The sequence below is a fragment of the Thermobia domestica genome, unplaced genomic scaffold, assembly GCF_964235325.1.
Source record: "Thermobia domestica unplaced genomic scaffold, izTheDome1.hap1.1 HAP1_SCAFFOLD_99, whole genome shotgun sequence".
Lineage (NCBI taxonomy): Eukaryota > Metazoa > Arthropoda > Insecta > Zygentoma > Lepismatidae > Thermobia > Thermobia domestica.
In genome coordinates, this window is record NW_027655887.1 from 572,236 (window position 1) to 644,324 (window position 72,089).

A 72,089-nucleotide genomic window follows, 5' to 3' on the forward strand; every position below is an offset into this window, starting at 1 on the left:
AAATTTTGAAGATACCTACCCACATTAAAATGTCATTTATTTCCATCCCCGAAGCAAAGTGAAAAGCTAGAACGTTTGGTTAAAATTCAAAAATAATATAGAGGGGACTAATAAGAAAATTGCCTACTCCGGGCATTACATAATATGGATAACCCATAATAGTGGAGGGACCTTTGCTTCAATGTCTTCAAGTACTACTTGAAATGTTTTCGTATTCAACGAAAAGGTTAATACAAAGTAAATGCAACAATAGTTGCTAATAATTATCACATACACAACTTACTTGGTACTCATTTATAATAAGATGTCTCATTATATATTCGTTTCATCTGAACGACGCGTCATGAAGGTGGGTACAAGTGTAAAATACTACTACAATAACTTACCACACCAAAATTCAAGTATCCTCAGCTGATTACTTTTCCCAGAGGCATACTGCTTGATTAAAACAAATAAATTGACATAACACATCGTAAGTATACATTACTATTAATTGACGCATAGTTATTATTTAGAAATTGAGAAATTTCACTAATTAGTTTCAAATATGATCATTCAGATTTATTACCGAATGGTTTCTCACCAAAATATTTAAATTTGTGATTCAAAACATTTTAATTTTGAAAAATTGCAACACTGTGATGGAATACTCACTAGAGATTTTCCACATCTTCACTACGCAAATTTATTTCTTTTCACTATATTTGATAATTTTCATTACGCAAATGCACTCTAGCACTTCGAAAAGAAATACTATATTTTCTATGATTCAAAAAAAAAATAAATTTCGTCGTGAAGGCATTAACAAAAAAATATACTATTACAAGTAATTTCATATTACGTATGCTTGAAATATCAAGATTTTTTTTTTGAAATATTAAAACCATTGCAAGTGTCGGTTTCATACAGTACAAGCAGTCCAGCTTAACGAAGTTTTTGTTTATCCTACACCTACTCGAGGCTTTTTCAACACAAAAACAATTTTCAAAGGTTTCATTTGCCAATAAACAAATAATGTGAATGCATATACTAATACAAGATTTTCATCAATCCTGATTATATTAGAAAGCGGTAGCTCAAAACACAAAATCGGCTTCTCAACATGTATGATTGCTGCATAGCACAAAAAATTGACTAACTTATCACTGCTTGAGTTGCAATTACTTTTCTTTTGTAATAATCTTCGATGTGCACCAATATTACTGCATTCAGAGTGAACCCTAAATTGCATTTTTTGTTTCGCTAGGTTTTTCCAACTACCTGTATGTTTGATCTTTGTTATGACGTCACGATCAGCTGATAACACATCACTGACAGTAATTGGTGACTGATATTTAATTTTACTATTACGTTCACTTTCAAATCGCTTGTGCGTAAAAGATTTATTCACCCGATTACCACATTCTTCCTGAAAAGGTTCGTGATGTTTGTTTGTAGGTGATGAGTGGCCAGCACCTGACCTATTTACTACGCCATGGATCGCTAAGTTACTAGTGTGATTCAATTTTAAACTTCGGTCACTTGTCTGAGCATTGATGCGACTGTTACATTTATTCCTCAAAGAACATTTACGAACATACTTGGAAAGTTTTGAAAAACAATACAGCATACGTTTAACTCTTTTTAGTTTCCGTCTGACTTTACGTACTTTCTTTTTATTTTGCCGGTGCTTTTTGCCACATTGAACCTGTGAACTATATTTCTTGCCCTTTGACAAACAACATTTCGTAATTTACTAAAATATTCCTGACAGGTTTTTAATTTCTTTTCCCACGTTACTGAGTTACGTTCATTACCATTAGGCCTACCTGGCATAAAGCCGTTTGTACTATCTTCTAAGTACACAATTTGAGTGCAAGTGACTATGCAAAAGGTGACATAATTCATTTGTTCTATCTGTATATTTGTAACTTTCAACTCACAGCTTAAAGAACTACTCTTCACTTTACAAATCTTTACAACCCTAACAGACGCAAAAAATAAACAAGTTTTGTGAAACGGAACGCATTCTAATTTACTGGTTAGCAAGGTGCCATAGAGGCAATTTTCCTCTAATAGACATACACTACAAGACTGCGTGAACGGGCCGCTTTCGCCTTCATTCTCAACGCAATTTATTACCACTTTAGTAAACCTTCCTGCAGTGACGCACGCATTGCCATGAATGCCTTTTGTCCCCTTACAAAACAAACAAATGACAGCTGGAACAGCTGACCGCTCGCTCACACACGGAGCTACGCTAGACGTGATCAACTTGATGGTTGGTAGGGGTTGCAACAAGACAGCTGGGTTGTTATTCTTTTTTCTTCCTACAAAACTATTCGACAGAGACAAAACAAACTCTTTGGCTTGGCCTAACTCAATGTTAACGTGACTGACAACAGAAATGCTTTCATTTTTTACCTTTAATTCACTCTCAGATATTTCTTCAACCTGTTCAAATTCATTGTCAAGAAATTCAATATTAGCTTGATTTACTACAATAGGCGGTGACTGAGACCTAACACATGGCAAAACAGTACAACTTTCAACATATTCATTTTTCACTGTTCGTGCGTACGCTTTCTGAGCTACGGGGGCAATGTCCCACAAAATACCTTCAAACTCACGTTTAACAAATTCTAAATTACTTTCAGCAACTTTTGTTTTTAATGGTACTGTTTTTCCTTGACGATTTTCGTAATTTTGAATATTTTCTAGCTCATTAACTTTTACAAAAGGATGCGCAAAAGTTACAGTTTCAAGAGGATCAGCAAACCTAACCCGTTTCGGTGGTACAACTTGACAATTTATTTTCTGATTATCACTGGAATCCTTGTTACGACTAACATTGTGTTGCTTTGAATATCTTTTGTATATCCTTTCAGCTAACCTTTCTTTTGCAGTACGTACAATGTCTGAATTTTCATAGTGAACTTTCAATTTACCTTTAATGTCTGACAAGGAAATCAATTCTGATTCAAGAACACATTCATCTTTGACCTTTCGATAGAAATCAGATTTGCGTATTTCACGCATTTTAGCAACAACTTTATCTTCAATTTCGGCCCTATATTCTATGTTCCTTTTCAAAAGAGACTTTGCAATTTCCTGTTTAGCTCTTTTACGAATTTCACAAACTTCCTGTTCTACTTTTAAGGCATTTTCGACTTCTAACAATGTAAAAGGTTCTTTTCTATATCTGAACTGACTTTCTACTATTAAGTACTCTGTTTCTTTCCATATTTTTCGCATTTCATGCAAAACAGGAATTATTTCTCTGTTTACGGACATGATGATTAATTTACTAATGCCAGAACAACAAAATTAAATAGCACTAATGAGGCACTACAATTTACCTTAATCGAGAAAATACAATTAGCGTTGTTTTTATGCGGTTTTACCGAACGTCCCTGTTCGGGCGCCATTTATTACAGTATTAGGGTTCGAGTCCTGGTACGTTCCCGTGAGAGAAAACCATATACTACAGTCCTGGGTTCGATTCTCGTCTATCCCTGTCTGTTTTCCAAATACAACAGTACTGGGTTCGATCCAGGTACGTCTCACATAGGGATTAACCATATACTATAGTATTGAGTTCAATTCTACTCACTCCCTTTCGGGATAAACCCTTTTATTACTGTATGTGGTTCGTGTCCTACGGTCCCAAAGTGGGCTTACTCTTTTACTACGGTCTGGGGTTCGATTCTCCACCGCTCGAATGTCTTCTTTAGCATTAACTAGTGGGTTTGATTGACCATTGCAACTGACCATATAGCCGTTGGACAACAGGTTCAGAGTTCGGTCAGAACGTTTCGGGAAACCGGCACAAAGTTAACTCCAATTGTATTCTTTAGCGCTGATGCAATTTATTAATGTATGAATTATTAAGTTGCATAGGCGCTAATTACTCGTGCTGTAAAGAAAAATGAATTAAGTTGTTCCTTTAAATTAACATATATGAATTTAGATCATGATTGTTATTTTGAAAGGATACTCAACTTTTGGATTTTTGCTTTTAATTCACAACACTAAAACTTTATGAACATATAATACACCACTTTTATGGCACTTCAAATGAATACTTGGTAATGATAATTATATTTTGATTTAATACAATTTGGGCCCGTTGATTATCGAAGACGCGGTTGGCGCGGTCGCCACGAATTATGGGTTATGTTTCGTTACATTGCTGATTATTACACTTTCACTAGCACTGTTCACATACTTTGACACTGGAAGGGGAACTGTATTGGATATTCAGGGGTGATGTCCTGTAGGTTGCGGGTTGCTCTCCTCTCATCTTCCTTGCGGCGAATTGAATTGTAAGCCGTTCTCCAGCTCCATGTCGCTGTAATGACCTTTACTTTTACTTGTAAACAAATACTTTAAAATTGGTGATCATCTTCATTATCACGGCATTGGTTCTAAAGTTACGTTTCGTACTAACAAGAATTAAATGTTATTTCAACTTGTAATAATATCTCGTCTATTCCATTTCATTCGTCCATTCCATTCTGTGTTTCCATTTCAGTCGCGCGTCCTAAATTCAACGTGGTTGCTTCCACGTATGTGTAAGTCAGACTAAAACACCTTTTCTCCCCGTCTCGTCGTGTTGCTAGGCAAAAGAATCAGTTTGCTACGCAGTTTGGTGATGTCAGAAGCTAAAAATAGCTATGACAATCCATGCATTGGAATTTTTAGAGACGACGTTTGTCCATTATGCTGGATTTTAGCTCCTAATATGGGAAGTAGAGGGGAATTCTGCGATTTCCGTCGCAGTCAAAACCCACATACATATATGCACATTCGTTTGTTGGCTGAGAGAAAAATTCTTGAGAGTGCTTTTATGCGAGGTTCATTCAAAAAGTTAAAAATTTCTTCTTAAAATTGACTGAGCTGAACCGTATGGTTACACGCTTTTCTTTTTCTTGTCTCCCTTTGATATAGCTATCCATTAGTTCTTTTAGCTTTGTTAGTAAATTTTCTTTCCTTAAATCTATCGAATAATGACCCCAAGCTAGAGTATGTATCCCATCTTCTAATATGTATCTTTTATCATCGTAAGAGCTTAAAGCTAGCTTGTTTTCTTCTACTGAATATACATTATGTCTTTTACTCCTAATAGTATTTTGCATTTTATATAATTCATAATCTTTTAAGACACAATCTTCGTAATCTTTGAAAGTTATTTCTGATTTAACAATATTCAATTTTATTCCTTTTGCCTTTTTACAACATTTGTCTTTATCAAATTTACTTTTAAAGTCTTTATCTTCGAGGTCTATTTGAGGTGCTTGTATTGAATACATCTTTGATTTGAGACCTACGACTTTTCCTATGATTTCACCTTTCAGTTCATCTTTGAATTTTCCTAATACTTTCTTGTTAACTTGTTTTATCCCATATTTGTTATTATCTTTGTAATCAGATGTATCTAGATGCTCATACATAGCTTTCATATCCTCATATACATCTTCTGTTTCTATATGTGCTATAACCGAGTCTGTGTCACTCATTAATAGTTTGACTTTATCTCCATATTTATTCTTCAACACATTGTAATAGAAATCATATAGAGAAATTTTAGATATATCCAGAACAGACATCCCAACATAGATAGGCTTGTTAAAAGTAATTTTTGTCTTATACATATGAATAGCAGCTAGATCTTCGGAAAATATAGTTCTATCTTTAAAAGTAGGTTTAGCTATTAGTTTCTCTGCTAATTCTACATTATGTGCTAGTCTTATATCTACTCTCTTTCTTATGTTTTCCATACTTTCCAAATACTGCATTATTCGCTAGTTTATAGAAGTCTTTTTCAAAATCATTCCTTGCATGCGATCTAAGTTCTGTATTTAATTCTATATATTTCTTTAACCAGCCTGATTGTTTAAATTCTAATATTTTATGTATCTTTTTAATTTTGAGACCTTGTGACACATAGAATTTTAAATTTTGATAATGCAATATATAGTTTTCTTTATCGTAAAGTGTTGTTAATAATTTTGGAAGTTTCTTGTTGTTTATATAATTTTCAGGAGCTAATGGCAAATCTGAATGTTTATTATGAAGTTCTTTTGGATACTCTAAATCGACTTCTAGTATATATCCAGTATTAGACTCATCGTCTGTCTTTAATATTTTATTTATCCAGTATTTATCATTTACACCATTAATAACCTTTTTCCATTCGAATTCTCCATAAGGCATATGATGATTCATGGCCCATCCATATTCGTTATTTGCATCCATGTACATTATGTAAGAACTTTTCTCTTTAGGATTATAATTTTCTAGATACTTATTATTAGCTACTGCATATCTATTTGAACATTGGGAAATTCCACCTCTTATACCTTTTTCTATAAAGAGCAGTTTATCATAATCAGTTAACAATTCTAATTTTTGTTGTGTCATCTTTAACATTGCATCCCAGAAGAAGCCTGGAATTGTGAAATACCATGCAGGATCTAATTTATACGTATTAAGAGCTGTATCTCTGAAGTTTTCAATAATGTCTGTTAATTGAAGTACATCTGTTTTGTTGTAGAATTGAGTATATTCTCTTAAGGTTTTTAAATTGAATATCTTACAGATTAATAGATGATGGTTATAATCCTCGTCACTTATATCTTCTCCTGTTAATCTATTCTTAAACTTGTCTCTAGATAGTGGAACAGGTTCATCTAGTTTTTCAGGTGAATCAGCATAATCATATGGATAGATACCTTTTCTTTTTACTAAATCAATTACATTTTTAGGAAAGAATTTTAATGTTTCTCTAAATTGTTCTGGTTTTAAATTTTTTGCTAATTCAGCTAGACTTCTTGATAAAAATCTAAACGAATCTACAAATCTTAATTGGATTGATCGTTCTTTATTTTCTTTATTCTTGTATCTTATCGTTTTTGAGAATGTAATATACTTTTCTTCTGTGTTAGGTATTATAGTTATCTTTTCTTCTAATTCTTCGCCTCCTAAACTTTTTATAAATAGATGTGTATCGTATCCAGATAAGTTATGAATGAACACAGGAATAAATCTTGGGTTTGTATATTTTATGTTACAATAAGAATGAGCAGCTCCTCTAAATTTTCCAGTTAAATGATCATGATCAGCAACTTTGGTTATACATGGTTTTATATTGTTTATAGTCTTTTTCAATTCTTTAGTACAGTCATCAAGTATAACTTCTATATCCTCCTTTTGCTCTTTTATATCCATTAATATGTCATCTATATCATCAATATCATCATCATCTTTTTTCATATACAATTCCTCTTCTAGATGTTTATAACCTTCTTTGATTTTCTTTTTTAAATAACTAGTTAAAATATTTAACCTCTCTATTTTCTTTTCTAATAAGCGTGGAAGTTCTTTAAAAGTTCTTTCACAAATATGACATTTTTCAGATGATTCAAATATATTTCTTTCTTCTTCTGTAAGGCGATTCATAGGTTTATAAGTATCATAAATCTTTGCAATTTTAATAGCTTCTTCTTTTAATTTTTCTACAAATACATTTGATACATTATCTCCTATATATTCTACTGGTTTGCTTTTATAAGAATCTAAAGTGCTTTTGACATAGTATGTAAAACTATTTGGTTTATGTTCTTGATATGCGTTTGAATAAGATCTTTCTGGATCAGGTTGGCATGTAATAATTTCGTTTAATAGTGATTCAAAGTCAGCAATAATTGTAAATGGAATTCTCAAAGATCGTTTATAATTAATAAATTCAAGTACCTTATTCCATTCTTTTGGTAAAACGATTTTTGCAGCTGAATATAATCCACAGTATTTTTCATGCTCTTTTAATAACTCTTCTGATTTAAAATGCTTAGCTAAACATCTTTCACATAGGAACCTTTTATGACCATCTTTAGTTATTTGACTGCCTACAAGCTTCCACAAGTCTTTAATCCAACAAAAATGAGTTTTCGTTTCACTTTTAAGATATAACAGATGAATATGTTTTTCTTTCTTTTCTTGTGCGATTCGAAGCGGAAAAATTGAATAGTTATGATCAAAACTAAATACACTAATGGAAATATCAGTTCTCTTTTCAAACTTGGCTATATCAGTAATTTGTACAGGAAATGGGATATCTTTAAAAACATCTTTAAACTTATCTTCATGTTTTTTATATGTAGAGACCCTGTATCCATGCTGCCCATGTTTAACTGGATATAATGCAGATATGACTGAGTATAGGAAACACTTTTGATCATTATTCTTTATATTAACACATGCTCTTCTCTTCTTAATCATGTATGGAAGTTCTATGTAAGAGGAACCTCTCATTGATACATACTTATTAATTCTTAATTCTAAAAAGTCTATAGAATGTAACATCCATCCAGATCCTTTACTTTGAAACTCTTCCATTTCTCTTATGAGTTTGTATGAAGCTTTTTTACAAAAATCATCTAAATCTGTAAATTCGAGTATTATTTCATTTGAAATTATGTTCTTGTATCGTATTTTCTTTTTTAAATTTACAAATAAATGACATATTAACTTTAAGCGCATTGAAAAGTTTAAAACTGTCCTTGATTTTATTTTTAACAATCCTACTACTTGCATTTAAGAATTTCAAAGGATCTTTATATCCATCAATGTTTTCTATTCTAAATGTCTGTAATCTATATTTCAATGATGTTTCTTTCAATTCAACTTTTAGCTTAGGTCTTTTCGGTTTTGGTCTTTCAATTACTTCTTCTTTAAATGGGAATATATTTCTAATCTGTCTCCTGCTTTGTTCATCGTCATGTTGTTTAAGAAGACCTATCAGTTCTGCTTTTCGTAGTCGGGAATATCTTCTGATTCCTCTCTCTTTACATTGTCGTCTTAACTCTATTACAGTAAACTTGCTATAATTACTCATCTTATTTATACTATAAAAAATCTTTATACTCTTCAATTTTTATCTTCACCGGGTTATTTCAGTTCATTTTCATTTGTCCTAATACAACGCTTAACATTGTACACTCCTACCATTGTCTACATATTACGCGTTGTATTAGAACACGGCTTTTATGGGATTAACCCATCAAAGTCACATATACACATATTAAAATTAAATCATTTTTGTAAACTTACTCATCATCATCATCATAATCATCACTACCATATTTATATTCATCATCACTACTCAAATCAGATGTTTTTTGTTGCATTATTAATAATTCTTTTTCCTTTAACAGTATTTGCTTCTCTAGTAGTGCTGCTAAAAGTTTAAGATCTTCATGAATAAGGCTAAGTCTATCATGTAATAAATCAAATTCTTTCTTCATATTTATTATATACAAAATCAACAAAAATGAAATAAATTTTAAAAATCTAAGAATAAAAGCGAACATGACTAGTGCTAAGGAAATATTATCTTACAAACCTGTATTTGATTGTGTATGTAAATATTTAGATATTGGTGGTTATAATGATGAAGACAAAATAAATTTTAGCGTGTCCATAGGTATGTTAGATCATTTGTTCAAGAAAGCCACTAAAGAAAACAACTCATTTCTTATACAAAACATTCTCTATGCAAACGTTATGGACTTGTCTGATGAGATATTAGATTCACTGACTGATGAACAATGGTTATCTATAGGTTATGATGATTATGAGGAGGAATATAACTATGATCACATTACAGAAGACTTCATACGAAAATATCTGCATAAAGTTAATTTGAGCGAAATATGTTTATGGAAAAATTTGTCGGAAGAGTTTATAAGAGAATTAGCTGATAAAGTTGATTGGGAGATTATTTCAGGAAGCCAAGACTTATCAGAAGACTTTATAAGAGAATTTGCAGATAGAAAAAAATGAAATGAAATTTTGAGTTTTACGTCCCACGGTTATGCCGGTTAGGCTAAAGGAGACGGTGAGAATGAGTAATGAATGAAATGGTGGAATGAAGAAAGTGGGAGGAAACGGGAGAACCCCGAGAAAACCCACGCACACGGTGTTTGTCCACCACAAAGTTCACTTGGCGGGAGCAGGGTTTGAACCCGAGACCCCTAGCACCAGAGGTGAACGCTCTACCACTGAGCCAAATTTGCAGATAGAGTTGATTGGAAAGAAGTATCGTATAATCAAAACCTATCTGAAGAATTTATTAGCGAGTTTATAGATAAAGTTAATTTTGATGCTATATCTTATGGAAACAAACTCTCTGAGACCTTTATACGAGAACATGCAGATAAAGTTTCTTGGAGGTCTTATCTGAAACTCAACAATTATCAGAAAACCTTATAAGAGATTACGCTGACAAAGTAGATTGGGAAGCAATTTCATTGTTTCAAAATTTAACAGAAGGATTTATTGCAGAGTTCAAAGACAGAGTTCATTGGCAAAACGTCTCAATTTATCAACACCTCTCTGTAGATTTTATATATATATTTAGATATTACGTAGATTGGAGAGCTATAATAAGAAAATATCATAATAATCCCAATTTAGGTGATATGTTGAATGTAGCATTCGCTGTTGCAGCAGAGGGTTAATGTATAACTAATTATCTTTTATGGCTATTATACCATAAAAGTTGTAACCTTTACAAATATCTAAACACACAACTTATTGTTAATTGTCTCTTATACTCAAAAACAAGTCAACAACAAACTCGTCGTCTTCTTCTTCAATATCCACATGGCAACCATACGAAACAACACAGCTGTATTTTTCTTTGACTTTGTTTAGGAGGTTGACTGAGTTTGGATCTTTGGTTTCTGATAACACTGACATTCTTGGATACTTTTCTCTAAGACACTGAAGTCTTGCTTTAACGTTACGCTGCTGAACCCTTCCAACCCAATATTTGTATGACTCGTAACGCCTAACCTGATCATGTTTGTCTGTGTCGTACTTGTCTACTATGTCTTGAAGCTGACCAGCCGTGAGGTTCTTTTTAATAATAACTAGTTTGTGTACTTTCCCTGGATCTTCTGTATGTTCTGCAGCTATTGATTTGAGTTTTGATATTTCTTGTGCTTGTTCTTTGTTTTCTATTTTTAATCTTTCCATTACTTGTTCTATCTCTTCTACTCTTGTTTGAAGCTGATCGTTGCTAGTAAGGTATAGCTGTTGAAAGTCTTTAACGAAGTAGTTAATAATGATTTGATTACATTTAAGATAAAACTCTGGAGATAACCACCGTGATATATCTAGAATCAATTCTTTACAAACATATGTTCCTCTTATTTCATTCCATGCTTCACCTTTACCTCCTGCTACTTTTTTGATAATTTCTACCGCTGGAATTCCAGCGCTGGAAATGTATGCTATTAGTTCTTTAGATTCTTTATTTTGAAACCAATTTTTAAACTCTTTACCACCATCTTGACACAACTTGGTAGCATTGAAGTATCCTGTACTCTTATCTATAATCAACTTGAAATCACCAAAAATACCATACCAGTAATCATCTTTAATCTGTTCGTAGCAAATATCGTTTAAACTAAGAGAACTATCCATAGTACTCATATTTATTATATAGAAAATGTTGATTTTTAACTTCATTTTCGTTACCAGCTGGTTTTTACTGTCTAAGATGAGTTTCTGAAGTTTTAGCTTTGGAGGAATTTTGAAGTGGTCTATATCTATCTAGACCGCTTTTCTTTTCTGAAATGAGCTTCTCTTCTGATGTTTTGTTTTGTGTCATGATGGTGTATTTTGCAATCGGAAAATCTTCCGTTCGGGGGGTTTGTTTGTTCTAATACAACGTTCGTACTTTGATGGGCTAACCCATAAAAGCAATGGTATCGTTTCTCGTATTTTTATACTTAAATGTCTCTTAACTGAATAAACGTGTCAACAAGATCTATATCACTTAAATCTGTGTTCATATGCGAACCGTGCCAAGTTATCTTAACATCATCATAGCGTTCTTTAGCTCTGTTGTATAAGTTGATAGAGTTTGGATCGTCGACGTTAAGCACAATACTCATACTTGGATACTTAAGTTTGAGTTGTTTAATCCTATTTTCGTAATTGCATGCTTGTACTCTTCCAACCCAATACTTATATCGTTCTATTCTTTCTTTTTGATCTCGTTCTTCGTCGTCATAGTAAAAGAGTATATTCTCAAGTTGTTCTTTATTAAGGTTTTTCTTGATAATGAATAGCCTATGTATCTTTCCTGGATCTTCTGTATACGGTGCTGCAATTGTTTTAAAATACTCAACCTCATTTTCTAGTTCTTGATTGTGCAATCGTAATTGCTCCATTTGTTGTTCTATCTCTTCTACTCTTGATTGTAACTCTTCATTGTTTACTTGAAGCTGTCTAAAATCTTGTGTAAAGTAGTTTTCGATTATATCATAACACTTATCGTAAAAATCTTTAGACAGCCAATGAGCAATAGCAAGAAATATTTTTCTATATACGTATGTTCCTGAGATAATTGTATTTGTTTCTTTATCTCCTCCTGTTATTTGATATGTAGAGCGCCCGATGGGATTCCAGCTACCGGTTTTTTCATTATAGTATTCTATCAATTCCTTGGATTGTTTATTTTGAAACCAATTTTTAAACTCTTTACCACCACTCTGACACAGCTTAGTAGCATTGAAGTATCCTGTACTCTTATCTATAATCAATTTAAAATCACCGAAGATACCATACCAATAGTTATCTTTGATCTGTTCATAGCAAATATCATTTAAACTAAGAGGACTATCCATAGTACCCATATTTATTATATAGAAAATCTTTATTTTTACCGGAGCATATCTGCTCCACCTAATTTTTATGTAGAGCAACAGAGCAAAAGTGCTCCATTGCTCCTCCTGTTATTTGATATGTAGAGCGCCCGATGGGATTCCAGCTACCGGTTTTTTCATTATAGTATTCTATCAATTCCTTGGATTGTTTATTTTGAAACCATACTCACTTGTGTTTTGGTGGTGCAGATCTGCTCCACCTAATTTCTTGTTATAAAACTGGGAAGCTGGTTTTCTTTGATAATTTCATCGGCCCGAATTCGGTCCCTGGAAATATATGCTGAGTTCTTATGAATTTTCAAAGTAGCCCGAATTAATTCGGTCCACTTAGTTTGTTATTGTAAATCTTTGATCACTGTTTGTACCTTTTTGGCTCTATATATAATACGTTGAGTTTTGCTGGCTTGGATGTAAGCCAGCTAATTTTTATCAAAATATTCAAGTAGTTTCTTACTTCTTACTAATCTTAAAGTCATCCCTACGAATACCAACCCTGGAAATATATGTTATGGGGGTATCGTTTCGTTACCCCTTATCTCATTTAAACCAGCCTTTTATGGAATAACCATAAAAGACAACATTTATATTTACACTACAACATTACTTTTATCTATCCAACTATTATGCGAATCATCAAACCCTAACCATTTAACGTATACTTTGTCACCTTTCTTTCTCAACACCTTTTCTACCAAGTATTCATCTTTATGCCTCGTCTTTAATAGTTCTGGTTCGTAAAATCTACCTTGCACATCCTCTTCTTCTAAATCTTTAATTCTATATGTAGGCGGATTAGATGGAATAACTTCACTAATAACAAATACTTCTGTTGACCAATTAGGTGTATATCCTTTCTCAAATAACCCTTTCGACTTACTTATACGAACATGATCACTTAACTTGTATTTGGGCTTAACATGCTTATATTTTTTTGATACACTTTCTTCAATATTGTTCGCTCATTCTTCTTATTAACTTCTATAGGCTTTAAACCAATTGTTCTATGAATTTGATGATTATACTCTTTAACTAGTGTTGGTAATATCTCTATCCATTTATAATTCCCTTGTGTCGTGAACCTTTTCCACATGTTCTGCTTAAGTGTTCGATTAAATCTCTCAACAACAGAAGCTTTCTTACCACTATAGGTTGAGTAGTGATTAACCTTATTTTCCTCCATTAACTTCTTAAACTCTTTATTGTAAAACTCTTTACCTTGATCAGTTTGTAAGTTACTAGGTTTTCTCGTTCTTAATATGGATTCGAATGCTTCTGTAACATTCTTCCCACTCTTATCTTTAACAGGAACAGCAAACGCATATTTCGAGAACACATCTATAATCGTTAGCAAATACTTATAACCTTTATTGATTTTGGAAACACCTTTTAATACTCCACTATCCATTTCTACAAGATCAGCCTGCCAAAGATCATCGATACCTTTTATAACTACACTTAATCTGTCAAAGTTTTTTCTAGATGGTTTGTGAATTTCTTCTATAATGTCTTCTCTAACACCTTTACCTTCTTCTAGTCAATCAGGCTTTTTAACGAATTGGGTTTTAGTAACACCACATACAGAACAAATACCTTTCTTTAGATATCTTCCATTCTTTGTTTGTTCAATTCTAATGGTATCTTTCTTCGTATCTGTCGATTTCTTACACTTAACACAATACATCCTGTTTATTATATAGAAAATCAATAACTATCGCTGTTTAATATTATGCTATCAACATTCTCACCATCATCATCACTATCTTATGTCTTCTCTTTCTACATGCATAAGAAGCAATAGTAATTTACCATGTTTCAGATCAGAACCTTTAGATGGTCTAACTGCTAATTTATCATTTGTATTAAAGTGCAATGGAAAAGTTTCAACTAGAGAATCATTTAAATATATATCTATGTAATACGTATTGTAAGATGATTCTATATGCATTAACCTACCTTTATAAAGAAATTTGTATGTGATAGATTATGTATTAAAAAGAACGGAGTTTCAACATTTTCTGATATCAATCGACTATGAAGCTCTATAACATAACTCCGTTTGATGAAGTTAAGCTCTTCTTTTAACATAGCAATATCTTTTCTCACAGCTGTATTATCTAACTCTGATGTCATTTTAACATTACCAAAGATATCCATATTTATTATATAGCAAACGTCTTTAGGAAAGCTCTCTCTCTATGTACACTACAACAAACAATACTTGCCCTTCTTCCATAGCTGAATTTTTAGTTGGTTTAATCGTAATTATATCGTTCTTCTTAAAGTCAAAAGGTATATCTTTAATCAAAGTATCACCCAAATATATATCTAGAAAATATTTATCCAAACTTAATTCCATGTGCATTATTTTCCCATTATAGAGAAATTTATAACCATTAGAGAGATTAAATATTCTAAAGATTGGCTCCTTAACGTTTTTAGCTCTTAATCGATATAGTAGAGGCATGGTTTCTTTCTGCATAACCAATTTAGTAGTATCCATCCTAATCTTTTCAATATCTTCTTTCTTGACGTATGTGTCTTGTAACGTTTCTAATGCATCTTCAAATCGTTTTCTATCGTTCTCTAATTGAGCTTCTATTGACCTAAGTTGACTTACGCTAACAACATCATTTAAGTTCTCCAATAATTTTAATTTTTCTTCACTAATATCAACATCACCTTTTCTATCTTTAACATTACCAAATATATCCATACTCATTTATTATACTGAAAATGTCCATCCTAGTTTTTCAAAACATTTCTTTAACATCTCTATTTGTTTAGGTGAGTGTTTAAAATCAATATCAACATGAACATCATGCTTTTTCAACAGGTAGTACAATACACATTTTAGGTTAATAAACAATGCTCTTTCCGGATACAGCTCCCTAAAGACCTCGTGTAAGTTTTCGAACTCATTTATAAGTGTTTCCTCCATATGTTGTAATTTTAATGGTTTTTGATCGGTTAGGTGATAGTGTATTAAATAGACATCATCATAATATTTTGTGTATTTGTTTTTCTTTAGTACTTCTAGAACATCTTTTGTTGATATTAAATCTCTTGGAATATCTCTAAGTTTATCATTTAACACCTTGAACACCTCTTCGGGAATAATTCTATCCTGTAAAGCTTGCAAACGAGATAACTGTAACTTAAATCTTTTTGTAGTATCGTACCATGGTTTTCTTACGCAAGCAGCTTTCGTTTCTTCACAAGTACTGTAAACCCAACCACTCTCTACAGAACAATCATCACAAATGTATCCGCTCATACCTTTTGTTAATGACTTACTACCACAATTACTGCACTCTAATGGTCTAGAGCTATAATTTGACAACAACTCCTTTAAGGTAATTATTGGGCGTAACTTTTCCAACTCTTCTTCCGTGTACAAACATTTTGGTATTAGCATTTTCCATAGATCAATAGCATTATATACGTTGTTTTTATCTTTTAAGTCTATCTCGCTAACATGCTGAAAATACTGATAAAAATTATATCTATTTAGTGCATCTAGTTCATCTTCATGCTTCTCAAAATAATCTAAAAATCTATTGTGTATAGCTTCCATATTTATCTTAAACAAAACTTTTATGGATACAAACCATAAAAACACTTAAACTTAATCATTTTTAATCATATACATAACATCACTAAAAGAATACCCTTGATTTAGAAGATTCAAAATCTTAACACAAAGATGACCACATATAACTGAATTAAAGTCTTGTATTCGTTCATCATTGTAAAAGAAGTTTTCGGTACCAAGATATTGTACCAGTTGTTTAGGAGGAACACCACCATAAGAATCGAACACGTACTTTATGTTGTTATTTTTCCAATAGCATATCCAATGAGTACCAATGTTTTCTGATTTATCGAGGTTAACTACACCACACTCATGTACATGGGGTTTTTGTGGAAGTTCATCACTCATAAATACACCTCTAAATCGTTTTATCTTTAATTCTTTAGCCAACCTCTCTATATCGAAGTTGGTCAATGGTTTTAGTTTTTTGACTTCTTTGGTTTACCTGCCCCTGCTTTTCTTCCATAGCCATATTGTGTCTTTTTTGTTCTTCAAGTTCTTGTTTGTTCTTCTTAGCATCCAGTACAGTTTTAGTAATCGCTGCTGCACCACCTGCTAATGAGCCAACTGCTCCTAAAGCTGCTAAAATGGCTGGAATTGTAAAGATAAAACCACCCATATGCTCTTTTTTAATCTTTTTCATTTGTGCAGTAGTTAAAGTTAAATCCATTCCTTTACCTTCTTTAAATTTCTTGGCTTTACCGTTAAGTTGTTTCTCTGTTAATACATGATCGATATTTAAATCCTTTAGTTCGTTATAAGGAACACTAAACATACAACCTTTAATAGAACACATCTTCCTATTTATTTAAGAGAAAATCTTGGTTTGTAAAAGTACAGTTGTTGTTGCTCCACCAAAATTAATTAAGGAATCATTCTCATCTGTTATCCTTATCTCAAAATTGTCAACCTTGTCTTTGGATATAGGGAAAAATAATGGATAAGTAGGCTCATATATAATACTATGTTTGAACTCGGCATCTGTTTTAAATGATGCTATGATCCCTGTTTCTCTATGTGTGTATTCTGTATCTTTAACAAACATGCCATCTGCTATATTACAGTGAACATTTATAGTATCAAACGGATGAAACTTTGGCAACTTACTTCCAATATGTGTTTTGTTCTTTTCTAAAACTTCAAAAACATTAAACCCGAGAACAGTGCCTATACTCCCAATTGTAACATCATTACTATCAGTTTCAATTTTAACTCTATTTCTTAAATGATCTTCTGATAATGTTATGTTGATGGATTGAGATTTTAAATATTCATTAAGACTGTTTAAGCTGTATTGTCCTTCTGGTATAAAAACTTGTCTATCACCATATGAGAAACTGTTTTTTTGTGTTGTTATGTTTGGTGTCAGATATGTACTGTAAAACCCAACTAGTCCTATACTTAAATAGTTGCTCCTATTGTCTAATTCGTAATGGAGTTTCTTCTTTAAAACAGAAGTATCACTCGTTAGCTTAAATACCTTAGCCATTTATTATATAATAAATGAACGAGTTTGATTTACCTAGAGATATTCCAAGAGAGAAAGTAATCAAGTTAATAGAAGATGTCATTCAGAAGTTAGAATACAGTTTAAAGAAGAAAAAGAGAAAACTACAAATTGTTAAATATGCATACTACACTTTGATCACGTTATCAGTTATTCTTTCTGCAACAACTGGGTTTATTAATATTTTTATACCTGTAACAATTTACTCGATATTAACAACGTCTCTTGCAACTGGAAGTGCTATAATAACAGGTTTGTCTTCGAAGTTAAACATAAGCAAAAGAAAAGACGAATATAAAACCATTGTCACTTGTATTAACTCATTTAAAGAACAGTTAGAGATGATAATAACATTGAATGGTGAGATGGATAGCGATTATATAAAAGATACGTTGCTTAAGATTAGAGAACAACTTAAAGATATAAGATCATAAAATTTGCCCCGCTGTATTCGGAGGTCCAAAAAGTCCAAGACTTCAACGTGTATATTTTTGGTAGCACCGATCGGAGCTCCCTATCTGTTAAGTATTTTCTCACATCTAAAGGTTCAAATCCAGCAGACCTCTTAATCTCAGGCACATACTACAAGAAGGCACTTGCTACGATCCTAACTCTATCAATCTGTTTAACCGCCTCAAAGAACAAGAAGCTATGCAAATACAAGTCAAGCCCTTAAAGATAACGTAACACCTGGAGACTACAAATGGTGTCCGCATTACGGACACCCTTCATCAACGAACCGGGTCTGTACTAGTACTATGAGCAGAAAATTAATCATCGGAATTCCGAGGGTTTTTAAACAAGCATCATATGAGGCCAAATTAGCAGGTAACAAGAAGCAATCAGAGATCACGTAAAAACAAAATATCAACAGGCATATAGAGATTTTAAAGGTGAGTAAAACGCTCGCCTTACAGTTCATCTTCAAACTGTTTGAAAGAGGGCCAGTGCTGGTGGCCCTTAAAGGTGAGCAAAACGCTCACCTTACAGTTCATCCTCAAACTGTTTGAAAGGGGTCCATGCTGGTGGACCCCAACGTGGGCGATAAATTGCCGCCCCTAACTTCTGAAAATTTTTTTTATCTTTTTCGTCTACATGATCTTGGATGGTGTTTCTAGGTTGTGAATACTCTAAGACAAATAAGATCATAAAAGGTGATGATTTTCTCTATAATAAATGAGTAAGAAAACTATTAATTGGGATGTAAAAGAGATGATAAAAGAAACAACAGCTAAGAAAAGAAATGGAGAACTTATACCTGATGATGTTCGATGCCTTATCGTGGGTCCGTCGGCGTGTGGTAAAACGTTTTTGCTATTTAACTTCTTATTACAGCCAGGTTGGTTAAACAATAATTACTTCTACATATATTCTAAAAACATGAATCAGCCAAAGTATGAGCAGTTAAAAGATCGATTTGAAAAGGCAGAACTAAAGTTTAAGAAGCAAATAGCAACGTTCTTAAGCGGTAATGATTCTATTGTACCTATTGATGAATGTGAAAAATACTCTGTTGTTGTGTTTGACGATTACATTTTGGAGAATCAAGATACTGTTAGAAATTACTTTACAAGAGGTAGACATAGACATTTAGACTGTTTCTATCTTGCACAAACATATTCAAAAGTACCTAAACAGCTTATAAGAGATAACGTCAACTTCCTATGCATATTCAGACAAGATGATACTAATCTTAAGCATGTGTATAACGAGTTTGTTGGGGGAGATATGTCTTATGATAAATTTAAAGAGATATGTTCAAAATGTTGGCAAGAAGATTATGGTTTTATAGTAATCGATATGACAAGGAAGGTAAACAATGGTAAGTATAGGAACAAGATAAAACACTTCTTGAACGTTTGATGTTTTTCACGTTTTACGTTTGAACGTTTGACGTTCTTTGACGTTTACTGACGTTTTTTCACGTTTATTGACGTTCTTTGACGTTTATTAACGTTTGTTCGTTTGCTATACAATAAATGGATGAGAAAGAAATTGATAAGAATATTAAGTTGAAGGAGTTCTTGATAAAGGGCTTCAAATCTTGGAAGAAAGAAAGAGCAGGTATATATGATAAATTTAAGACACAAGAACAGCCTGTAATTGATGCTATTCAAAACTTGGGAAGTGAGATCAAAGAAGTAGCAGAACAAAATAAAAATCTAATAACTGAACTTGTTCCAGTGGCACATAAGACGGCTTCAATAGATCCCAGTCTACTAGAAACACCTAAAAAGATAACTTATGATAGTTCTCCAAGTAGTAGTGATACGCCTATAACGGGAGAAATAAAACAAATGAGGAAACAAATTAAAGACAAAGTGGAAGGAGTAGAACCTTTAACAACAGCACAGTCATTTGGTAAGATTGCAACGAAATATTATAGTAAAAGAAATGATACTGTGTTTGGAATAAGAACTGTAGAAGAAGATGGAAAAATAATAAACAAGATAGGAAATTCGGAAGTTAAAGTGAATGGCGATGATTTGATAATTAATGGTAAAACTTATAAAGGAACAGAAGGTCTATGGGAATTGTTAACGACGAATACTAGTAAAACCATTGAAGATTATAATGATGATGATTTTGAACAGTACAAAGAAATAATAATAGACTCAGATGCTGCTTTCCAAAAATATAATCGAGATAAAAAGGTAGCATCTAGTAGAGGTTCAAAGTACATTAATATTATCAAGCCTATTTGGGATAATTATATTAAACGAACTTTACCCCCAACTCCTAAAAAGAACACGACACCTAAAAGGACTGGTGAAGGAATTAAACAATATACAGAGATACCTAAAGAATATGTATGGATGGATGACGTGAGAAAGCTTATAGATAGGCTAATTGTTATAGATGGAGAAGAAAAGGCTGGAAATGATAACTTTTATAATGAGAAAGTAGGTATAGTGAGTATGATTAATAATAAGCTTTCACAGTTTATTCCTAATGATCCAAAAGGTATAGGGTATTTGATTAAGATCTTAAATACGTTACCACCACGATTCTGGAATGATGAGAAGCTTGGAAAAGGATTAGTAAATGATTTGATTAATAAACTCCCATTTGAATTACATATTCCAGGTTTTAGATTTTACTTGCCTGGGACTAAGCTTCAAGAAAGGTTAGAGAGAGGTGATGAAGGTATTAACCCATTAGATGAGGCTTGTAAAGAACACGATATATACTACAGAGACAATAAAGATACAGAGTCGAGACATATTGCAGATAAGGAACTGGAAACTAAAGCATGGAAAAGAGCATTTAGTAGTGACGCATCAATTGGTGAACGATTAGCTGCTTTTGGGGTTGGTACTGCTATGAATGCTAAGGTTAAGTTGGGATGGGGATTATAAGTTTGCTATGTTTAACAAGATTTCCCCATGTGCAAAATCTCACATAGCGACAATTCACCACCCCGCGTTAATCCACAACCTTGTTATTATGTATGATTCTTTTATGGGCATATCCCATAAAAGCGCCAAGGGGGAGTTTTAACCACCACCTCCTTACAGAACGTTCATCCTCAAACAGTTTTTATCAACGATGTTTCAAGATTTTCTTTATAATAAATGGATAGTGTTGAGAGTTACGAGTTACAGAGTTTTAAAGCTAACACAAGAACATTTAATAATTTGAATGAAGCTAACAAAGATATTGAGTTTGATTTCGACGTGGGTGATGGGTTCGTACATCCACACAAAGCAGATTGTCATATGACTTTTGAAGTTGTTGGTGCATCAGTTGGAGGAACATTTGGTGCAAACGATACTATAAAACTTGTAGATAACTTCTTCCCATTCTTCTTTTCTCAAATTGAGGTTAGAAAGCATGGTGTTGTTATAGATAAGATTGAGCTACCTGGAATAACATCTACAGCTGTCGGAACATTAAAGATTTCCAAACCAGAAGTTGAATATCTAAAACAAGCAGGATTTGAAACAGATGATAAACTTGGTCTAAGAAAGGACTTTAGCGTTTTGTATCCATTAAGATTAATTCCAGGCTTTTTAAGTGATTATAAAGAGGTCATGTGGAAAGGCGGATTGAGAATAACATTTACAAAAGCTAACAACAATAACGATGTCTTGTACAAATGGACTGGATCAGGGGCAGCTCCTCATGATGGAAAAATAACAATAAAAAGTATGGAGATAAGAATGCCTATTGTTGAATACGAATATAATTATGAAAACAAGTTAAAGTTGAATATTCTTAAAGAACCAAAAATCATGTTTTCATTGCATACTTATCAATGTGTTCAAAAGACTGTTGTAGGTTCTTTCTTGGAGTTTGATGTTACTACTCAATTTAATTCTAGACAATTTGATATGCCTGATTTCGTAGTTGTAATGTTCCAAACTGATAGAAGTGGTAAACAAACAGCAGATGCAAGTAAGTTTGATCATTGTAAGGTAAAGAATATCTATCTTAAGAATGGGAGGAATGAGGTATTTCCAAAAGAATCAAGAAACTTAGATATTACTAACAAGGATTATTTTAAGATGTACGAAGATTATACTGCGTTTAAGAGAATAACATGTGGCAACACCGAAATGTACTATGACCCTAAAGAGTTTATAGATAACAGACCAATGTATGTGATTAATTGTAGTAAGAGGAAGAATGTATCGGTGAATGAGAGAACAAACATAAAGATTGTTGTAGACTTTGCAGAAGCTGTGGCTGCTGATACCATATGTTATGTGATTTTAATTGGGCGAAAGAACTTTACATATGATCCTAAGAATGAGAAAGTAGTAGAAGAGTTTTAGCCCCTGTGTATTCGGAGGTCCAAAATGTCAAGTATTTTCTCGCATCTATGCAGCGTCATACACAGAAGACCCAGGCAAGATCCACATAAATGTATGTTTGTATTGTTTTATGGAAGTTTTTCCGTCAAACGAAATTGACGAAAATGATTAAATATTTTTGGGTGAAGATAAAAATTGAAGAGTGTTCATTGATTTTCTATATAATAAATACGATGGCAAAACACGTTGATTTTTTAAACAAGCTTGGAAGTCTTGAACAAAAACAGGTTATTGGATTAAGAGAATTAGAATTAAATACAGAATATAAGATTGTGAAAATGGAAAAGATTAAAACTAAGTATGGAAAGAGCATATTAGTTGAATGTGAGAAGTTCAAGGTTTTTCTTCCACCTAGATTTACAAAACACTTAGCAGACAAAATGATTGATGAGATCGTTAAAGATGGAATAAAAATCAAATACACTGGTGTAAAAGGTAACTATCTAACTGTTGAGTTCTGTATGTAAATCAAAAAAATGAACAAAAATGAACAAAAATATGTTGTCATAAGTAAAAATGGAGTGTTTAGAAATGGATCCTCAAAAAAAGTTCATTCTTACTAATAACTTTAATGTAATTGTGAAAAATGTGCAAACCGAAGTTCAAGTAGTTTTTGATATTAACGGCTGTCTATTCATCTTGAATTACGATCAGTGGACAGAGTTTAAGAAGTCATTGTTTCCTATAGAGAACGAGGTTAACAGAAGATTCCATTATCAGTATCCGAACTTGTAATTTTAAGTATGTTTTAAGTGTTTTATGGTTATAAAGCCATAAAACTAAGACCTTTGAATATACAGATACAACTCAGTTATTGAATGCTTCAACTCTGGAGAGAAAAAGAGAAGATGTGAGAAATACATTTTGTATATGGAACACTAGCGCGTGCATGTGGCACGTTTTGGAACTAAATAGTGGCTCTGTCGACAAGGCCGCCGTGTAACAGCGCAACATATTTCGCTCGAATTCTGATCGTTACGAATCGTTACGAGAGAAAAGTTTAGCGAAGAATACAGCGCCCGAGCTATGTGAAGCCGTTAAATCCAATGTTATTTATATGGAAAGCGAGACATACAGCGGCGTTAATCATTCTCTCTCTGTTTCTATTGCATAAACCTCTCTGTCGTTCAGAGCTGATGGGAAGGAAAGAGAGAGAGAATGAGAGAGAGAAAAAATTGGCAAAGCGTCCAAGTTTTACTTCCTCCTTCTTCCTCTTTGCTATATATGTATATGTGTGCTCGACAGCTGATATTGTAAATGTGTGTGTGCGATTGAGCGAGAGTGGATATACATATATCTGTAGTATACAACATACTAAACTTTAATATTTTATAATTCAGTTATTTTTGAACCAATTTACACCAAACAAAAAACTATTTTTTCAATCAAAGACAGCGCTATAAGTTGTAAGTTTTAGATGTAAGTTTAGATGTAAAATTCTTTTATGATTTAAATGTCATAAAAGTAGATTGAAGATGTATCCTGTATGGGGTCAATGTGGGGAAGATGTAATTTTCGATGTGTATAATTAGATTCTATGCTGGGGGATTTCATATATAAAAAAGCCTGGTTTGAGGAAGTGGCCCCAGATTGGTTTTATGAATACCACTGCATTATAACAAGTTATATTTTTTCTATTTTCTGTTCTGAAATTTTGAAAACCTAATATTTGTAAATAGTGATATGTAAATCCATTAGCTACACAATTTGCTTGTGCTTTTAACATTTTCTGAAGCTGACATTATGTTCTTTTATTATTGTTTGTTCTTGCGTCAAGTATCCGAAACTTCGATTTTCCAGAGTCGAACACCAACTGAATTGTTTTCCAAGTTTGATTAAGATAAGATTAGCTGTTTTGGTCGTTTACTTTGTCTCTACTTAGTTCAACAAAGGTGAAAAAATGACCATGACAAAATTTCCTACATTCTAATATTTTGGTGACAAAATTACAGGTAACGAAATTACTATGTCAAAATTTCCGGTGACGAAATTACCTAAGTTCAGAGGAAACACCTTGGCATATTTCTTCCTCGTTGGCAGCAACACGGTCGCATTACTAGGGGAAAATCAGATGGTGCGAGGATGTTTCCTCTCGACGTTTCTCCCATTATGCGATTGTTTCAATGGAGGCACAACCAACCCCTGTTTCCATGTCAAATTTTGCAGATGACCCCCGTTGGAGATATTCACGATACGCCACTGGTGTCGCTACTATTTTTATTGCATTCTACACATACAATTTAGTAGTTCATTTTTTTGTTTGATGGCTCTATGTGCATTATTAGCTGAGATAAAGATCTGCTACGGGTACTCAGATACAAGTCTGCAACAACGCCTCTAGCGGTTAAATGGGAAGGGATATAACAAAGTTTGTCCTCTAAAAGTTGCATGGCATTTATTTATTTATTTATTTATTTTTATTTATTTTGACTTATTTTACATGTCGAGGTTAAGGCTATATGTAGCCTTATCTACCACCTAAATATAACACAAAATTGAAAAATCAAAGGATATAGCTAACAATAGCAAAAGAAAAAAAGTTAGAAAGTAAAAAAAACACACACACACAAGAAACAGACTGTCACTTGAACACACACACACACAAATATAATATACTGCTACACGAAAGTACATACATGTTATAATATGTAATAAGTGTTGAGTTTCATATCTTTATGACAAGCTTCTCTATTGGCTCTTCTGTCTCTGTGTCCATTCAACCCTGCTTCGATAACAATAAATTATAAACTGCTCTTTTAAAAGATGCTAAAGATTTTCACTCACCTACCGAGTTTGGCAAAGTATTCCAATCACGACACGTTGAAATTATAAATGATTTGGAGGAATAAGTTGATCTATGAATAGGAATTGCAAGTTGGCTATTAAAACGTGATCTTGTGTCCCTCTCATGGAAATCGCTTAAAAATTAAGATGTTTTAGAAGATAGGAAGGTTCTGTAAAAGTAAGTGTTTTATACAGCAGTACCAACGAGTGCAATTTTCGCCGTTGCTGCATCTTCAGCCCTTGCAGCTTTTCAAAGAATGGCGTAACATGATTTGAGAATTTTAAGTTAAAAATAAAACGTATACAAACATTTTGTACTCGCTGCAAACGCTTTTGTAAATGTATATCAGCGTCAGTTAAGGCGGTGTCACAGTACTCCAAATGTGGTACCACTAGGGTTTGAATAAGAGTTTTTTTCAACTGTGTTGGTAAAAAGTTTTTTAATTTGCTGAGAGAATGAAGGATTCCAAAAGCCTTCTTGCATGATGCGTTAATTTGATCGGACCAAGTTAAATATTTGTTAAGTATGACGCCAAGATTTTTCACAGAGGAAGAGAAAGGAATATTTACGCCTTCTAAAGTTATATTGGGAACAAGTGAAGCATCTATTAACGTCGTTGCACGTTTGGAAGTAATTAAAATTGACTTTGATTTGACTGGATTTATAATCAAACAATTATTTGCTGACCATTTAGCCTGATTACTCAAGTCTTCGTTCATCTTTGTTATACAAGTATCTATTTGCTTTGGTGAAGAAGATAGATACAATTGAACATCGTCCGCATACATGTGATACTTACAGTGTTTTAGAGATTGTGCTAAGTCATTAATATGTTCTTTTGAACGATTTCAACAGTTATACCACTTTGCATTGCAAATTTCGAAGTTGCTCCCCGTTGGAGGTATTCACGAGAAGCCACTGGTCACGCTACTATTTTTATTGCATTCTACACATACGATTTGGTGATGCAATTTTTTGTTTGAAGGCTCTACGTGCAATATTAGCTGCGATATAGGCCTGGTACATTCTTATTGAATCACCCGGTGTATATATATGCAAAATGGTGTCTAGTAGTAGTAAACCAGAAGGAGACCCGCACGCTGAGAATTAGTCGACAACGTATTGAACCGGCTGGGCTAGCCACTTATGTCCTATCCGTACCTCCTAGTGGTGCAGATTGGTAACTTCCTGTCCACGGTGAAACTTACAGGTTTCCCTAATGATAGGAAGGCGAACATGGAGGGCTATCACCAACATGCCTGCTAGGCACGGTGATTTTTGCCAAATACCTTCAACTTGTCTAAACAATCATGATAGAACACAATAAGCCAAGAAGACCTTTATTCTCCGGAAGCCGAACTGTGTCTGGGCAAGGCAACGTTCAGAATCACATGCAGGCAGAGGGTGCTAAGAATTCCCGGAGTTACGGACTAGGTTGCTATTTAAAACTGACCATGGCTACAGATAGGAAGATAGGTTGTTGCGGAAAAGAGTTGGAAAGACCTTCCTTCACCCAGCACTGTATTGACAATGGTTGACTATGATTATATATCCAGTGAAACTTGTAGAAGCCGGAACTTGAATAAAACGGAAATCTGTCTATAACGAAAACTCCTCACAGTCCTTATCGCTGTTATTCCTTCGAGTAAAATTCGGACCCACCGCCTTCTGTTTTATACAAGTTTCACTATATATATTAGCTAAAATGCTAGTTTTTCGCACAGTATGACGAAGTTTGTGCAAAATATTTTAATCCCCCAACTCCCCATATAATGCTCATTTCAAAGATTGATTACCCGGTTTATTTCGACTGAATCTATTCTTTGATCATGTCATACTCACCGTGACTTTTTATTTTTAAGTCCCCCCTCACTTCCCATACCAGTGGAGGCAATATTTTACGGTAATGGCATTGGGAGTCACCATTCATCTCCGTGACCCCGAACACTAACATAAGAATTTGACACTAATACCAGTCATTTTCGATTATTTGTATATGTGATCCCCCTCTGACCCTCTTGGGGATGATAGATGTATCTCACCCCTACAAAATGTTTTCCTGGTTATAAGTAATATGTGTACAAAGTTTCGTTAAAATTGCTCCGGGCGTTCCAGAGTTATGCTACACAATATATAGATACATACAGACACACCTACATACATTATTTTTTACATATCATCCTCTTGTGACCCTCCTAAGGACGAAAGGGGTATCTTTCGCCCATAGTGTTTGTTTCCTCACTGTAAGTAATACTTGTACCAAGTTTGGTTGAAATTGCTCAACGCGTTCCAGAATTATGCTAGAACATATACACACATACACATAGGGTCTACATCCGTTCATACATACGTATTTTTTATATACAGTACATCCATGTTTATCCAGACTATCTGGGACCAAAGGCAATCTGGAAAATCGAAAATCCGAATAATCCTGATAATATGGATAATAAGCAAAACAAATCCTGACTCAATTCACTTCAACGTCTTGTGAGTAAAGCTTTCTAAAACTCGATAAGAATCATTTTATGTACAGTATTACCATAATTTACTGTGAAATCTATACACGAACTGTACATATAATCAAAACAAAAAGAAAATGTTTGTCGTACTTATGGTTACGTTCTTGCTATCATAGTTAAAAATTATTATCTATGTGAACATTAAATTTTAAAAAGTTTCTACAAATACGGTTTGGATTATCCGGAGATCTGGGTGAACGAGGGCCGGATAAACGAAGTTGTACTGTACGTAGATTAAAAACTTCAAACTTGTTAAGGCATTATCTATACATATAAAAAGGATGTATGTATGTATGTATGTGTGTATGTATGTATGTTTGAGCATAACTCTCGAATGCCTGGAGCAATTTCAACCAAACTTGGTACATGTATTACTTACAGTGAGGAAACAAACACTATGGGCGAAAGATACCCCTTTCATCCCTAGGGGGGTCGCAGGAGGATGATATGTAAAAAAATAATGTATGTAGGTGTGTCTGTATGTATCTATATATTGTCTAGCATAACTCTGGAACGCCCGGAGCAATTTTAACGAAATTTGGTACACATATTACTTATAACCAACACAAAATGTTGTAATGGTGAGATATACCTACCATCCCCAAGAGGGTCACAAGGAGATGACATATACAAATAATCGAAAATGACAGGTATTAGTGTCGATTTCTCAGTTTTCGGGGTCACGGCGATAAATGGTGACAATCCAGATAGCGTTTCAGTCTCAGTGGAGGTCAGATACCCCTACCATCTCTAGGGGGGTCACAGGGGGAATGAAGTACAAATAATCGAAAATGAGCGATATTTGTTTGGAATCCATAGTTTTCGGGGTTGTGGAGATGAATGGTGCCAAACCCGATGGCGTTTCTGTCCAAATGTGGCTAATAAACCCCTATCAACCCTTCGGAGTCACATGGGAGATGACATGTATAGTCAGGATGAACCGTGTTATCAATTATTGAAATGTATATTGTTAGGGTAGTTGGGAGTTCAAATATTTTAATAAACCTGATCTCCCCGTTCGAAGAACGGGCATTTCAGCTAGTTTAACCAATAAAATACCGACCAGGGACATACACAGGCGATAGGTTCTGGTGGTCCGAACTCGGCTCCCCCCCAAAGCTGCTTTTCTGTGAATTTAGTCTAATTTTAGGAGCGATTTTACAAATTCTTTATTCTCAAATTGAAATTGGACCTCCCCTCTAGAAAGAAATTGCTGTGTATGCGCCTGATAAAAACAGTAGAGGGAAAGTGGGTTGGATTGATTGTAACTACCGTTTTAAGAGTGATTGTGCAATTAAATAGGGATATTCATTGGTGCATCGATCGGCATCAGAGTGATAAATTTCGGAATAAATTCCAGCGAAAAATTCTACGGGTGCTGAACGCCTATCAAAAATCCTCTATAAATGTTTGATCCTAGAAGCACCCATCTAATTAGTTAATTATTAGTGTTTAGCGTTTCTTTCCAGCACCGAGGCTATATATAACTTGGACCTATAGTTTGAGATGGGACCCGAACCACCGCAATGCACTTAAACTTAAAATCTCTCCCACTGGGAATCAAACCCAGGACTTCCTGTGTGGCAGATATATCCTAGGCACTAGACCTGTCTCAAATCCAGTCTCATGTGTAATTATAATATGCGCTTATCCTAGACACTTTTGTCTGATTATCAAATGAAAACCACCGGTTAAGTTGAAAATTACGTATGTGTATACAGTTACTGTAAGCAGTAATGAAAGTGGTGTTTAATTTTGTATAGGTGAAAATTCTTTGTATCTCCTTAACATGCACAACGATATGTTCAAAAAATATTTCTAACATTAAATAAACCACCTGTAGACCTTGTAAACATATTTTATATTTAACTCAATAGTCGTAACAAGGTACAACACTTTTTGTATAGGTGAAAATTCTTTGTATCTCCTTAACATGCACAACGATATGTTCAAAAAATATTTCTAACATTAAATAAACCACCTGTAGACCTTGTAAACATATTTTATATTTAACTCAATAGTCGTAACAAGGTACAACACTTTTCAGTAAAAACACTGTATAAGATGTGAAGTTTCAATACTATAACAGTATCTTCATCAGACTTAAACAAAGTTATCTAGTGTTTTTTTTGAGGGGGGAAGACCCTGCTATGATCCAAGCTTCCAGCAAGTGCGCCTTGTGGACAAACATCGTGTAGTTTTCTCTAGTTATTTCCGGCTCCTCTCACTTTCTTCATTTCACTATTATCGTCTTTTTTCTTAAATTTGTTACATAATCACTGGAAAAAATCAAAATGTTGTTTCTACTCTTTCTACATCCCGTGGTGTAGGCCAATGTTGTGGTTGCAATGAGGTACCTAAAAGAACACCAAAAGCGATTCTACTAATGTAATGTCGTATAATGCATTGCCCTTCTTCCTAAGATGCCTCTATTGGCATGCAATAGGTTGTAATAACTTTATCAAAATCGGGGTATGTATAAGCTTTAATGTATGACATTTTAACGAACATACGTAAGACACTATAATATTTATACATGCCATTAAATTGTGTAATTGTGACTCTATATTATGTTTGCAATTGTAAAAAAAAAGTACATTATATATCTAAAACAAGGTGACTGAATGAGAAATGGAAGAAGAATACATGTTGATTTCGAAGTTACGACTACTTACTTTATAAATTTATAGTTTATATCTATTCTCAGGTTATCGAAATGACTAATGAAAAATATATAACTACAGTAGTTATGCAAATCAAAGAAATACGAGTCGAAATGTTAAGTTTTGTGTAAATAAGTTTATAGTTATAAATAAATTTATAAGTACAGAAAAAGGAACATGTCATACGAATCGTTATTTTAGAGAACCTAACCTATTCATTGAAAACCATAAAGTGAAAATTGTAAGAGAATAACACTTACCCGAATAATAAGAAAATATATATACTTTATTTTAAGTAGGCAACTTGTGATACTTTTATTGAAGTTATAGCATTTGTTCCAAAGGACGAAACTGAACATGCCCATGAATATATTATAATGAAAGAAATACAAGAGAATATGAAGATAAATATGTGAGTAATGTTCGTCGGCCACATGGCAGAGGAGCGTAAGTTGCATTTTTAATTTTTTACAGGAGAGAAGAAAAAAGATTTTGCTTGATTTGAATCTCTCGGTACTCTCTCAGATTAGAAGCAAACACAAATCTTTTTTTGTTATTTTGATATTTGAGGTCAAAGTTTATTTATTATGCCTTTTATCATGTGCATTTTCATACATAACATTTTTATTGAATTTCTACATGTTAGTGTCGTACATACGCCCTTATGTCATAAACAATTTATTTCCAACAAAGTACTTAAATGAATTTCTACATACCGCTGTTGTTTACTTACGCAATAATAAAACAGTATACACAATGATACGGTATACACAATGAATTAAAAACACAATTATAACAGTAGTCCTTTCCGTCAGTACTTTTTTCTATCAGAGGAATAGCAATTTTTCTAGATTGGACTTTACCACGTTCTGTTTACACAACCAAGATAACGAAAGAGAATATTCAATACTTTTTTTTCATACATAGAGATGCAATAGTGAGATTCAATAGTGCTGATTATTTTTACCCATAACAAGATTAATTCCAATCTTCATTAGCTATTTCAGATTATGCACAAGTACTTTTACTGAGTGCCTGAGTAGGAAATCTCTAAGTAGTCCTTAGCGTAATCGAATGTAACAGGATTTATGGAAAAGCTGTGATACTCTTACAGGATTACTTTAGTGTTACAGAGTTTCATTAAATCATTCTTCATTTCCTTGGAAATTGGTAGCAGTCCTGAGTACAGATGAAAAGGATTGTATTTCTTTCTAGGTGTTCGGAAGGATCTTGAATGTGAGGATTCTCTGAAAGGCTTGGTCATCCTTTCCTTGAAGAGAATCTTATTTTCGTATTTTGTGAATCTCAGCCATCTTAACTTTTGCCATGGAAAAGTAACACCGTTCTGATCTTCGAATGTAGCTAACTTATAATAGCTTTTTGCTGCATCAAAATTATAGAAATATTCTGTTGTCATCGAATGTTCCGTGAATGGCTACAGCTTTCGTCTTGCCATCTTAGCAACTATACACCAACCAGAAGGTGTATAATTATCTATGTTCTTCTTTGCGCGTTCTATGACTCTATGCATGGAATCAGCTTCCATCTGAGTGTATTCTGGTTCAAGAAACTTGTGGTCAATACAGGTTACACTTGTATTATGGCTGCATACATACACATTGCTGCATTTTCCTTGTTCAAATTATGTCCACTACAACAGTCTGAATACATCGTCACTTGTTTACTCCAGGAGGTAAATTTCGCAAGTAGAGTAGAATGCAGGAGGCAATTTCATCAGGGCCTCTCTTACCCCTTGATTCATCCCATATGTAACAAACCCCTTCGCGCGTGGCTAGATTGTAGATGGTGAGGTTGTAAATATTAAGTTTACGAACATAATACATAACACCCGTTTTACGTGAAGGCGTTGTCAAGACTTGTTTGAGATCAAAACAGATAGCTATATGAGTATCGTCCTTTGTTGCTTTTTCTTTGTCTTTTTGCTCTTCTTACCTTGCTTCTTTTCTTTTCAAATGTTATTCATAAACCAATTTCTCTCTTTCTTTTTCCTCAGAAGACAAATTTTTAAAACTGACAAGTTTTATATTGATCTTTCTTCGGCTTGTGTATCTTGATATTCATTTCTTTCAGAATTTTCCAGTATGAAGTAAGCCCCATCACATTTCCAGGTGGGACTTTCTTCTCCTTGCAGTATTCCTTATAAAGGTTGTAAAGCTTCACATCCGACAGTCCTGCCTCAACATAATAATAGCAGGTTGAAGATCGACAATAATGAGAGTCAACTCGGGACATCGATAGCACATGCTCTTTTACAATATTTTTGACTGCTGATGTTAAACTGTGTTTCGGTTTCTGTTTCCCTCGAAGCTCGTGACCTGTGCTTCCCGAAGAAAGCCCTTTCTGCAAAACGAAACGACACACTTTATCACTAACGTCAAGAGTACAAAGAAAAAACTGCTTGCAAACTTGTATCATTTTCCCATCGATAGTTAAATAATAGTCAACTGTGTATTGCCTTCTGGAAGTGGTGTTATATTTTCCGCGTAACTTTAACCTTCGCTTCATGTGACGCAGAAGATAATCTCTCTGTCTATGTATGTCTCCTAGTTTCCAGTATAAACGATGCACAAATTTCCAGGTTTTTTCTTTGATAATTTGTTACCAACTGTACACATCTACATGAAAAATTAGGTACTCTGCGCGAATCACGAATTTTGCCAGCACTGGTAACATATTTCTTACACAAATTACAATTAAGTTTGGCTTTCTTCTTCTTCCAGTTCATGGGATTCGTATGTCCCTTGCTTTGGATGCATGTGATGATTTTGTGGCCACATTTATTTCTATTAGCATTTCATCATTTGAAGTACTTTCACCTTTGTCCACCTCAAAATCCAAGTCGGCATCGCTATCGTACGATAGTCTAATATCAGTAACGGAGTGTCCAGAGTCGTCTGTCTCCAAAAGCCTGGATATTTCCTAATCCGATAGCGAAACACCGTCCAGCCTGATCACTCTCTTCATCTCAACTACAAGATCCATACACACTGTAAAACTTAAGAAAGGCCAATAATGCCATAAACTGCAACATTATTTAGTTTACTTATTCACCGCCTACAATAAAGCATTGGAGAAAAAATATATAACGTAATGTGGCTTATTTTGAAGTCGCAATTGCTTTAATACGGATCTGAATTCAACTTACGCCCATCCATTGTACTTACGCTCAGATATACGTTTCCTGCAATGTGAATATTATATTTCTGACAAATTCGTAAGTGAACATTAACCTTCCTGTCATGAACAACTTTGTGAAACATGTCTTCCAAACTTTGAACTGAAAAACCGTTTTTATTGGGAATTAACTTACATCAATTTGCCAGGTGCAAGAATGTAACGTAAGTGATTCAATGAGCGAAAAAAATGCATTTTTAAAAAATGTCACGGTAGAGACGATTATTTAATCTTAAAAACAATGTAAATGTATGTCGAGGAAATATTATCTTGTAAAGGACAAACTGCGTTTCTTTACTAATATGACCACAAAGGGTGTAACCGTAGCAAATATTGTTGGACAAGTCTTTTGGGAGCCAGTTTATTTCTTTTCTTTATTTTGTTTATTCAGTTATGAGTATTTCAAGTTTGAAGTTACCGACGAAGTGCCTGTTGTGCACCATCATGTAAGTAGCCCACTATGAGAGGGATACACTTTACACAAACGCTCTTTCAATTTTCAAAGGGTCTGTGACACTTCCATAATGTATCTGGGTCACAAAAACCGATTTTGAAGAATCTTGGTAGACTAATAGAACACTTTGCAAAGCTACTGTAACTAGCAGGAATTTGTCGGAAAAACTGTAGTTTCTGAGATACAGTCGATTCATTAAAGACCAAATTTGTCGTGATATCTCGAGAACGAATCCACAGAAAACAAGCAAACTTTGCAAGCCATAGTAGATACATGATAGCTTTAAAAAAATTAAAACGAATTGTTTGCACCTGCGCAAAACTGCGCATCATGCGAAAATAATTGTGCGCATTCGCATATCTCGAAAACGTGAAGACTGCGATATATTTTTCTCTTGCTTAGTTTGAACTAAGCAAGTATAACATAATGCAAGAAAAAACTAGACTCAAAGGTGAGCGTTTTCAACCAATTCAGGTGAGAAGAAGTTAGGGTGGTCTGGCCCCGGACACCCGTGTCTACTTACGCACTTTGTCTGGCTTCTCAGTCATACATTTCCATTACACCTGTATAGAAGTCATATAGTTAACATTAATAGTCGCCATATTCGGGTGTAGTGATATCAAGTACTGTAAGTCTTCAATGTTACACAACAGTAACACAGTATTAAGAGAGCGTAAGGAAACACTATCAGGCCTATAGACGCAGTCTATTCGAACACATCAGTGTGATGCAGGCATCTATGCTTCAAAGAAAAGTGTCAAAATCATAGGTCATAGGGTTTACTTATATATAGTTTCATGTCTCATCTTGCAAATAATAGACAGATTTAGTCTCGAAGTGCTTGCTCGTTGTCGAGACGAGACGAGACATGAAAAAGGTTTCGTTTCGTGGCAACACTAACTATATATAGGTAACCCTATGGGCTATGATTTTGGCATGTTTCTTTGATGCATAGATGCCTGCATCACTCTGATGTGTTCCAATAGACCGCGATCATAGGCCTGAAAGTGTATCCTTACTCTCTGCGTAGGTGCAGACAATTCGTTTTAATTTCGTTTCAAAGATATCATGTATCTACTTGCAAAGTTTGCTTGTTCTCGGTGGGACCGTTCCCGAGATATCACGACAAATGTCATTTTTAATGAGTCGACTGGCTCTGAATCGAATCTCAGAAACTACAGCTTTTTCGACAAATTCCTGCTAGTTACATTAGTTTTGCAAAGTGTCCTATTAATCTACCAAGTTTCATCAAAATCGAGGGTTGTGGCCCAGACACCTTATGGATGTGTCATAAGCCCTTTAAAAGTAGTGGAAGAAATAATAAAAAAGGACTTGAACCATATAAATATTGTTACTTTACTATTTGAACAAAAACAAAGTTACAACTGTGCTGACGACCTTTACGGGGATGAAGATTTCACAAGTTTGGTTGGACCTCTCATAGAATTTGTGTAAAAGACCATAAAATCTACGAGCAGCCCTGTCTATGGCTGACCTAATTCATTAAGCGGATGTCAGCTTCTTTTTTATATTTTCGAAATAAACCAATATATGTATTCCTTATTATAATAGAAGAATGCAGCTGGTAATCAGTTAATAATAAAAAGTCTTCAATAAGAAGCTATAATCTTTAACAGAAAATGGATAAGGAAAGTAAGAAGAAATGTAATTATTATAGCAATAATAACATCGTTAATAAGTAAGCAGTAGTTAGTATAATTATGACTTGTTTACAAACACGTATCTTGAAATCTTTTTTGAGTACTATATTTAGAAAGTTTAGAATATTTAGTTATTTTTCATATACACTGTAAAAAATTTAGCCTTAAATTTACTGACCGATTACCGTCAACTCTCGCTGCCATCCGATTACCCTAAATTTTACGGACCACCGTTTTTTCATAAAAACGGCAGGCCGTATATTTAGAAGCAAAATAATATTGACCGTGTTTAGAAACAAATTTGGTACCTTATATTTTACGGTAATTTACCGTAAAATTTAGGGATCATTTAAAAAAAAAAAAAAAAAAAAGCACAGGTGTGTTATTACCGTACAAGATTTACGGTAATTATCACACCGATTCCCTATCTAGAGGTCCTTGCCGGTCCAGCGTGCCCTCTTGCTAGATCCAGTAAGAATTATTGCTGGGCAATATATATTGACCCAAGTTTCATCGAATTGCTGGAAACTGTATCAGTACACACACTAGCTAGCAATAATGTTTCCTGGATGGATGCAACTAGAGTGCACGCTGGTCCACTGGTGTTAAAGACTACTTAACTAAAGAAAACACAAAAGTGAATGAAAGAAGCGTTGCACCTACGACGTGCATAATATCCATAAGAATAAAATTGAAATTAATTCTTAGTTTGTAATATCGAGCCCTTGTTCTGATATCATCTTGAACATACATTGCTATTTCTTTTCAAAATTACCAATTTTGTCATGTATTGAACAAAACACCAGAAGAGGATTCGATATTACATACAAAAAAAAAAAAAAAAAACTACTTCTTGAATTTTATAGCTGAATTTTCGCACGCTTTGAAAATGTAGTTGGAACAAACATCCATGTCCTTTTAAGATATTCATAAATCGATATTCTGTTGCAGTGTTAAGACTAGCTTTATCGCATGTATTTTCGCTATGAGTACCAGTAGACTAATAGACCTCAAATATTCTAATCAGCGATTCATTCGATTAGTCGCATTATTACGGTTTCAGATAACCAAGCAGGCACCCGACAACATAGGTTAGAATGGCCAGAACCATGACTAAACAATGTAAAACCATATGACTTCTCACAACATTGCCTACAGTATCCAGTATCCGCTATCCCAAATTAATAAATACCTGTTTGCATAATTATGTAACAGTGGCATCAATGCTAAAAAAAAAAAAGAAAAAAGTCACCAAACTTCCAGAGTATCGAACTTTTGCATGTTTATTAAACACTCAAATGTATTAACAAGACACCAGATCAGATTATAGGTACTCAGAACAAAATTAAAGATAAAAATATTTACAGAAATATTTTTCAAATCTAACAATTCATTTATCCAGAAAATAATGACAGCATGGGCGCCCGATGAAAATTTTCTAGGGAACTCATCTCCCTGGTTACTATATACCCTATTACATTTGATATTTTTTATTTGTATTAAGAAATTTAATACGTTTTCGTTAACTAGAGGAGCGACCCCCTGCCCCTCCTTCGGGCACACATGAGTGACAGTATACTTTTATTTCTGTAACATGAAAAATTAAAGTTGATGTAACACAATTTATGTAATGCTGTACTAAGTACGGTAAACTACGAAGCACTTTTCCTAATTTTTTATTTTTTTTTAAAAAAAAAAGAAGAAAGAATTTCAACATTGTGATTCTAATTCTAGCTTCACCATCACTCGTAGTTGGCTACATTATCATAAGACGTTAGTTTATACATCCAGCAGCTTCTATAGTTCACTGAGAGTCAGCTTTACTGGGTTCTTAGACTGTAGGAACTTTGCCCATGTTACAAGTAACTGTTGTCCTCTTGACCTGATTTACAGTCGTGAAATTTAAAACCGAAAGTTATAATAGAAGAAATTGTTTTACAACTATAAATTTTGGTATTTATTTTTTGTACGACCTTGTACTTAGTGAGAAATTCTAATTTGTAATTGTGAAAGTTGTGAATATTTGAAAGAATATGAATAAATATTTTTATAGCCTTGTAAATAATAAATAAAGTAAATATTTTAAGTAAACACTTTTGTAATTTTCTTCAAAAAGATTCTAAAATGACGGCTTATATTTTGATGTCCCTATTCAAATTAACCGTCCCGAAAACAGGTTCGGATTCATTTTAACCAATTTGAAAATACTTATTACCAAGACTTCTTAATTAACTTGATTGTTATTACTTACGATTACAACTAGCATGTTCGAAAACGTATATGTGTGTCACCTTACGAAAAGACAAGCAAGCTGCTAGTTCGCTACTGAAAGGACAATGAATGAAAGCTGTCACTGATTATATGCAACGAAAGATTCAGTTGTTAGTGCAACATATTTTTTTAAAAAAATAAACTAAACATGTAAACGTGTACTCGAGCATCTCATTTTAATTGGTTCGATGTGATTTATTGATTTATACATATATAATGTCTTTGACACACACAAACACACACACACACACACATATATATATATATTATTTTTAAAGGGAGAAAATCAATCAACATTCTGGACTATATTTCATTAACTGACAAGTAAACCTTACGTTTGGGTGAATCGAGTTGCTGACTGAGACACACATGAAAAAGTAGTACTAAATGTGATTAGTATTTCAGTGAAGTTTTAGGTGCGAAGCTCCAGGGGTTTAGGAGATACAGCTACCAGAACATCACATGGAAGTACAGAATAGTCTTCATACAGTTGGAGGTAAAAGCTCTGTAAGACCTCTTGTAACGACAAAAGGTGCATAACAAATATATGGGTACATATTAGGACTAGGGGGAAGTCATATAGTAAGGGTATATCTGACGGCGGCCATCTTGAAATCCGCCATTTTGAATCAAGCTTAAGTTTTTAAAATAGGAATAGGGTCATGTAATACATGATTTAAGACTCAAATTTAATCAGAAGAACAATGGTGACGTTAATTTTGATTTACGCGCAATTGGTAAAAAGTTACAGGGAAATTAAATATTGTTGCAGCATATGTATTAGTTCTTTACCCCACCTTGTAAATTTTGTTTTAATGATAATAATTAAATAAAAAGCAGGTGGATAAATATTAGGTCTATGGTAAGAGTTGCATTGATGGCGGCCATGTTCAAATCCGCCATTTTGAATCAGACAAAAGTTTTAAACAAAACGCATAACAGTGAGACCTTATTAATAGCAAATTTTACCATAACCATTTTTAACAATTTTTGCTTTATCATTAACCAGCACAAAGTTAAATGGATCGCTTCTTACGACTACTGCTTTGACGGAATTGTTAACGACAAATGTGTCAAGTGTAACTCGATTGCCTGTGTCAGGTGTGCTCACTGTGAGCAAAGCATTTGTGCAAGTCATGCACTCTTTTCTGAATTACATATTGATTGTACTAATTGAGGACTTTTCTGGAAAACACCAAAGACCCAAGTTCAATTATGACTCAGTTCCACTTTGGTCATTTTTATTTAAATTAGCAACTTGTTTATGCGATAACAAATGCTGGTTAATGATAAAGCAAAAATGGTTATACCGTTGGATTTATGGTAAAATTTGCTATTAATAAGGTGTCACTGTTATGCGTTTTGTTTAAAACTTTTGTCTGATTCAAAATGACGGATTTAACAAAGCCGTCAACAAGGCAACTCTTACCATAGACCTAATATTTATCCATCTGCTTTTTATTTAATTATTATCATTAAAACAAAATTTACAAGGTGGGGTAAAGGACTAATACATATGCAGCAACAATATTTAATTTCCCTGTAACTTTTTACCAATTGCGCGAAAATCAAAATTAACGTCACCATTGTTCTTCTGATTAAATTTGAGTCTTAAATCATGTATCACATGACCCTATTCCTATTTTAAAAACTTAACCTTAATTCAAAATGGCGGATTTCAAGATGGCCGCCGTCAGGTATACCCTTACTATATGACTTCCCCCTAGTCCTAATATGTACCCATATATTTGTTATGCACCTTTTGTCGTTACAAGAGGTCTTACAGAGCTTTTACCTCCAACTGTATGAAGACTATTCTGTACTTTCATGTGATGTTCTGGTAGCTGTATCTCCTAAACCCCTGGAGCTTCGCACCTAAAACTTCACTGAAATACTGACCACATTTAGTACTACTTTCTCATATGTGTCTCAGTCAGCAACTCGATTCACCCAAACGTAAGGTTTACTTGTGAGTAATGTAGTCTTAGAATTGATCTTAAAGATCTTAATGACAGAGACGACGACTTCTATATAACTTTGGGGAGGCATTGAAATATGTGTAGTTCCTTGTCACAAATTCGAATAAAGATATCTACATCCAGGGAGGCCGATCCCCAAGATCAGCGCGCATGGTTAATGACGATATAATTCAGTTTCACTTTTATATCAGTAAGTAGCTGTAACAAAGCATCAATTTTCATATCTACGAATAGGATGTTTTTAGTACATGTTCTAGAAAAGTTTACACGGGTTTTTACATGGCATTTTGTTTACCTCAATATTATCAATGGAATGATACATGTCTCGTCATTGGAAGACTGTTAGGACTACGCGTATCATTCTTGGAAATATGTGTGTCAGTGTTAAGAGAAATCAAGCAACAAAAGGTACAATCCGATTGTTAACAGTTAATATTTTTCACTTTAGGAATCTGTTATCAAGATCACAAAATTATTTTATGCACTAAGCATACAAGTTACAAAACACTAGTTGCTAATGTGGATTTACTAATAGATGAAAAGTTAACTCAATTATACTAATTTTCCTTTTATATCAACTAATCTTGGATCATATTTAATCCACATTAAACGTATTAACTACATAAAGAGAAACTTGCTCTGAAAACACTGGTCAACAGTGAAAATTCTTCGGAGATAAAACTAATCAATTCTCACTAATTTTAGGGTGCTGATAACGAATATGAAATTCGTTTTTGAAGATTGATTCAGGTTTCAAAGAAATACGTTATCATCCGATGTGCTCTGCTGGGCAAATTAAGGGTTCGTAGCAACAGAAGCTGTCTACTTATTTCAATAAACTTCCATTGTTTGACGGTTAGTTTCATCGCTACCCTCAGGGACATACGCAGGGGCGGGTCCTGCGGGTCTTGGCACCCCGACTTGTTTGTAAATTTAGTCTAATTTAAGGTGAAATTTTACAAATTTTAATATAATTTAGCTTCAAATTGTATTTGGACCCCCGAAAAGCTTAGGGCCCCTCCCGAAATAAATTCCTGTGTAGTCTCTGCCTATTCATATTGCTCGCACTTCATCGCTGACAAAGAAATATAAACCACTTCACGGTTTAGTTTGTATTGAAGAGTTTGACAGAGAAAACATGTTGTGTAACGTTATTTTGTAGTTACAATTTGCCATCTCGGACGTAGTGGTGGTGGTATATTGGGCGGGTGGGTGGGTGCTATTATTATTATTATTATTATTATTATTATTATTATTATTATTATTATTATTATTATTATTATTATTATTATTTATCTTTCTATGACTATACTAAGCAGAAACATGTCGCGTAAATGTGTTTGCAGTGAAAAGCAAATTGTTGTTTTTAACGAAGAGAAGCGAAAAGTGGTATTTCGCTCCTATCATAAAGAAAGCCTATCACTTGTACTTTGGCTGTAAAGTGGGAGATGTGGACAAGAACTGAGCACCACATATATGTTGTAATAGGGTGAAATGCACAGTTATTGGCCACTTAAGGAAAATTTTGACTTTGGTGTTCAGTGGTGCTCTTATTTCTTGCAATTTAAAACTAATCTTTTTTAAGTGGACTTATAGAGATATTAGCTTTCGATTTCGGTTATTCTTTTTGTTCTAAGTTATACAGCATTTTCACAGAACCTCTTTTTGTAAAAATATGCGAAAATGTACAGTAATTGGCCACATTTTTTAGTGATTGGCCGGGTTTTGTACTAGTGATTGGCCACTAAACGCAATCAAAATTTTTGAGCTTAATATGAGTATAATTTTGTTCTACAGGCTAGAAATTAAACACCAAGGTCACTATTATATTGACAAAAGTACTTTAGGATTGTGAAAATGAAACAATGCATTTTGTGGTTATTTTTAAAAATTCTATTAATTTCTTGTTAACAAAATATTAATATCTATGTATTATGTTTCTTTTACAGTTTTAAAAGTTTACAATGTAGAAATTATGACAAATACAAAGTAACTTTACTTGAAAAATATCTGAATATTATATAAATTAGGCCTGTATAATATAAAAATAATAAACAGTTCTTACAGTTAGTCCTTCTTTCATATCATACTTTTTGTAAGTTGAGCTTAACATCACCCTTTCAATGCTATTACTCTTTCAATTAGCTTTTGCAATTAGTTCCAATATTTCAGCCAATGACTCTGTATCACTGTCATCAATCTCGAAGTTGCTAGGTACAACACTTTCATCATCAATGTGGAAACACTTGTGGCATACATAAATATCATCATCTGGTGAGAGTGGAATGTTTGATTTGATGATTTCTGGGGACACATGATTCATAAGTCGCATTATCACATTCGCTACAGATTAACAGATGCTTAGAATCGCTACCTTTACAAACAAAACATTTCTTACCACTTTCAAAAGTGTTACTGAGATCTAATTTTCTTTTTGTTCTCTTTTTTGGGGCTAGTGACTTCATCGTTGCTTTGGATTTTCTAGTTTCCTCTCGTTCTTTCTTTTTGCGTTCTTTGTCCTCATTTAATTTAGCCTTTTCTGTTAACTTCTTTTCACATAACGTCCTGTATTTTTCTGACGTTATTGCATAAGGCATTCTTCCTATGTTCCTCTTTCCTTTTCTTTTAGGGGTTTCGGGCCAGGCCAAGTATACAATTATTTGGGAATGCTGGGTTTCCAAAAGAGAGCTTTCTGTTTCTTTAGATGAAACTGCACTGCTAGTGCATGGTAAAGGATCGATTATTCCAATGTTTTCACTCTGTTCGTGAACACTTTCATCTTGCACATAACCATCGTTCTCAATATTCGTCTGTATTTGTTGTGTTGCATTCGGGCTCCTTTCCACATCAGCACTATTAGTTACACTCAAATGGTTTTGATTGAAAAATTTCCATATATTGTACAAGATGACAAAATTGTTCTCTTCATTTACATCTTTCTGTTGAAGGCCATTTCTATCGTTTTCTTCAAATTTTTGAATTTTATTGTTACCTACAATACTGCAAAATATCTGAAATGAAAGAACGGGAATGTTTTCTGTTAACTTTGTGCTCACCTTTGTTCCTGAAGTTGTTAGACATTTAGAATAATCAACGGCATTAGGATCCCAAGGAATCAACCCACATGCTCTAAAACCGTTAATGATTACTGCATGTCTTAAATAAGTTTATAGTACATTCTGTAACACTTCGGCAAAGTTTACCTTTGTGAGTACACAATTAGGATTTTTCCTGTACCAATCGCTAACAGCTTTCTTCCAACCAGATTTTATTGGTTTAAAAGCAGCTACATCAGCTGGTTGCAAAATACGTGTCGAATTTGGGTAAAGGGCAATAAGTTCTATTCCTAGTTCTCTGCAAAGCTGGCTTAACTGATAAGTCAAGTGAGTTTTGTGGTCATCAACGAAGAGGATGACAGGAAGCTGAACCCCTTCTTTTACAATATAAGGATAAAATATATTTGCTATATATTCATAAAACACTTCAGATTTCATCCAACCGTTTTCACTTCTACCAATTCCCCAACCTTCAGGAGCAGAGTTTATTATTACACTTCGAATTCTGTTATATAGATAAACAATCATCGGCGGACACAACTTACCATTGGCAGCGAAGCAGAACATCACTGTCAGATTGTCTTTGGAAGAGGACGTTTTTACGTCGTAAACGTTTTTATCACCTTTGAATGCAAGAACTTTACCGCTCGAAGGGCAGACATGAAAATTAGTTTCATCTCCGTTGAACACTCTCCATGGCTGTGTTAGGATGTCTTGCAGTCCTGATTCCTGTAAATAACTGTATATTTCCTGAAACAAGCTGAGAATGTCTTTCTCACTTATACAAGCACTGGCGTACGTTACATCTTCTACAGTGCGCTGAGTCAGTTCTGGATGTCTCTTTAGAAAAGCCTGCAATATTGTAAAAAGAAAATAAATTAGTCGCTCTAATAAACTAGAAATAAAGTTTAGAAATTTAGGCCCTATCTTTAAATTTTAGGTTTCCGATATATATTTCTACAGTGACAACAACATAAGAAATCACGTTTAATAATGCTATGAATGTCACCAATACTATTATTGCCATCTCTTAGTGGTCGACTAATGTTTGATTCCATGCAGTTTGAATTAAGTTTTTGTAAGTGAATACATAGATTAGTAGACCTAAGTAGAAACATAAGTATTAATGCAGATATCAATTGGGCTTACCGAAAAATAGCCTCTTCTTCCTCTTTAGATAAAATAGGGGAAGGATCAAACGTGTTTTTGCAATCGGGGTTCTTTATCTTATATTGTAACGTAGCTCTTGGAATTCCATATTTCTTTGCTATGGATCACTGAGATGCTTTTGTTTCATGTAACTCACTGAGAGCCTTCTCTATAATATCCTTATCGTAAGGCATTTTAGCAACTTTTGGCATTCTTGCGATTACGACTGCAAAGCCTGAAACAGAAAATCGAGAAATCAGAACTGTACATAGTGATTGGCCACCCTATATATTTAGTTATTGGCCACCATGCCAACAACTGTTAAATACATTCAGATTAACGTGAGAAAAATATATGTTTCATAAAGTGCATAATAAAGGCTAAAAATATTTTTAAATTGCCACATTTATTAACTGCGCAAATACATAGTAATTGGCATACGTGGCCAATGACTGTAAATGAAGAGTAACCAGGTTATAGTTATTAGCCACCCCCCGAAAATGAAGAAAATAAAAAATAGATATCAGAAATTCTGTTATATAGTGGTTCAAAGCTTAAGAAATCCATTATCATCAATTACCACAAGCAAAACAACTTTAAATCCTGAAAGCGATTGATTTATTGTTAGAAAAATCCTTAAGGATTTCATAAGACTTACCTAGAATTTGAGACTGATCCGCACATGTCTTCACTTCCGAAACTGTAGCATTACAAAGGCGCAATCTTGCGGAAGAATGACGATTTACAAACAAAGAAAAGACAATCGCCGTCCGCTTCAGCAACATAATTACGAGAAATTTCGAAGCACGTCCTTATTATTGTACTTTTAATCGCAATGTGGCCAATCACTATTTGATGGCCAATGACTGTATGCTTTACCCTACTTGTTCTACAAATTTGCGGGACTGGCTACACGGAAAAAGGCCATGCGTGCCATTTGCAGTTCCAATGATATGGAGAGAACAGACAGATCATACTTCAAACTGCTATTTTTGCGTAGCTCTTCCAATTAAAGGTCTATCCAAAAAAGAAAAAAGTGGACTGCTACTTATTCAAATATTCCTTGAGATGTTAGTCACTGTGCCACACACTGAAGAACTAGTACCACACACTAAAGAACTAAAGGTTCCACAACTTCTCGTACGTTACTCCAGTGTTTTACCCGATGAAGAACAAAAGATTAACAATGTCGACCCACATTGTCAAATTCTGCTGCAGATTCATCGTCTTCCAACGATTCTAACCTCACAAAACCAAAATATCATTATCTATTCACCATATGATACTCAACCTGAATTAAATTACCTTGGGTTTTCAAAAAGTGGCGCAGAACTGCTGGCATCCAAACTCAAGAAGTGGGGAGCTTATTCTGAAGATCTAAAAGTGTTCGTGTTTTGAACAGGTCAGAATCTCCAAACGGCATTTTCAGTTAAAAGTGACATATTACGTTGTAACTATGTAGGCCTAACTGGTCTTATGAGTAAACTTAACATAGACGATAATCTCAATGAATGGCGGCTATTCACAGTCTTGGGAAGTAACGTAACGCAAGTAACGCGTTACTTGTAACGCGTTACTTTTTAAGTAACGTATCCTAGTAACGCATTACATTTTATCCAAAGTAACTGTAACGGTAACGCGTTACAAATTTTTAAGTAACGTACCTAGTTCGCGTTACTTTTTTCGCGTTACATTTCGGATGAGTAACTACCACATATGTATATTTTTTTCGGAAACAAATGTTTCTTTCCTGTAAGTGAATGTCTCAGAATGGAACAATGGAGTATGAACTACGGATGTCAGTGACCGACAGTCACAGGCTCACACAAAAACAGATAAGATCATAGTGCTACTAGCTGTCTCTGGAAGATGAGGACAACCTCAGGGAAATCACGTGTACTGATTGCAAGCACCTGGAACATTTTGTCACAGATTTTGGCAGCTTCAAATCAATACCTTCAGTGAGTGAACTACGAGTGCAATGTTACAGGTAGTCTATTTTACTTTGATTGATGTTGTTTTTATAAGACGGAGAACGAAAATATTTTACCGTTCGAACATTTGAAAGAATACTTTTTCTTAAAAGCTGAGGATTATGGTGGACAGAATTTAAAAGTAAAGTGTCGGAAGTGCCCGGTCGGGAAATATTTATTAACAACTAGGGTGCCACAAGTAACGATATACAGTAAGGGGTTAATATGAATAAACTGTGACTGATGAGCAGGCCTACTTTATTACTAGAAAATAGTTTGTTGATGGTTGTAAGTTCTTTCAGATCAATTTACGTATCCTAGTGTCCCGTTGATTATAGAGTTTGGAACAACTAGAGTTAAAAAGCAAGTATCGATTTTAGAGTTACTGGCAAGTTTTGATTCACCCCAAGATCATATGTTCTCTTTTTATTAGTTGTAGTGTACTGCTTCTCTGTATTTTGCATTTCTAATTTTACATAATAACATTGTTATTATATAATTAGTTTAGCAGAATAATAATAAGCAACCATTTTTTTCTAACGCATAAGGATGGCACGAGTCAAACTCGACTCGACTCGAATTCAAGTCGAGTTTCGAGTCGAGTCAAAGGTAATTTTCTCGAGTCGAGTTTCGAGCCAATTCACTGCATTGACATCAAGTTTCAAGTCGAGTCGAGTTTGATAAATAGTTCGCTCGTTCAACTCGTTTTGGAATCATGGCCTGATTACACTGGAAAGCGAAGCCATGAGAAATGTAAGCAGTAATATGAAATACTTTTAGTGTTGCTCACGAGAGGGGGCAGTGCTCGCATTTCATCTCGTCTCAATAACGAGACCACAAGTGATTTTTATAACGAGCTTAGTACGGCTCGGCTAAACTGAGCCGATGGTCGGCTCGCTTGGGATGAACCATCTGTTCGGTTTGGTTCAACTGAGTCGAGGACTCTAACCGTCTCGGTTGGGTGAGCTGTTGACTCGGCTCACTTCTCGATTCGGGTCGATAGTGAATGAGCTGTGAGCCGAGCTGCTAGAGTCGTTGACAATTTTAAACCCGGGCCGAGCAGTTTTGAAGATATTTGACCAGCGCCGTATACTTTTAACAATATTTGGCTCGAACCCGAGTACTCAACCTAGACCCTTAACCCAAATTCAGAAGCTTGTGAACAATGTCCTTGACTCCTAGACTTCACGACTACCGAGGTTGGCAATCAAGTAGTTTTTTAGTATTTAGATACAAACAGCTTATCTTTCATCTTATAAACAGTGTTGTTATAATAATAATAATAATAATAATAATAATAATAATAATAATAATAATAATAATAATAATAATAATAATAATAATAATAATAAAAGTTGTAGTAACTATATTGTTTATGTAAGATACATGAAGAAAGTTCTCGAAACTACACACAGGATTCGGTTCGATTTGGCTCAACTCGACCCTAATTCGAGTCGAGTTGGAGAAAATTTTTCGAGCCAAGTTCTCGGGTCGAGCTCAAGGATGTCTGTTTCTGTAGTCGATTCGAGTTTCAAAGAAAACTCGCTCGAACTTACTCGTGCCTATCCCTATGAGTAACGCAGTATGGCATTTTAGTCAATGTTACATTATATGAAAATATTCATATAGCTGTCAAGTAAGAATTTGTTCTTGCATCTACATAAAGTGATTCAGATCGTGCAATAATAATAATAATAATAATAATAATAATAATAATAATAATAATAATAATAATAATAATAATAATAGTGGTAGTAGTAGTACGGAAACTTGAAGTAATAAGAATTATTTTTCAAATATTCAGTTTCGGCTTAAAAGTAACGCGTTAGTAACGCGTTACTTTTGAAGTAGGGTAACAGTTACTTTTTGGGGGCAAGTAACGCGTTAGTAACGCGTTACATTTTAAGGGAATGTACAGTAACTTGTAACGCGTTACATTTTTACAAGTAACTTACCCAACACTGGCTATTCATAGACGCATCAAAACATTCTTCAAATATATTCTGCGTAAACTTCCACAAATTACTGAAACTAAAATCAGGTATGAATCCTTATTGGCACTCAAATTCGCCTCCTCAATTCAACTCCTCAATGATCCTGAATTTGATGCAGTGTTAGAAAATGAAGAGAGGATTGCATGAGATTCTTTCCGAAAAGTGGTGACGAATGTTTTGGAAAACGAGCGGTCTCAGAACTATAAGAAAGTAGAGTTGCACCTAATACCTTCTACCAAGCAATAGGGTGTAATGTATCACTAAAAATACATATGTTTCACTCCCACATAGATTTCTTCCCAGAAAATTGCGGAGCAGTCATTGATGAACATGGGAAACATTTCTACCAAGTTATATATATGATGGAGAAACGATATCAGGGCTACTGGAGCAACTCTGCTCTTGCCGATTGTTGTTGGACGGAAAATTCCCAATTTTACCCTAATTTCCCCTTTTCTCGTACAACACACACACGCACATCTTATCATGACATCATTTGAAAGCCTGTTTTATTCTGAAGAGAATGACGTATAAGTCATGATACTCAAATAAATAATAGGGCCGCGGTGGCTCAGTGGTGGAGCGTTCACCTCTGGTGCTTGGGGTCCCGGGTTCGATCCCAGTCCCCGCCAAGTGAACTTTGTGGTGGACAAACACCGTGTGCGTGAGTTTCCTCTGGTTTCTCCCGTTTCCTCCCACTTTCTTCATTCTACAATTTTTTTCATTACTCATCATCACCGTCTCCGTTAGCCTTACCGCCATAACCGTTGGACGTAAAACTCAGATTTCATTTCATTTCAAATAAATAATACTGTTCGGACTAATTTGATTTTATAGATATCTCACTTTCTTTCTATATGAAATTTGGTATTGTCTAGCAGAACTGAGAAATATTTTTTCCGTCACAACTATTGTAGGTATTACAATGGAACTTGGCACATATATTATTTATAAACTACAGTAGTTTTAAAGTTGGCCTTTAGTTGGGGCCGTACCAGGGGGTGCTACATTTGAACAAAGGGACTTTTGGACGGGAAATTCCCAATTTTACCTTGAATTACCTTCTTCTTATACATCATGTACACATGCGCATAGTACCATTTGCAAGCTTGGTTTATTCTGAAGTGAATGGCATATGAAACAAGATAATCGGGTGAACAGAATTGAAGCAATAGCTACTTAAGTGAAAGACCAAATAGGCTTGTTGGCTATCCAATAATTACAACAAACATTAATCTTTTCGGGTTCGATTCCCAGTGAGAGGGCATTAAAATCCAAACGTGTTACGTCACGTCTCATATAACCTAAGTACAGCAATGGGATACTAAACTCCAAAAACCAACATCAGTAAACATTCATTTTGAAACATAATTGCGAATTTATAAAAGTAACACACATTAAAATTAAAATACCCTTTTCCGTTCTTTCATAAATTCTCCTTCCTCTTCTTCTTTGTAATACTGTGGGACGATGATTGAAGAATACATCTAAAGTAAAATGATAGTTCGGTGACTTATCCATTGGCAGATTTGGTAATTGGCGGATTTGTCAATTGGCAGATTTGTCCATTTTCACAATTGGCGCATTTGGTAATTGGCAGATTTGGTAATTGGCGGATTTGTCAATTGGCAGATTTGTCCATTCTCACGATTGGCGCATTTGGTCATTTTCGCGTTTGGCGCATTTGGTAATTGGCAGATTTGGTAATTGGCAGATATGGTAGTTGGCAGATTTGGTAATTGGCAGATTTGTCAATTGGCTGATTTGTCCATTTTCGCAATTGGCGCATTTGGTCATTTTTGCGTTTGGCGCATTTGGTAATTGGCAGATTTGGTAATTGGCAGATTTGTCCATTTTCACAATTGGCGCATTTGGTCATTTTCGCGTTTGGCGCATTTGGTAATTGGCAGATTTGTCCATTGGCGGATTTGTCAATTGGCAGATTTGTCCATTTTCACGATTGGCGCATTTGGTCATTGGCAGATTTGTCCTAGGCCCGTTACAATTATTAGTGTGATTCGACTTCCCGCAGTTTATATATATATATATATATATAAACTGCGGGAAGTCGAATCACACTAATAATTGTAACAATATTTTTCTTTTTGCTGTTGTTCTACCTGATCAATGAAAAAAAGGAAAACCGCAACGAAGAATCGAACACTGGTCGTGTGGGTGTATGTTCTGTACGCATCCAATGAGCCAATGAGCAATATGTGGCGGAGTTCGTGTATTGTGCAAATATGTAGGTACATAGTAAGGGGCAAAAGATACTATCCCGCGAAAAACATGAACCTGTTATTCTGAAAGATAATGCATAGATCTAACGCATAATACAGAGTGATTCTTTTAAAACTCACGGATTTTATTTGGATCTAGAATTTCTAACTTAAGTCCGATTTTCTTGCGGTTTGTGGTAAATGATCAAGTAAGGATGGGAGATTTATGGTACTATGTTTACTGATTTAAATTTATCCGGGGTAATATCGGCCACGTCACAAGAAAAACAGCAAATATTCACCAGTGTACCTTGCTATTGGAATGAGGTTTTGGATATTTGAAGCGAAATTGCAGAATATAAATTAAGTGTTAGTGAGAATACAAATTAAGTGTTTGCGGTAACACCCAAAAATCTTATGTTGAATAGCTACAGCCATTTTCTTGTGACAAACAGCGGAGAGATTTCTTGGGCGACTTAAGAAGTCGATAAATGACATTTTCCACAAGAGCTGTCTACAAAGTCCGATGCTCCCCTGTCTCACTCAGAAGCGATCCTGTTTCTTCCAATTTATTCACTATCGATCATGGGTATATTACGTTGGTATCTGGGGCTGAACGTGAGGCAAATTTGTCTCTAAATGCCCTTCGGGAAGCAACAACAGATTCCGTTTACCAAAAACTATTAATGATAAACTTATGTTGCTCCAAAGAGTACACTATTCTCACTGTGTCTTGCTCATACTCACACAGTATAGCACAGATGTACAACGCGATTCCCAATACAACCGCCCAGTTTCCTATTTCTTATTCTTATTGACCTTATTCTTATTCTTATTTTCTTCCATGTACGAAAAAACTCAAATCTTTTCACCGCACAGCATTTGATACCAATTGTAAGGTATACTGGCGAATATTTGCGGTTTTTCGTGAGGCGTGGCCGATATTACCCCGGATGAATTTAAACCAGTAAACATGGTCTCACAAATCTCCCATCCTTCCTTGATCATTTGCCACAAACCGCATGAAAATCGGACATCTGTTAGAAATTCTAGACTTAAATGAAATCCGTAAGTTTTTTAAAAATCACCCTGTATAGGGTAATTATTCGTCATTTAAAGTATATAAAAAGGACAGTTTTAAAACATTTATTCTTATTTTATCGCTCTTGTAAACTAACAATAATAACGTAACTACGCCTATGTAGCTCTTGGAATTTTTGAAGACGTGGGTTTTAGGCGTTTATGATTAATCAGTAGGTATGGCAGGGAACATTTGAGATAATTTAAAAGAACGTTATATCCAGAGATAAGACATAATCTTTTCTTTGAGTGTCACGATAACGGCATGAAATCATATACGGAATAGATATTTGTTTTATAGAAACCTACCCAAACCCACAATGAAGGAGATAACATGTACGATAAGTAGTAAACCTTAACACTACAGGGTGGATATCCCGCCACTAAAAACATGGAAAATATGCTTGCAAATACACTTATAATTCAAAAATAAGCAGTAAAATAGACACTAAAATAATGAAGGTAAATATCCAATGAAATTAAGACATGTGTAGTGTTCAAAAAATATAGAAACACCTGATTGTCTTTTGTAGGAAACATTCTATAGAAAACTATGAAATTTTTCTGTGTTCCAAAATTAATTTCCAGTATTTTAATTCTTCACACACATCTGAAGTTTTACAGCACATTACACGCAACAGTCCTAAAATAGGAATTGTTCGTCACTTTCCAATGAGTAGATATTTTTTAAAAGTATATTTTAATTTAATACATTTGGTAGTCCATGACAAGGAATAGTTAGTTGCGATTGCAAATAGTACCGAGATTGTTTTTGAAGTTGACAATCAATAACGTATTTGATCGTACAACACATTTTTCAAAAATTACAATGTTTCTATTTTCACGAATGTAACCAGAGCGTATTTAAAGAACACAAGAACATTATATCCACCTTTACACTTATACAATTCACTTTGTTTTGAGGTTCATTATTTGTAATTTTAAATTTCTGCGAAGCGACAGAAATCTTTATTAAATAGGAAATTATGTAATTATTCCATTGAAACACTCATTTTATAGGAAATACAAAGAAAAGCCAACCCATGTTCGATAGGACAGAAGTCTGGGAAGCGTGTTGGCCAGAGAAGTCCTGTCACGCCTTCCAGAGCACATTTTGTTGCACAAGCAGCATGTGGTCAGGCATTATCTTGCTGAAACAGTATATGACCCTTCTGTCTCAAGATTGGCATTAGAACAGGTTCCAACTCATGTTGCACATGCGAAGTGCTTGTCAATATCAAATGCACAAACATTAAAAGCGAACGGGGATTGTAGCTTATTGCACCGTACATCATAACTAGGGTTCGGAAGTTGAAGACCTAAAAATTGCCTAAAAAGGACATATAAAAAGACCTAAAAATCTTTAAAAAATGACCTAAAACTGGAAAAAAGGACTTAAAAATAAGACTCAATTTAGTTAGAATTACATATTTAATAAATATAATGCTCAAGAAATACAAGCTTCTGGTAAGTTAACGGTCTGTCCTTCTACAAACAGAAGTACAAACTAAAATAAGGAAACTTTACCACACTCACGCTGGAGGATATTGTTATGCTTCGTCATCTGACTTATGATTGTTGCAGGTCTGGTCTTATCAGTTTAGTCGTTGAAGAATGTCCTATCTTTAGAATTTTCTTTACTAAAGAAAAGATGTTTAAGAAGAGGTGGTGATTCGAGTTAATGGTCAGTAAATTTATTGTCGAAAGATGAAGTGCAAAAAAGGACGTTAAGACCTATGAAAAACTTGAAAAAAGACCAATAAACAAAAAAACGGCGAAAAAGGCAAAAAAGGACAAATAAAATCCGCCATTTTCTGGCCTACAGTGATCCAAAATGAACACATACTATGTTAAGCCTCGTCTTCGGGCACTCGTAAAAAAGAGGATTTTTCCTCAACTTCCGGGCCCTAATCATAACATTTGGGGTGAGACCACTGTGTCTTTCACAAACGTATTATTTGAGTACACGCTCTTCTGTTCGACACCACAGTTGCGTCTATTATCACATGCATAGATAGAATCGGCTTTTATCGTTGAACACAGCGAACCCCCATTCTCCTCTCCAGGCGCTCCTTTATTGGCACCAGACCAGCCGTGTACGGCGATGATGTAGCATCAGAAGCAAACGGGCAATAATTGGTGTGTATGCCTGAAATCTTGTCGGCAGCAATCGGATCCCATGCGTGTGGACACCAGGAGCCATGTTTATTCGGATGTTGGAAGTGGTACTTATGTGGTCTGCCAATGCTGCCCTCACAACACGTTGATCTTCGCGCACATCCGTACTACAGGGACGTTCAGAACCTTCTCTCCGGGTATGGGAATGGGTTGATATTCACCACTGACAATACCGCTGTACAACAAATGCATCATGGCCAACGTAGTGGCTGATTCGACGAACGGACCAACCAGCTTCTCGAAGGCTCACAATACAACTTCGCTCTAATTCGCTCATTGGACTGAACGGAGCACGATTTCGTCGTCATGGCATGTTGTCTTGCTTGTGTTTACTGTTTGAGTCACATTAACTCACCTGCGGATCTTCTGTCTCTGACTTTTATAACACAGAATCGACACAGATGGCGCCAATGTCTATAGCGCTGCCATTTATTGGTCGAAAGTTCCAAATTTAATCACCTATCCACTACCACCATAGGACCTAATAGTGGAAGCACATCAATATCCCTAATGTATTACAGGATGTTGCAAATTTCGTTTCCAGCAATGCAGAACGAAATCCTCAAATAAATTTTGCTGAAAGTTATAACCTCAAATAACATAGGTCCTCGAAATGAACTTCAGCACGAACATTAAAAAACAGGCATTTTGCCACATATCTGGTCTCAACTGATATCATAGATACTGGAAGTAATTGTTAACAGTCTATATACAGAAGAGAGCTTGCACGTTTAAATAAATATGAGTGACTCGAGCGAACATAATGGTAAGTGCAATTTCCGGTGAAAATGAGTTAGGTGCAATGGTTTGTGATCGAATTACAGAAGAGTATATAGGTAGTTAGTAGGTGGGGGACACTTGACACCCGGTAGCTGAAAAATCGCCTTTTTTTCCATGGTCTCCTGAGAGCAAGGACTCAATTTTCCACTGTCTCTCGATACGCTATGACCCACGCCCCGTCCACCCATGGTCTTTTACGACCTCCATGTTAGGGGTGTATTTGTTCCCTTTTATGAGCACTTTTTAGGGGGTGTACTCGTTCCCTTTTATGAGCACTTTTTAGGGGTGAACTCGTTCTCTTTTATGATCACTTTTCCAACCCCTATGAATACATAGAAGAGCAGATAACACATAAGGCTACGTAACACACATCAGAACAGATAACACATAAAAGTACGTAACATAACAAGGGTGTACTCGTTCTCTTTTATGAGCACTTTTTAGGGGGGTGAACTCGTTCCCTTTTATGAGCATATTTTTCACCCCCTATTTTAACACATAAGATTACGAACACATAGCAAAGCAGATAACACATAAGGCTACGTAACACACAGCAGAACAGATAACACATAAGAGTACGTAACATAACAAGGGTGTACTCGTTCTCTTTTATGAGCATATTTTTCAACCCTTACGAACACATAGCAAAGCAGATAACACACAAGACTACGTAACACACAGCAGATCAGATAACACATAAGAGTACATAACATAACAAGGGTGTACTCGTTCTCTTTTATGAGCATATTTTTCAACCCCTATTTTAACATAGGAGATAACACATAAGATTACGAACACATACCAAAGCAGATAACACTCAAGACTACGTAACACACAGCAGAGCAGATAACACATAAGAGTACGTAATATAACAAGGGTGTACTCGTTCTATTTTATGAGCACTTTTTAGGAGGTGAACTCGTTCCCTTTTATGAGCATATTTTCCACCCCCTATTTTAGCACATAAGATTACGAACACATAGCAAAGCAGATAACACATAAGAGTACGCAACACACAGCAGATCAGATAACACATAAGAGTACGTAACATAACAAGGGTGTACTCAGTTCAACCCCTATTTTAACATAGGAGATAACACATAGCAAAGCAGATAACACACAAGACTACGTAACACACAGCAGAGCAGATAACACATAAGAGTACGTAACATAACAAGGGTGTATTCATTCTCTTTTATGAGTACATTTTAAGGGGTGTACTCGTTCTCTTTTATAATTACTTTTCCATCCCCTATTTTACCATAGCAGAAATTACATAAGATTTTTTTCAACCCCTATTTTAAGACAATGAATAGCTATGTAACATAGCGATTCGATACGCTCTTTGAACCGATTTGGATGAAACTCGGCATATGGGGGTTTTCGACCATGCTGAGTACGAATATCATACTTATTTTTTATCTGAGTCCTATAGTTTTTTGTGGCATACGCCCTTTCTATGACAATTTTAACCGATTTGGGTGAAACTCAGTATATAGGGGTTTTCGGACATGCTGATTACAAATATCATATTTATTTTTATCTGGGTCTTATAGTTTATGTGGGATACGCCCTTTGTATGACATTTTTAACCGATTTGGATGAAACTCGGTATATGAAGGTTTTCGGACATGCTGATTACAAATATCATACCTATTTTTATCTAGGTCTGATAGTTTATGTGGGATACGCCCTTTGTATGACACTTAAAGCCAAATCACTTGTAAACGAAGCAACATATTGAGGTGGTGTTTCCACATTTAGCAATTGATCATCAACTATTACAAGTTCCAAAAATAATTACCATCGAGGTCAAAGGTCAAAATACTTAAAACCTAATAACACGAAAACGGATCCTCATATTGAGGTGCTGTTTCCAAATCTAGTAATTGGTCATCAACTACTGCAAGTTCCAAAATAATGATCATCAAGGTCAAAGGTCAACATACTTAAAACCTAATCATTCGACAACTGAGACACATATTGAAGTGCTGTTTCCAAATCTAGTAACTGGGCATCAACTACTACAAGTTCCAAAATACTGATCATCGAGGTCAAAGGTCAACATACTTAAAACCTAATAACACGAAAACTGAGCCACATATTGAGGTCGTGTTTCCACATTTATTAATTGGTCATCAACTTCTACAAGTTCCAAAATAATGACCATCGAGGTCAAAGGTCAACATACTTAAAACCTAATAACTCGAAAACGGAGTCACATATTGAGAAGCAGTTTCCAAATCTAGTAATTGGTCATCAGGTACTACATGTTCCAAAATAATGACCATCGAGGTCAAAGGTCAACATACTTAAAACCTAATAACTCGTAAACGGAGCTACATATTGAGATGCTGTTTCCAAATCTAGTAATTGGTCATCAGATACTACAAGTTCCAAAATAATGACCATCGAGGTCAAAGGTCAACATACTTAAAACCTAATAACTCAAAATCGGATCCACATATTGAGATGCTGTTTCCAAATCTAGTAATTGGTCATCAACTACTACAAGTTCCAAAATAATGACCATCGAGGTCAAAGGTCAACATACTTAAATCCTAATAACTCGAAAACGGATCCACATATTGAGATGCTGTTTCCAAATCTAGTAATTGGTCCTCAGGTACTACAAGTTCCAAAATAATGTCCATCGAGGTCAAGGGTCAAAATACTTAAAACCTAATAAGTCGAAAACGGAGCCAAATATTGAGGTGGTGTTTCCACATTTAGTAATTGGTCATCAGGTACTACAAGTTCCAAAATAATTACCATCGAGGTCAAAGGTCAAACTCCAAAATGGATTCACATATTGAGGTGCGGTTTCCAAATCTAGTTATAGGTCAACAACTAGCACATGTTAAAAACGTACTGACTTTCGAGGTCAAAGGTCAAATATTTAAGCCTTAATAACTCGTAAACGTAGCCAGCAAGAGATTTCTGTGACCTATTAATTTTTTTGTTCCAAGCAGAAAAAGTGAAGAATGAATAAATTTTAGTGACTTATTTGCTATTGTACTAACGAGAAAAAAATCAAAACAACGCCATTTGTAACTAGCTCAGAATTTCTGTACATTTAGGGTTTTTCAAAATAAACGAAAAAAATAATTTGGATGGATTAACGAGAAAGAAAGCAAAGATATGCCATTTTAGCTAGCTGAGCTCAATTTTCTATCAACGAGAAATGCCATTTCAACTACCTCAGAATTTATGTGCTTTTTTGTGCTAAGGTCTGTTTTAACTCTTCTTGACTAATTAAATAAACGAAGGAATATTGTACCAATGAGAAATGCCATTTTTCTAGACCATGTTCTAATATTTAAACAAACGAAGGGGTGGATTTGAGTGACCTATTCAATTTTGCACCAACGAGAAATAACGGCGTATTTTAAATTATTTTGTACTATTTAAATAAACAAACAATCGGGTAAATTTAACCGGATCAGAAGTGTACTATTTAAACAAACGAAGGTCTCTTGAGTGAGATTTCCAATTTTGTAGCAAGAAGGACTATTTTCTAACTAACTCAGAATTTCATTTCATTTTGTAATACTCAAATTTGGATGGAGTGTTTAGTTTTGTTTGAACCAGAAAAATTTGATTGGATTATTTCCTTATGTACCAACTGGAAAAAGTGAAGGGCCATTAATCAAATAAATGAAGGAATAAATTTGGGTAGAATATTTAGTTTTGTACCCAGCAAAATAAGATAAAGAAGTGAAGAACGAATAAAATTTGGATGGACTATTTCCTTATGTACCAACAAAAAAATGGAGCACCAGCGACAAAAAAGAAACCGAAGGAGGAATAAATTTGGGTGACCTATTCAGTTTGTACTAAGCAGAAAAAAATGAAGAAGGATCAGCATTCTATACTTTTTTCTGCCATTTATTGGAGGTGTTCTATTTCTCTTTGTGCCAACGAGACCATTTTTAACCTCCTTAGAATTTGTACCAAACAGATGTAACCATACGGTTCAGCTCAGTCAATTTTAAGAAGAAATTTTTAACTTTTTAAATGAACCTCGCATAAAAGTGCTCTCAAGAATTTTTCTCTCAGCCAACAAACGAATGTACATATATATATGTGCGTCTCCACTGCGACGGAGATCGTAGACTTCCTCTCTCCTTCCCATATAAGGAGCTAAAATCCAGCACAATGGACAAACGTCCTCTCTAAAAATTCCAATGCATGGATTGTCATAGTTATTTTTAGCTTCTGACATCACCTAACTGCGAAGCAAAGCGCACTTTTGCCTAGCAACAAGACGAGACGAAAAGAAAGAGAAGTTAGTGTTACTGAGACACCCGAAGAAGCCGCCACGAATGGATTAGCTAGTGTGAAAATTCACCAATAATGAAGTATTTGATACCTACGTTCAGTAAACTCTTACTTAGAAACCAAAACAAACAATTAAAGTGCATGAGCAACGTTAAATAATATTTTAACATGTGAGAATAAAGTGGTTTTGGCAGTATGGAGCTGGAGAACGGCATACAATTCAATTCACCGCAAGGAAGATGAGAGGAGAGCAACCCGCAACCTACAGGACATCACCCCTGAATATCCAATACAGTCCCCTTTCCAGTGTCAAAGTGAGTGGACAGTGCTAGTGAAAGTATAATAATCAGCAATGTAACGAAACATAACCAATAATTCGTGGCAACCGCGTCTTCGATAATCAACGGGCCCAAATTGTATTAAATCAAAATATAATTATCATTACCAAGTATTCATTTGAAGTGCCATAAAAGTGATGTATTATTTGTTCGTAAAGTTTTAGTGTTGTGAATTAAAAGCAAAATCCAAAAGTTGAGTATCCTTTCAAAATAATAATTATGATTTAAATTTACATGTGTTAATTTTAAGGAACAACCTAATTCATTTTTCTTTACAGCACGAGTGAATAGCGCCTATGCAACTTAGTAATTCGTACATTAATAAATTGCATCAGCGCTAAAGAATACAATTGGAGTTAACTTTGTGCCGGTTTCCCGAAACGTTCTGACCGAACTCTGAACCTGTTGTCCAGCGGCTATATGGTCAGTCTTAATGGTCGATCCAACCCGATAGTAAATGCTAAAGAAGACATTCGAGCGGTGGAGAATCGAACCCCAGACCATAGTAAAAGCGTAAGCCCACTTTGGGACCGTAGGACACGAACCACATACAGTAATAAAAGGGTTTATCCCGAAAGGGAGTGAATAGAATAGAACTCAATACTCTAGTATATGGTTAATCCCTATGTGAGACGTACTTGGATCGAACCCAGTACTGTTATATATGGAAAACAGACAGGGACAGACGAGAATCGAACCCAGGACTGTAATATATGGTTTTCTCTCTAACGGGAATGTACCAGGAATCGAACCCTGATACTGTAATAAATGGCTAAGCCCTTCACAGGGACCAAACTACTGTTATAAACGGCTTCTCCCGAACGGGAACCAACGAGAATTGAACCCAATACTGTAATAAATGGCGCCCGATACCACAGGAACGTTCGGTAAAACCGCATAAAAACAACGCTAATTGTATTTTCTCGATTAAGGTAAATTGTAGTGCCTTATTAGTGCTATTTAATTTTGTTGTTCTGGCATTAGTAAATTAATCATCATGTCCGTAAACAGAGAAATAATTCCTGTTTTGCATGAAATGCGAAAAATATGGAAAGAAACAGAGTACTTAATAGTAGAAAGTCAGTTCAGATATAGAAAAGAACCTTTTACGTTGTTAGAAGTTGAAAATGCTTTAAAGGTAGAACAGGAAGTTTGTGAAATTCGTAAAAGAGCTAAACAGGAAATTGCAAAATCTCTTTTGGAAAGGAACATAGAATATAGGGCTGAAATTGAAGATAAAATTGTTGCTAAAATGCATGAAATACGCAAATCTGATTTCTATCGAAGGGTCAAAGATGAATGTGTTTTTGAATCAGAATTTATTTCCTTGTCACACATTAAACATAAATTGAAAGTTCACTATGAAAATTCAGACATTGTACGCACTGCAAAAGAAAGGTTAGCTGAAAGGATATATAAAAGATATTCAAAGCAATACAATGTTAGTTGTAACAAGGATTCCAGTGATAATCAGAAAATAAATTGTAAAGTTGTATCACCGAAACGGGTTAGGTTTGCTGATCCTCTTGAAACTGTAACTTTTGCGCATCCTTTTGTAAAAGTTAATGAGTTAGAAAATACTCAAAATTACGAAAATCGTCAAGAGAAAACAGTACCTTTAGAAATAAAATTTGCTGAAAGTAATTTAGAATTTGTTAAACGTGAGTTTGAAGGTATTTTGTGGGACATTGCCCCCGTAGCTCAAAAAGCATACGCACGAACAGTGAAAAATGAATGTGTTGAAAGTTGTAATATTTTGCCATGTGTTAGGTCTCAGTCACCACCTATCGTTGTAAATCAAGCCAATGTTGAATTTCTTGACAATGAATTTGAACAGGTTAAAGAAATATCTGAGTGTGAATTAAAGGTAGAAAAACAAATCATTCCTGTTGTCAGTCACGTTAACGTTGAACTAGGCCAAGCCAAAGAGTTTGTTTTGTCTCTGTCGAATAGTTTTGTAGGAAGAAAAAAGAATAACAACCCAGCTGTCTTGTTGCAACCCCTACCAACCATCAAGTTGATCACGTCTAGCGTAGCTCCGTGTGTGAGCGAGCGGTCAGCTGTTCCAGCTGTCATTTGTTTGTTTTGTAAGGGGACAAAAGGCATTCATGGCAATGCGTGCGTCACTGCAGGAAGGTTTACTAAAGTGGTAATAAATTGCGTTGAGAATGAAGGCGAAAGCGGCCCGTTCACGCAGTCTTGTAGTGTATGTCTATTAGAGGAAAATTGCCTCTATGGCACCTTGCTAACCAGTAAATTAGAATGCGTTCCGTTTCACAAAACTTGTTTATTTTTTGCGTCTGTTAGGGTTGTAAAGATTTGTAAAGTGAAGAGTAGTTCTTTAAGCTGTGAGTTGAAAGTTACAAATATACAGATAGAACAAATGAATTATGTCATCTTTTGTATCGTTACTTGCACTCAAGTTATGTATTTAGAAGATAGTACAAACGGCTTTATGCCAGGTAGGCCTAATGGTAATGAACGTAACTCAGTAACGTGGGAAAAGAAATTAAAAACCTGTCAAGAATATTTTAGTAAATTACGAAATGTTGTTTGTCAAAGGGCAAGAAAATATAGTTCACAGGTTCAATGTGGCAAAAAGCACCGGCAAAATAAAAAGAAAGTACGTAAAGTCAGACGGAAACTAAAAAGAGTTAAACGTATGCTGTATTGTTTTTCAAAACTTTCCAAGTATGTTCGTAAATGTTCTTTGAGGAATAAATGTAACAGTCGCATCAATGCTCAGACAAGTGACCGAAGTTTAAAATTGAATCACACTAGTAACTTAGCGATCCATGGCGTAGTAAATAGGTCAGGTGCTGACCACTCATCACCTACAAACAAACATCACGAACCTTTTCAGGAAGAATGTGGTAATCGGGTGAATAAATCTTTTACGTCCAAGCGATTTGAAAGGAAATGTAATAGCAAAATTAAATGTCAATCACCAACTACTGTCAGTGATGTGCTATCAGCTGATTGTGACGTAATGACAAAGGTCAAGCATACAGGTAAATGGAAAAACCTAGTGAAAAGAAAAAAGCAGTCTAGTGTACAACCTAAATATAGTAAAATTGGTGCACAGCGAAAATTATCACAAAAGAAAAGTAATTGCAACTCAAGCAGTGATAAATTAGTCAATTTCTTGTGCTATGCAGCAGACATACATGTTGAGAAACCATTCACGCTATTTGTTTATTGGCAAATGAATCCTTTGAAAATTGTTTTCGTGTTGAAAAAGCCTCGAGTAGGTGTAGGATAAACAAAAACTTCGTTAAGCCGGACTGCTTGTACTGCATGAAACCGACACTTGCAATGGCTTTGATATTTTAACAAAAAAAAAAGGTTGGATTAGAGATACCATTTTTAAAATCTTGATATTTGAGATATACATAATATGAAATCACGTGTAATCGCATATTTTTTCGTTAACGCATTCAAAACGAATTTTTATTTTTCGAATTATGGAAAATATAGTGTTTCTTTTCGAAGTGCAAGAGTGCATTTGCGTAATGAAAATTATCAAATATAGTGAAAAGAAATAAATTTGCGTAGTGAAGATGTGGAAAATCTCTAGTGAGTATTCCATCACAGTGTTGCAATTTTTCAAAATTAAAATGTTTTGAATCACAAATTTAAATATTTTGGTGAGAAACCATTCGGTAATAAATCTGAATGATCATATTTGAAACTAATTAGTGAAATTTATCAATTTCTAAATAATAACTATGCGTCAATTAATAGTAATGTATACTTACGATGTGTTACGTCAAGATATTTGTTTTAACCAATCAGTATGCCTCTGGGATTACTCATCAGCTGAGGATACTTGAAGTTTGGTGTGGTAAGTTATTGTAGTAGTATTTTACACATGTACCCACCTTCATGGCGCGTTGTTAAGTTGAAAAGAATATACAATGAGATATCTTGCTATAAATAAGTACCAAGTAAGTTGTGTACATCCTAATTATCAGCAACTATTGTTGCATTCACTTTGTATTAATCTTTTCGTTGAATACGAAAACATTTCAAGTCTTAACTTGAAAACATGGAAGCAAAGGTTCCTCCAATATTTTGGGTTATTCATATTATGTAATGCCCGGAGTAGGCAATTTTCTTCTTAGTCCCCTCTATATTATTTTTGAATTTTACCCAAATATCCTATCTTTTCACTTTGCTTCGGGGATGGAAATAAATGACATTTTAATGTGGGTAGGTATCTTCAAAATTTCGGAGGGCAGACACTTTGAAAAGTGTAATGGTTTGACAAACCATCCACTGCTCAGTCCATTCTTGGTTAATTTTTAACCGGAATGTAATAATTGTAAATACCATGATATTGAGTGTTATTGTAGATTTAAGTCATAATTTTCATACCGTAAACAATATTTCGAAAATATTTATGTGTGCTCGTACTTGAATTTAATTTGTGTGTTATATATTTGATTCATAGTAGTAATGGTAATTGAAATAATACTACTAATAATAATATCAATAAATGAAAGCAGATATACAGTTATTGTGTTAGTTTTCAAGAATATTAGAAGTTGTTTTCAATGAAAGTAAATATTGAAAATGAATGTTTTTTGATAATAGTAAGAATATTAATTCATGTTACAATTAAAAGTACAAGGCACTACATTAATAAATATTTTAGGTTACAATCATTACTTAATGAACTTGTAATATTTTTGTGTTCAATGGTAAACAATGCCAGTTATTAGTTGTTCAATTATTAAATGTGATATTTTGAAAGAAAATAACAATAATTTTGTTCATGTTTTGTTGTGTTTAAAATTATGGCACTTAAGTGTTTTAAAACGACAAATATTGAAATAATAAAAGACATTGATAAACTTTATTTGAATTATGGCCCAACCGTAATCCGAATTCGTTTCGTATGGCCCACGTGTTCGTTACCGTATTTCCGAAAGGACTTTGAAAATTTTTCGTTATATCGTCACAAGAAGACTTAAGTGATGTTAACCCTTTGAAGACCAGTGGAAGAAATTTAGTGACACTAGTGAAGTGATCAGTGTTGCAGGGTTCTATTTGTTTTTCCCTCTCTCTCAAAACAAATGTCCTGCCGAGCGCCAATGTAACCATACGGTTCAGCTCAGTCAATTTTAAGAAGAAATTTTTAACTTTTTAAATGAACCTCGCATAAAAGTGCTCTCAAGAATTTTTCTCTCAGCCAACAAACGAATGTACATATATATATGTGCGTCTCCACTGCGACGGAGATCGTAGACTTCCTCTCTCCTTCCCATATAAGGAGCTAAAATCCAGCACAATGGACAAACGTCGTCTCTAAAAATTCCAATGCATGGATTGTCATAGTTATTTTTAGCTTCTGACATCACCTAACTGCGAAGCAAAGCGCACTTTTGCCTAGCAACAAGACGAGACGAAAAGAAAGAGAAGTTAGTGTTACTGAGACACCCGAAGAAGCCGCCACGAATGGATTAGCTAGTGTGAAAATTCACCAATAATGAAGTATTTGATACCTACGTTCAGTAAACTCTTACTTAGAAACCAAAACAAACAATTAAAGTGCATGAGCAACGTTAAATAATATTTTAACATGTGAGAATAAAGTGGTTTTGGCAGTATGGAGCTGGAGAACGGCATACAATTCAATTCACCGCAAGGAAGATGAGAGGAGAGCAACCCGCAACCTACAGGACATCACCCCTGAATATCCAATACAGTTCCCCTTCCAGTGTCAAAGTGAGTGGACAGTGCTAGTGAAAGTGTAATAATCAGCAATGTAACGAAACATAACCAATAATTCGTGGCAACCGCGTCTTCGATAATCAACGGGCCCAAATTGTATTAAATCAAAATATAATTATCATTACCAAGTATTCATTTGAAGTGCCATAAAAGTGATGTATTATTTGTTCGTAAAGTTTTAGTGTTGTGAATTAAAAGCAAAATCCAAAAGTTGAGTATCCTTTCAAAATAATAATTATGATTTAAATTTACATGTGTTAATTTTAAGGAACAACCTAATTCATTTTTCTTTACAGCACGAGTGAATAGCGCCTATGCAACTTAGTAATTCGTACATTAATAAATTGCATCAGCGCTAAAGAATACAATTGGAGTTAACTTTGTGCCGGTTTCCCGAAACGTTCTGACCGAACTCTGAACCTGTTGTCCAGCGGCTATATGGTCAGTCTTAATGGTCGATCCAACCCGATAGTAAATGCTAAAGAAGACATTCGAGCGGTGGAGAATCGAACCCCAGACCATAGTAAAAGCGTAAGCCCACTTTGGGACCGTAGGACACGAACCACATACAGTAATAAAAGGGTTTATCCCGAAAGGGAGTGAATAGAACTCAATACTCTAGTATATGGTTAATCCCTATGTGAGACGTACCTGGATCGAACCCAGTACTGTTATATATGGAAAACAGACAGGGACAGACGAGAATCGAACCCAGGACTGTAATATATGGTTTTCTCTCACGGGAATGTACCAGGAATCGAACCCTGATACTGTAATAAATGGCTAAGCCCTTCACAGGGACCAAACTACTGTTATAAACGGCTTCTCCCGAACGGGAACCAACGAGAATTGAACCCAATACTGTAATACAGAAAAGAGCTACACAAATAAACAAAGCAATCAATTTTTAACTAGCTCAGAATTTCTAGACCATGTTGTACTATTGAAACAAACGAAGAGATAAATGTGTGTGACCTATTCACTTTTGTACCAAGCAAAATAAGAAAAAGAAGTGAAGAACGAATAAAATTTGGATGGACTATTTTTTCATGTACCAACAAAAAAATGGAGCACCAGCGACAAAAAAGAAACCGAAGGAGGAATAAATTTGGGTGACCTAATCAGTTTTGTACTAAGCAGAAAGAAGCGAAGAAGGTAAAATTTAAATAGCTCAGTATTTATGCACATTTTTGTACTACTAAAATAAACGATTGAGTAAATTTGGGTGTTCTACAGAAGAAAACGGGGAAGGGCCATTTTATTTAATTTTGTAGTACTCGAAATATACAAAGATATAAATTTGTGTGACCCATTCAGTTTTGTACTAAGCAGAAAATTTGTTGGCTTTTTTAGAGAGACCATTTTATCTTTTGTATTCAGATTTTCCGGCTACTTTTTGTGCTCTACAAATAAAAGCAAAGAGAGGCCATTTTATGTGCCTTTTGTAACGAAGAAACAAATTTGAAGGAGGTTCATTTTAACTAATCCTGCTGCGAGTAGATCAATTAGTACATAGTAAAAAAAATAAAACAATATGGCATTATTGCGACTTTCATTTTTCGAATACATACGAATTAGGCCACTATGGCAAAAAAATACTACTCTCTCCTTATGCTTATTTGGAGCAGACTTAAGAGGACCAAGCATTAGAAACCCGCTAGTAGGGCGTCGATTCAGTAATCCATATTGGAGTATACCTTTTATACAACAAACAAGCTTCTTAGCCCCACTCCAGAAATTAGAAAACAAATTCTTTCTTCTACGGTCTTCGACATGCATTTTAGACCAATGGCAGCAAGATTAATATTAAATAACACTTCTGCTGGATAGAAATTCGATTCTCTCGATCTTCTGCTTTATCCGGCAACTCCAATAAGCATCTGTAAATATTCTTTGATGTGTAAAATTAGTTTTAAACAGTCTTGTATTGGATCCACGCATCAGTATAGTAGTTAAAGATAATTGCTTCCCATCTCGTAATACCCTGTAAACGCTTGTCTGAACAATGAAGAAAATCAATTAGATAGTTGTAAATTTTAATTGAAGAATTACCTGTATTCTATCTAAGACAATCTACACCCACGGAATCATCGTTATTACAAATAGTGTTAATAGGCTTGTTTTTCCACCCCAAAATTAAAATAGAAGTTCTGAAATTTTTCTATTGGCACATCCTAGTCAGTGACGACGCCAGCTTTAAGTTTTTAGGGGGGCAAAGGAGGGGCAGATACATTTTCGGGGGGCGGCTATTTGCCATACCAAAAATGACATATTTATTACGTTTGACTTATTTTACATTACATTGTGTAATTTCGTTGCTGTTTTTTATATTAGACCTATATGATTATAAATTAAAGTTATTTCAAGTAAAATTTGTAACTAACAAATAAGTAACGTCTGCACATTAAATATTTTTCAATGAAACTTTTGAAGCCTAAACATAAATTGAATTACTTTCGCGTATGCTACAAGTAACACATTCGTCCAGTACTATATGCTACGTCTCTCTCTCTCTCTCTCTCTCTCTCTCTCTCTCTCTATATATATATATATATATATATATATATATATATATATATATATATATATATATATATAGAGAGAGAGAGAGAGAGAGAGAGAGCTAGTCCAATCCAAAAGGAATGTAGGTACTAGGTAGAAAAATGAAACCGTAGTTTAGAAAAACATATCTCTGTATGTACAAATATAAATTTTCATATTAATAATGAAATTCTTATTGTTTCTCAGGCCTCTGAAGTGATTATGTGTCCCCAAACAAATAATTTCACAAACATCCAGATCCTAACTGTTATAACATTTTTGTTCCACCAAGGAAAGTCACCGAAGTATATTAATTAGGAAATCAGTGAAACACCACGGGACTCTCCTCCGTTATATACAGTGCAGTACAGTAAATGGCTTAGCATAAACGTGGCGATTTCTCAAATTATGCTTTACATCCAGGATGATTAAAAGCAATGACTCTTCCCGAAATCACGAATGCAATTTGTGACATTATTCTTGAAAATTGCAGCATTTGAGCCAGTGGTGTATATAGCCCGGGGACGGAAAGCCTAGGCCACCCCAGTTTCTGAGTGACAAAAATAATTTAAGCTATTATTTATATAGTTTTTAAAGTGTATAGCAAACTCACGATATACATATTATAGTCTGAGGTCTGGCTGCACCCCGCTTTCTCAGTTTTTACCTTCTCAGCAAAACTTGTGTCAGAGATTCTGGGCATTTCTTTGGAACTCGTCGGTGACATAATTCAGAATGGCTTGGGTATTCTCAAGTTCTCGACATAATGGTTTCCCAAAAAATCTGTCAGGAGAATAAAAGAGTGACGGCATTAAGAGAAGTCTTCTTCCAATTGCCGTAATGTTGATCAATTTCGCTGACGAATAGTACCCATAGATGAAATATGGGTGTGCCACTATGATCCGGAATCGAAACAACAGTCAATGGAGTAGTAGCACTCATTTCTCCATCGCCCCAAGAAGTTCAAGACACAGAAATAGGTTGAGAAACTGTTTGGAACATTCTTCTGGGATAAGTATGGAGTCGTACTCATAGACTACCTCCGCAACGGTCAGATATTGAATCCAGAATCTCTACATTACTTACAAAACTGAAAGAAAAATTCAAAGTTCAACGCCGCGGAAAATGAAAAGAAAAGAATTCCTTCAGGAGAATACACCTGTCCATCAAGCCCCTGCGAACACAACTGACATTACATAATCTAGGATTTCAATGTCTAGATCATCATTCTTATTCCGCAGATTTAGCTCCGTCTAACTATTACGTGTACTTATTTCCCAAACTTAAATAACACTTGAAAAGACGCCATTTTAGATCTGATAGAGGGTAGTGCTACGAACAGTGGTGCGAGGAAATCTTCAGATTTTTTAACTTTTCTGCAAAATCTGGAGCACTGTACAAGATAGTATATTGACTCGCGGGGGAAGTGTAGAAGAAGTAAAACTTCACCATTCCACGTGCACTCCTTTTGGGTTGGGCTACGAATTTTTCAGCAGTTCCTAATCAATATGGCAGACATCACGTCAGTACTTTGAAACAAAATAAGTAAGGGAGCACTAGTTTAAACCAATTACTAACCAATTACTAACTCTGACAATACGTTTTATTGGGAATCAATTTAATTCCATAAATTTATTATTATCATTTGCAGGAATGGAAGACACAACTCTTTCAATCTCCTTCAAAAAATTAAGCCCGGTAGTTGCAAACTAAGCTGTTATAACCACATCCTCTGAATACTGAAAGTCGAGAATAATGTTTCTGAAAAAAGAAGTATAGAATCTTTAAATAAAACAAAATATGAAACTGGAAACTTCAAACCTGGATAAATACAAACAAGTTACGTAACTGGTTTTACTTTTCTGTTGTTTCCAATCGAAGTTGATTCAATGAGAAGAATACAAGTCGACCACATCTACTGTTATTCGCTAGGCACAATAATTAAAAATCATAAGAAAGAAGTATAACTAAAATTTACCTCAAAAGGCGCTAAATTAGAAAACAGAAATATGCGTGCATACCCAGACGATCAAAGAAGAAAGCTTGAGGACTAATCTGTCACATAGTAAATGCATGGAAAGTAGACTACAATTTGACAATGAGATTGGTTATGATACTGATATAAAATACTACATATAGAATGTTTAAAGATTGTAGGAGTCTGGGGGGGGCAGTCTAGGTGGCAGTCAGGGGGGCAGAAGTAACTATTAGGGGGGCGCTCGCCCCCCTTGACCCCCCTCTGGCGTCGTCACTGATCCTAGTACTTCTTAGTTATATCTCCCAAATACTGTACATCTCTTGCCCATTTAATTTAGCCTTAAATCTGAAAAAATTGGATCGTATAAACGTGTTCACAGAATGGCGGTGTAATTAGTTCGCCACTAGCAAATTGTTATCTTTACCTAATAACTCTCTTAGAGATCATTATTGCTGGTAGACTACAATACACCTTTAAAACCTACTCTCATTCGAAAAATAAACTGCACTATTACAGACTATTATAAGTACAGTGCAACACCGCTATTAATTGGAAATTCTTACACAATGTATCGTTCTTGTTATCGAAGTCTACTCGAACTAAGCATAAGGAGAAAGTAGTATTTTTTGCCATAATGGATTATTCTGTATGTATAGCTTTATTGTGAGAAAAAACATTTGTTATTCTTTTTCACCAAGTTTCCAAATACCGCGAGGTCCAACAGATAGGTATCAGGAGATACCGCAAAAAGGCCAGTTTTACCACATCGTGTAAAGCAACCAAGTAAATCTGCAATCTGGATACTTGGCCTGAACTCGCACACATGATTCCAAAACTTTAATAACTCATCCAAAGTGTCCTGCGTTCCCCCATAGTGAAAGAAATCTGTCACAGTATAACTATTGCCCTTAGTTTTCATGGCAAAAATGGTAGCTGATTGGAAAAGAGAACTGTGTGCGGTTAAACGAGTAACCAACGACAAAAAGTCTATCTTAATATCTACCTGCGATAAATGCTTAACAAATACCATATACCATTTGTTATAGCGACTATTAAACAAATATCTATCCATCAAATAATTGTCTACCACATCGTTATAGTGGGCACTGTGCTCAACAAAACATGGCTGTATACCATTATCCAACCGAAAATATCTAACTGTAGACCTAGAATAAGCGGGGCGACCATTACGTTGTACCACAGGGAAATGAAAAACTTCGGCCATTGTAATGCACACAACCAAGTATGTGTTAAAGGTTTTAGTCGTTAATACAAAATAAAGAAGCCAACAAATTTCTGCTTGGTACAAATCTAAATATTCTACACCTTCTCGGTGGTACTAAATAGTACAAAATACTTAAATTGATACAATGGTACACCACTAAATTCCCAGCTGGTACAAAATAAAATATTACATTCAAATTTTATTAATTCTTCACTTCTTTTTTTTTTGCCCGGTACAAAACTAAATTCCGTACATATGGCACTCAAATTCATTTATTCTTCCTTTTGACCTCTAAAATAATAATAATAATGATTTAAAATTTAATTTTCCATTTTTTTCACTCTCTCCTTATCTCTACTTAATTAAAAACTATCGTTTCTACTAATACTGTATTTAGCCATATGGAACTGTCTCAAAATTATCTATTCGTTTTCTTTTACTAGATGGGGATAATTTCCAAGTAAAGTTGCCGGATAAAGCAGAAGATCGAGAGAATCGAATTTCTATCCAGCAGAAGTGTTATTTAATATTAATCTTGCTGCCATTGGTCTAAAATGCATGCCGAAGACCGTAGAAGAAAGAATTTGTTTTCTAATTTCTGGAGTGGGGCTAAGAAGCTTGTTTGTTGTATAAAAGGTATACTCCAATATGGATTACTGAATCGACGCCCTACTAGCGGGTTTCTAATGCTTGGTCCTCTTAAGTCTGCTAAATAAGCATAAGGAGAGAGTAGTATTTTTTTTGCCATAGTGGCCTAATTCGTATGTATTCGAAAAATGAAAGTCGCAATAATGCCATATTGTTTTATTTTTTTTTACTATGTACTAATTGATCTACTCGCAGCAGGATTAGTTAAAATGAACCTCCTTCAAATTTGTTTCTTCGTTACAAAAGGCACATAAAATGGCATCTCTTTGCTTTTATTTGTAAAGCACAAAAAGTAGCCGGAAAATCTGAATACAAAAGATAAAATGGTCTCTCTAAAAAAGCCAACAAATTTTCTGCTTAGTACAAAACTGAATGGGTCACACAAATTTATATCTTTGTATATTTCGAGTACTACAAAATTAAATAAAATGGCCCTTCCCCGTTTTCTTCTGTAGAACACCCAAATTTACTCCATCGTTTATTTTAGTAGTACAAAAATGTACATAAATACTGAGCTATTTAAATTTTACCTTCTTCGCTTCTTTCTGCTTAGTACAAAACTGATTAGGTCACCCAAATTTATTCCTCCATCGGTTTCTTTTTTGTCGTTGGTGCTCCATTTTTTTTGTTGATACATGAAAAAATAGTCCATCCAAATTTTATTCGTTCTTCACTTCTTTTTCTTATTTTGCTTGGTACAAAATTGAATAGGTCACACACATTTATCTCTTCGTTTGTTTCAATAGTACAA